The sequence below is a fragment of the Elaeis guineensis genome, chromosome 11, assembly GCF_000442705.2.
Source record: "Elaeis guineensis isolate ETL-2024a chromosome 11, EG11, whole genome shotgun sequence".
NCBI lineage: Eukaryota > Viridiplantae > Streptophyta > Magnoliopsida > Arecales > Arecaceae > Elaeis > Elaeis guineensis.
Window position 1 is genome coordinate 117,555,126 of NC_026003.2, and position 51,958 is coordinate 117,607,083.

General features: G+C 42.1%; 5 protein-coding genes and 1 non-coding gene across 10 annotated transcripts in view; 4 read left to right on the forward strand and 2 right to left on the reverse strand.

The window, feature by feature from the left end:
- Positions 1-433, forward strand: part of LOC105053913 (calcineurin B-like protein 1) — a 21,944-nt gene extending 21,511 nt beyond the window's left edge. Inside the window, 2 exon segments of the mRNA XM_010935254.4 lie at positions 209-239; positions 241-433. Coding sequence (XP_010933556.1) covers positions 209-239; positions 241-273 — 64 coding nt within the window. The 3' untranslated portion in view covers positions 274-433.
- Positions 434-16,652: 16,219 nt separating this feature from the next.
- Positions 16,653-24,415, forward strand: LOC105053912 (uncharacterized). The gene is made up of 3 exons (XM_010935252.4): positions 16,653-17,946; positions 23,407-23,665; positions 23,765-24,415. The coding sequence occupies exons 1-3, from the start codon at positions 16,865-16,867 to the stop codon at positions 23,936-23,938; spliced, it is 1,515 nt and encodes a 504-aa protein (XP_010933554.1). The 5' UTR covers positions 16,653-16,864; the 3' UTR covers positions 23,939-24,415.
- A 1,060-nt stretch (positions 24,416-25,475) lies between these two features.
- Positions 25,476-30,217, reverse strand: LOC105053911 (large ribosomal subunit protein eL43). Its single transcript, XM_010935250.3, has 5 exons — positions 30,097-30,217; positions 26,184-26,223; positions 25,979-26,067; positions 25,814-25,896; positions 25,476-25,722 (listed from the first exon to the last, which is right to left on the reverse strand). The coding sequence occupies exons 1-5, from the start codon at positions 30,097-30,099 to the stop codon at positions 25,659-25,661; spliced, it is 279 nt and encodes a 92-aa protein (XP_010933552.1). The 5' UTR covers positions 30,100-30,217; the 3' UTR covers positions 25,476-25,658.
- A 4,863-nt stretch (positions 30,218-35,080) lies between these two features.
- LOC105053910 (metacaspase-1) lies at positions 35,081-41,270 on the forward strand. 3 transcript variants are annotated; one of them, XM_010935248.4, is made up of 5 exons: positions 35,081-35,565; positions 35,885-36,215; positions 38,675-38,795; positions 39,972-40,175; positions 40,597-41,270. In XM_010935248.4, the coding sequence occupies exons 1-5, from the start codon at positions 35,196-35,198 to the stop codon at positions 40,654-40,656; spliced, it is 1,086 nt and encodes a 361-aa protein (XP_010933550.1). In that variant the 5' UTR covers positions 35,081-35,195; the 3' UTR covers positions 40,657-41,270. The 3 variants fall into 3 exon arrangements, with proteins under 3 accessions (XP_010933550.1, XP_010933551.1, XP_029123124.1); XM_010935249.4 differs by having other exon boundaries at positions 40,664-41,270; XM_029267291.2 differs by having other exon boundaries at positions 40,387-40,662.
- A 2,405-nt stretch (positions 41,271-43,675) lies between these two features.
- On the reverse strand, positions 43,676-47,973 carry LOC105054324 (uncharacterized). 3 transcript variants are annotated; one of them, XR_012135422.1, is made up of 3 exons: positions 44,540-47,973; positions 44,020-44,094; positions 43,676-43,919 (listed from the first exon to the last, which is right to left on the reverse strand). XR_012135422.1 is itself a non-coding variant. In XM_010935820.4 (1 exon), exon 1 carries the CDS (start codon positions 47,796-47,798, stop codon positions 45,099-45,101), a length of 2,700 nt encoding a protein of 899 aa, XP_010934122.1. In that variant the 5' UTR covers positions 47,799-47,973; the 3' UTR covers positions 44,302-45,098. The 3 variants fall into 3 exon arrangements, 1 of the variants encoding a protein (XP_010934122.1); XR_012135421.1 differs by having other exon boundaries at positions 44,478-47,973; XM_010935820.4 differs by lacking the exons at positions 43,676-43,919; positions 44,020-44,094 and having other exon boundaries at positions 44,302-47,973.
- Positions 47,974-49,204: 1,231 nt separating this feature from the next.
- LOC114914663 (U6 spliceosomal RNA) lies at positions 49,205-49,307 on the forward strand. The gene has a single exon (XR_003802202.1). It is a non-coding gene; the product is annotated as a U6 spliceosomal RNA (small nuclear RNA).
- The last annotated feature ends 2,651 nt before the right edge of the window (positions 49,308-51,958 follow it).

Genomic DNA, 51,958 nt, shown 5'->3' on the forward strand with positions numbered 1-51,958 from the left:
TACTAGGAGAATCTGCCATCATTTTTTATATTTCAGAGAAATAATTCTGTCTCGGGCTGACACAGTTAGCAATAATGACCAAGTCCTTGGGCGTGTTAGGGGATCTGGTTCTAGGGACTTGACCAAACACAGATTTCTAGGCCTGCATCAAAGCCTTACTTTTGTTTTAGTAGCATCTCTGACTTGACTGTTCTTATCAAACATTGCAGGACATAACAACAACATTTCCAAGTTTTGTTTTTTAATTCTGAGGTCGATGACATTGCCACATGACATTCTGCGGATATAACAAAGCAGCTGTCTACCATCAATACATCTATACATGGCCAAGGAGAAATTATATCCTACACCATATGCACCATATGGCGGTGCATCACGCCAATCATCTCGTCTCTTCTCTTGTAAGCGATAAGAAGTCCAAGCCACATAATGAATAGAGCCCATAGGAATGAAATGAGGTGATTGGCATGGGCCATCGCCATGTGGTGCATGCGGTGTAGGTATAAAATTTCTCTAGAGAAAATGTATGCCGTCCATATTTGTATGAATCATCAGAGTAGGATATTTGTGGATTGCCTTCTCATTGGCATACCATGGTGGTTTTTGGTCCCCTGTATATGCACCATATTGTGATGTTCTCAGTTTTCCATGTAAGTTTTATTTTTTGGTAAGATCCATGCAAGTTTTATTGAGGTCCCAATTGTTATACAAATCCAGGTTGATACCTCATATGAGATGCTAAAATATTTTATTTTCCTTGTATTTTCCTGATCAGTTTACTAGATTTTGTCTTATATAAATCGTAGAAAAGAAAAGGTTCTCTTCAAAGATACATGATGCCAACGATTGATAGACTGGTGATTGATGCACTTAAATCCATGATACCTCTGTTGTCTACGGAAAAGAACAGAAGGCTTCTAACTCAGGTTATTAGAATTATACCCTCATCATATCACAGGTTTCCTTTTTCTCTTTTTCCAGAAGTTCGTCGACTCTTATTGCTATTATTTACCTTTGCAAAAGCACCATTATTTTTTCCATGAGATTCCCTGCAACAAAAAATCCATGAGCAATCAAACAACCCTCGAGCCGTAGGCATGGTGAAACTAATTAACACTACATCATGCAATGTCTGCTGGTGAGCAAGGGGAACAAAGTGCTGTTTGAACTGGATCAAAGAATTTAGAGAAGCTTCCACCACCATGTTACCCTATTGTCAAGTAGGGAAATTCTGTGGCGCTGGATGAAGAACCAGTCAATTCCGTGTGGATTTTGATGACACTCAGTTTTCTTTCTTTCCCTTTCTCCCCTTTTCTTCTTCTTCTTCTTCTTTCTTTTCTTATTTTTGGAGACACCGTGTGTTGGTGTTCATTAACTCATAAGCAATGCCTGCCACTCTGTTTCTTTTTCCCCATTTTTCCTTCTACATAAGCAATGGAGGGTGGGATGTATGTGTGGCACGTAGCACTCAAAATTGCAATCTTTGCGGACTAACTGCACCCCTTTGAATGAATTTTCATGCCTCTAATAGATGTAGGGATTTGGATTTTACCAAAAATAATTGATAACCTTAACCAACCAAATATTTCTGATGACTGGATGAATTGATTCGGCTTGGATGAAGTCATGAAACCCCTTACGATGAACAATCCAAAAATAATTTACCATATGTATGTGGACTTTGTGCTTACCTAAATGTGATGATCCATATCCCACTATGTGCAATTCATATTTTCTTTCACAAAACAAACTATTAAAATATTATCTTTGGGTTCCAGCCTTAGTGATCAGCTTAAAGATGATTAAAATCTATAATTTGTTTAGGAGGCCATGGTTGGTCCTACTAAGTGAAGCCACTAAGTTTCAGAATAAAATGAAATAATATTTCAAATATGAAATCGAATAAATAGATTTTTTTTTTCAACATACTTTAGGCCCTCAAGAAAATACTGTAGAAAAATATCCATATAAATTTATTATATAATTATCAAGAGATGGACCATAACACTCTCAGGTATCTGCTCAATTCCAAAATTAAACAATGGGAAATCAATGATCCTATTATTGAACATGAACATACCATGAAAAACTACCTAGGAACCAAAAATTACATATTTAATGGTCTCCAACATATACATCATCTACATACAAAAATGGACGGTTTCATACCAAAAATTATATGTTTTTGGATCCATTTAATGCACAGATTAACATGATTTTTTTTTATTTTTAGACATTCTTAGTGATGTAGATCATAATCAATAGTATGGATCCTCAATCTGAATATTTCATTATTGATTTTGGAATTGAAAGAAGCTCGTTTGAGATAAGCATAATCATCTCAAAATATTGCAAGGGTGGATCCCAAACAACAAGAAAAGTTTCAAATCCAATTGCAATCCAGTCATTTTATTGAGTTTGAATCGGGATTTTGCCTCTATCCAACTGTTGCGGCCAATCCCCTCGTCGCCTGGTCGTCGGGAATGAGCGCCTGCAAAAGAAAGCCGCACTGATCGGAGGCGCTCCGGCGGGGACCCTCCGACGGTCAAGTCAGAGAGGAGACTAGACAACAGTGAAAAGAAAACAAGGAGCTCAACGAGAGAGGGAAGAGAAAGAGGGGCAAGCCCAAGAGTTTCGAAGGGACCTCTAGCACTGTTGCCTTCCCGATAATATAGCGGAGCGTGGTATGGCGCCGTCATTAATGGCGCGGACAATTGAAGAATTGTCAATTCACTGCAGACTGTCAGAGTCACCGTGAAAGTTCACATCGCCGTGGGGCTGTCAAATCGCTAGGGTTGACCCCACGCCTTAGGTGGGATAATGCCTCTAGGCGGCAGTGCCGCATGCTGTTGTCAGGACTGACAGTCTCTGGCAGTAGTACGGTGATTGGAGGAGTCACCGACCTTAGGTCGGTGGCCAGCTGAGGGCGTCGGTGGAGATTCGGACCCCTCCGTCGGTCAGTCGGGCACGTCGCGGGAGTCGGCATCGGACCCCCTGGTGCGTCGGTCGGAGGGCAGAAAAGATCTGCTCGACCGACATATCCTCGGTTGGTAGAGAGCCGTCGATCGGTCGGTAATGGCATCTGACGAATCGGTCGGTCAGTCGGTCGGGTATGCCCGATTATAAGTCGGCATGAGCGGGCGGTCGGTATTCCCCAACAGTTGCCCCCTTCCACTCCTGAGTCGGACGGTGCGCTGGCCGATGTCTTCGTTTGACAGTAACGCCGGGCGAAAAGGAGTGGATCCACCGTGTGCCGAGTTCCGACCGTACCGCGGGTTGATATGATGTCAGGCGTCTCATGAATGCCGAGCGATTTGCTGGCGTCAGATATCCAGTCAGGATGTCCCGTCCCGTCAGGCGTCAGACGTCCTGCGTAGGGTCATGGTGTCAGACGTTCTCGCCCCGTCGGCGTCGAGTCCTGTCCCGGGTGTCAGACATCTCGTCCCATCGGGAAGGGAAACCGTCGTTCCCGCCGCCCCCTTCGGGGATACGAAACGTCGCGGGCTTTGCACCACGTGGCGTGCGGTCATTGGGGACAGGTTCGTTGGAGCGATGGAGGTGACGTGGCTCGATCTGAAGACAGGTGCGTCGAACCGTCGGGCCGACGGACGGCCCGAATGAGCCACGTGGCAAGATCTGGGACCCTCGTTGGTCGTGCCTTCATCTCGACCGTCGGGGTACTATATATACAGAGTCGCCCTATTCAGTTTTTACCCCCCTCATTTCGCTGTCGAGACTCTGCCCGTGTAATCCCTCATTCCAGGTACTCTTCTCCGCTTCCCTTCTTCCTAGGAGTTTCGTTTTCTTCCTCTATAGGTCATCATCACCTTCACATCTCCTCCTCCTTCATTTCCTGCCATTTTTCTCAGTCCATGGCCAGAACGTCTCCACGAGGTGGTCGGTCGGGAGAGCCGACTGACGACACTCAGTCGACCCCGGAGGTGGAGGTCTCTTCACTTTTCAGGGCCGAACGTCGATCGGCTCTGGGAGCAATACCGCATCCCGGGGCAGTTTCGGCTGTTCGCCCCTGGTGCCGACAGTCGGGTTAACAGCCCGCCTGAGGGCCAGGTGGCCTTCTACGTGGAGGACTTCCGGGCCGGCCTTCGTTTTCCGGTCCCGGAGTTTGTCCGAAATATTCTCGACTATTACGGGCTGTGCCCGGCACAACTCGCGCCGAACTCAGTTCGGCTAATAGTCAGCTTTGCGCTTCTGTGTCGGCTTTTGCCGACTGACCCTCGGATCTCCCTCTTCCGAGCCTTCTTCGTCCTCCGACCCCACCCTAAAGTCCGAGGGTGGTGGTACTTCAATCCTCGGAAGGGGCTTTCCTTCATCACTGGTCTTCCGTCGTCCATTCACGGATGGAAGAACCAGTTCTTCTTTGCGTCGTCTTCCACTCCTTGGGGGTTCCCTGTCTGTTGGGAGAATCTCTGAACCGAACCGAATGAGAACAGTCGGGTGGAAGCTAAAGATCGGGAAGACTTCCACCGGCTAAAAGATATCTCGGTGTCGAAGCAGAGGGAGCTCGTCACCGAGCAGGCCCTGTACGACGCCGGCCTCAGCCCGGTCCCTCGCTTAGGTCGGTTTTTCATTTTTCTTCCCCTTTTTCTTCTTTTTGTTTTTTCTTTACGGTACTGACCGTCTGTCGTTGTTTGCAGATATGCCGTCGAGATCATGACTGACGGCAGCCGACATACGTCAGTACGCCGTCCGAAAGAGGCCGGCGCAAGGGGCCGGACCGTCGCGGCCTCCCAAGAGGCCCCACGTAGCTCCGTCGAGCGAACCGACTGGGTCGGGGGTGGAGCCCATCATCGCACTGTCGTGCCGACAGTGCTTGTCGAAGTCCTGTCCGAGGGACCGTCGGGCGAGGGTGCTGCTTCGCCGAAAGAAGGGCGGCTGAGTCGGTAGATGGCGCGCCGGCCGCCCAGCCGGCAGAGGAGGATCGGGAGGAGGCTCACGAACCCGAGCGACCAGCGCCCGCTGCTGCCGCACCGTCGGTCGAGACTCGGTCGGGCTCAAGCCTACCGTCCATCTCCGACGTCAGGGCCTGGGCGTCCGGCCGAGGGAAGGCCCCCATGGCGTCGGACGACGAAGGACGATCGGCCGGTGGAGGATCGACCGACTTTCCACTCTCCGAAGGTGCGTCGGGCCTGGCCAACCATGACTTGGCCAGGAGACTGTGCCAGGCGCTCCTTCTTCCTGCCGACATCGAGGCGATGAAGAACCAGCGTGTGTCCGACATGCTGTCTTCATTCTATCCGATGATGATCCGGGTGAGTTTCTCTTTTCTTTGCCTTCAACGTAGTTCCCGTAAGCTCGGTCTCCTGACGGTCGGTTTCATTTTGTGCAGCTGGTCTTCAACATATCCGAACTAGAGGCCGGATACTGGAAGTTCGGCGACATGCGCGCGGCTTGGAGAGACAAGGTCGCCGCCGTTGAAGCCGACAAGGTCATCCTGGTCGCCTAGCTACAACAGTCGGTCGAACGGGAGGGCCGACTTAAGGGGGAGGTCTCCCGACTTACGGAGGAGGTCTCCCGACTCAAGGGAGCCTTGGCGACGTCGGAGTCGGAGCTGCAGTCGGCCCGGGACGATGCGAAGAAGAAGTCCCGGACCGTCCGTCGGCTTCGGTACGAGCGAGACAGCTTCGCCAAGGAGCTGGAGGCCGACCGCGAGCAGCTCCGAGTAAGCCTCGGAAATCTTGCCAAGGCCGAAGAAGGTTTGTCCATCGCCCAGGCCGACGCAGACATCGCGAAGGCCGAAGCAGAGTCGGCGAAGGAGGCCATGGGTCGGGCCGTCGAAGACTTCCGTGACTCGAAAGAGTACCGAGAAGAGCTTCTGGAGAGCGGCTTCCTTTCGTATCGGGTTGGGTACGAGGATGCTCGGAAAGCCGTTCGAAGCCTGTACCCGGAGCTTGATCTTAGCAGCATAGTTCTGCCAGAGTCGGAGGCCTCAGCTGCGGAGGAGACGGCCGAACCAGTATCGGAAGGCCTTTCCACCAGGGCGAAAGCCGAAGAAGACGCAGAGCGAGCTACCGAAGATCAGGCGGCCCCAACTGTTGAAGCCAGAGCAAGTTTGCCGACCGTCCCCCGTCGTTATCCAGTGGAGGAGGCCGACTCCGAGGATTAGTCGGTTTTCTATTTTTGTCTTTCCTTTTGCTCCGGCTTGTACTCGGGTTTTGGCCCAACTTTGTAAGCTTATTTTGATCTTCAATGAAATCAAAGTCAAAATTTTTTGGACTTGAACTTTTTCCTTCTGTATGTCTTTTTTTTTTCCATGTGTTGTGGAATGCATTTGAACACGTAAGTCGCTAACCCATATAGATCAGTTAGGACGTTCGGCAATCGTGCCGCCACAAAGGTAGAACAAGTCCCGACTTTGGATCGATCTTTTGATGATCGAGGGCCTAAGTCGGGCGTCCTTCGCCCGACTGTGAGTCGGGCATGCTCGTAGAGTCGAAAGCCGACCGACCGTCGGATGAGACTTGGCAGTCGGGTCTCTTCCGACGCGTTCAGTCGGACGTCGTCCGGCGCATTCAGTCGGGGGAGCGATGATAAGTCGAATCCCGATACCCTTGTGTCGGGTATTTACACTGCGCCACATGATATACGGTGGTAGGCCGAATATCTTCCGACCGACCGTAGCTCGGTCGGTTAGTTATGAATGCGACAGCGGTCGCTTCGTGTGATAGACGGTGGTAAGCCGAATATCCTTCGATCGGCCGTAGCTCGGTCGGTGAATCACGACGGCAATCGCACAGGCGTTAAGCCTTTCTTTGGTTGGGGCTCAGTCGGCAAGTCAGCCGATCGTTTGGTCCGAAACTCTAATCGTAGAAGGAGTGTCAACTCCCGTTGTTGTGGACGGTTCGGCCCTTGTGAGTGTCCGATGCATCGTCGGCGATCGGGCCGTCGGTTCCATGTGGTCATTAAGTCCGAGTCGGGACGTCGGGACTCGGCCTTCCTGGCGAGCGTCGATCGTCAGTCGAAGAGTGAAAACTCCGAAACTTGAAACTGGATTTGCATTCCAAATGAACAGGTACAAAGTTCATTGGTGATACAACTTCAGGTTGTCAGCGTTCCAGGTCCGGGGGATCGGTTTCCCTTCCAGAGTTTTCAGTCGGTAAGCCCTTGGCCCATAGGTATCCGCCACCGTATAGGGCTCTTCCCAATTCGGAGCCAGCTTCCCTTGGTTCAGGGGCTTCGAGACTTCTGCCTTTCTCAGGACTAAGTCCTCAGGCTTGAAAAGCTTTGGCTTGACCTTGGCGTTGTAATACCGGGCTACTCTCTGTCGGTATGAAGCCATGCGAAGTTGAGCCTCGTTCCGTAGTTCGGGGAGGAGGTCTAGGTCGGCTCTCCGACAATCAGAGTTGTTCGGCTCCTGATACTGCTCGACCCTAGTTGATGGCAGCCCGATCTCGAGCGGTATCATTGCCTCTTCCCATAGGCCAAGCTGAAAGGCGACTCCCCGGTCGGGACACGGGGGGTCGTTCGGTAAGCCCATAGGACGGAGTTCAATTCGTCGACCCAGAGGCCTTTGGCTTCATTTAGTCGGGTTTTGAGCCCGTGTAGTATGGTCCGGTTGGTCACCTCGACTTCGCCATTGGACTGTGGGTGCCCGACTGAAGTCAGTCGGTGCGTGATGTGAAATCTCGCGCAGAAGTCTCTGAAGTCTTGGTTATCGAATTGTCGCCCATTGTCGGTGATAATGGTATGCGGTAGTCCGAACCTGAAGATGATGAACTTTTGAACGAAGTCCTCCATCTTGCGCTCGGTAATCTGCGCCAGGGGCTCGGCTTCCACCCATTTGGTGAAGTAGTCGATAGCTACGATTATGAACTTCCTTTGGCCCGATGCCGGAGGAAAGGGACCAAGAATGTCGATTCCCCACAGAGCGAAGGGCCATGGGGCGACGATAGGGGTGATTTGGCCGGCTGGTCGGTGTTGTACGTTGGCATACTTCTGGCATGGTTCGCACTTTCGGACCAACTCAGCCGCATCCTTCCTCATGGTGGGCCAATAGTAACCCTGTCGCAGGATCTTGTAGGCTAAGGATTTGCCCCCCAAGTGACTCCCGCAGATTCCTTCGTGCACCTCTCTGAGTGCGTAATCTGCATCGGTCGGTTCCAAACACCTGAGCAAGAGAAGGGAGAACGACCTTTTGTAGAGTCGGTCGTCCATGATCACATATTGGGAGGCCGACCATCGGAGCCGCCTGGCCTCCGTGGGATCTTCAGGGCTGATCCCGTCGGTCAGGAACCGAACAATCGGATCCATCCAGCTTGGTTCGGCCGTCAGTTGTAGCACATCTTCGACCTTGTCGATGCTCGGCTGCTCGAGATTCTCCACGAACGTCCGGCCCAAGGAGTCGAAAGCCGAGGTTGCCAGCCTGGAGAGTGCGTCGGCCCGGGCGTTCTCCGACCTAGGGATGTGGAAAATCTCAAAATATCCAAGGCGCGTTACGAGATCCTTCACTTTCTGGAGATATTTTGCCATGGCTGGATCTTGCGCCTTGAATTTGCCTTTGACCTGCCCCATGATCAGCTGAGAGTCGGAGAATGCTTGGAGGCTGTCGATCCCAAGTTCCCTTGCCATCCTCAAGCCAGCGAGGAGCGCTTCATACTCGGCTTGGTTATTGGAGGCTTTGAAGTTGAATCGAAGGGCGTACTCGGTGACTACCCCATCCGAGTTGGTGAGCAGGAATCCAGCCCCACTCCCTTGGGCGTTTGAAGCTCCGTCGATGTGCAGTACCCAGGCGGAGACCGGGTCAGGCTTGGAGACCGCGTCTCGTCCGGGGTCCACGTCTTCCAACCCTTGGTCAGTCATCGGGCATTCTGCGATGAAGTCGGCCAGGACCTGGGCCTTTAAGGCAGGTCGCGGTCGGTACTGTATGTCGAACTCGCTGAGCTTCATCGCCCACTTTGCCAGTCATCCCGACGTATCAGGTCGGCACAGTATTGCCCTCAGGGGCTGATTGGTGAGAACTACAATGGCATGCACCTGGAAGTATGGACGGAGTCGCTGTGCGGAGACGATCAGGACGAAAATCATCTTTTTCATCTCCGAATATCGAGCTTCAGCGCCGCAGAGCACTTTGCTGGTATAGTAGATAGGCTAATGGGTTCGGCTCTCGTTTTCTCTGACGAAGACCGAACTGACCGCCTCAGGGGAGGTGGCCAAATAGAGATACAATGCCTCCCCGACCTCCGACTTCACAAGCAACGACGGGGAACCCAAGTACCTCTTCAGATCCTCGAAGGCCCGTTGGCACTCATCCGACCAAGAGAAGCCCTTCGCCTACCTCAGAGTTTTGAAGAACAGGAGGCACCTTTCAGCCGATCGAGAGATGAACCGGCTGAGAGCGACGATTTTTCTGTTCAGCTGCTGGACCTCCTTCTTGGTGTTCGGATGGCGCATGTCGATGATTGCCTTTATTTTCTCAGGGTTAGCCTCGATTCCTCGCTGAGAAACGAGGAACCCGAGAAACTTCCCCGAGGTCACTCCAAAAGCGCACTTAGTCGGATTCAGCTTCATTCGATGTTGTCGTAGAGTGCGAAAAGCCTCTTCGAGGTCTCGAACATGGTCTGCAGTCTGCGCACTTTTTACCAGCATGTCGTCCACGTATACTTTCATATTGTGCCCGATCTGATCTTTGAAGACCTTATTGACAAGTCGTTGGTAGGTGGCGCCGGCATTCTTCAGCCCGAAGGGCATTACTCGGTAGCAGTAGAGGCTCTTGGGGGTCACGAAGGCAGTGTGCTCCTCGTCTTCGGGCGCCAGTCGGATCTGGTTGTACCCGACGAAGGCGTCCATGAAGCTGAGCAGTCGAAATCCGGACGTCGCGTTCATCAGCTGGTCGATCTTTGGAAGTGGAAAGCTGTCTTTTGGATAGGCCCGATTCAAGTCGGTGTAGTCAATACAAATCCTCCACTTTCCGTTGGCTTTCTTGACCATGACAACATTGGCGAGCCAATCGGGATATGTGGCTTCTCTGATGAAGCCCGCCTCGAGCAGCTTGTCCACTTCTTTGTCGATGGCCTTCTGTCTTTCGGGAGCAAAAGACCTTTTCTTCTGCCTCACCGGCCTCATCGTTGGGTCGATGTTGAGTCGGTGCGTTATTGTCTCCGGGGGGATGCCCAACATATCTGCTGCCGACCAAGCAAATATGTCGGCGTTGGCCTTCAGCAGCTTCGTCAACCGTTGTCGTTCTGGGTCGGGTAGTTGAGACCCGACCCATACCTTTCGGTCGGGATTTTCCGCTATCGGGATCGACACGAGCTATTCGGCCGGCGAGCCCCGTTCTTCCTCCTCCCGTTGGTCTAGTTTGTCGATCGTCAGGGAGCCCCTCAACTCGTCGCTTTGAGCGGAGATCTGGAAGCATCGGCGAGCGAGCTGTTGGTCTCCGCGCATCTCTCCGACTCCATTTTTGGTCGGAAACCGAACCAAGAGATGGTACGTCGAGACAATCGCCTTGAGGGCGTTTAGTCCGGATCTTCCAAGTATGGCGTTATAGGCCGAGGACACTTGGACAACCGCAAAAGTCAAATGAATCGTGCTTTGTCGTGGTTCAGTGCCGACTGTCATGGGCAGGGTAATTTCACCTTCCGTCGCGATGGCGTCCCCGGCGAAGCCTATCAAGGGCGTAGGGACCCTCTTAAGTCGGTCGGTTGATAGTCGCATCCGGGAGAAGGTCAAATAAAACAAAACGTTCGTTGAACTTCCATTATCTACAAAAATTCTTTTTACATCGTAGTTCGCTATCGTTGTCGAGACAACAACAGCATCATCGTGGAGAGTTTGGATGCCCCGAACGTCTTCTTCCGTAAAAGTAATCACGTCGTCCGGGCGCAGCCTCTTCGTGGGCTCCCCTCCAGCAGACGTCCCCGGGCCAAGTCGTTTGGAAATCATATTGATGACCCTGGTCGTTGGCCGATTAGTCGTCGCTTCTTCAGTCGGTTGGGGTCGTCGATCGACGACTGGTTGAGTCGGCGGGTTCCTCCGAAATTTATCGAGATATCCTCGGCGGATGAGAGCTTCGATCTCATCCTTAAGCTGGATGCATTGCTCGGTATTGTGGCCGTGGCCCCGGTGGAATCGGCAGTACTTTCGTCGGTCGAGGCCTTTTGCCTTCAAAGGCGGAGGCCATCGCAGGTATTCTTCCCCCTCGATCTCCATCAAAATCTGCACATGGGGAGCAGAGAGAGGAGTGTAGGAGTCATACCTGGGGCGTGTCGGCCTTGGAGTCTGCCGTCAGGGCGACTTCTGATTTCGTCACGAAGGTGAGACCCGACCGTCGGTCGGGGGCCTGCTAGGTTCGGTGGGGTCCCGATCCTTCCTTCGCTTTTTCTTCGGACCTTTAAACTTGATCGAGCGCTGGTCGGAGGCTCCTTTGTCCGCGCGCATGTACTTGTACGCACACTCCAATAATTCGGCATACGTCCGGGGGAGCATTTTGTCCAGGGAGTAAGTGAACCGGGACGCCCTCAGCCCCCGTTTCGTGGCCGAGATAGCCATGCCTTCGTTGAAGTCCCGGACCTCAAGCGTGGCCGTGTTGAATCGCGCCACGAAGTGTCGGAGCGTCTCATTTTCTCTCTATTTGAGGGAGAAAAGGCTGTCCGACGTTCGCGACGGCTTCCGGCTGGTGCTGAAGTGAGCCACGAAAGAGTGCTCGAGCTGTCCGAAGGAGTGGATACTTTCCGATCGAAGATCGGAGTACCAGGCCCTGGCAGCTTTGCGGAGCGTGGCGGGGAAGCCGATGCAAAAGAGAGCGTCGGTTGCCCCCTGAATCGTCATGAGAGCTTTGTAGCTCTCCAGGTGGTCGATTGGGTCGGTGGAGCCGTCGTAGAGCTCCACGTGCGGCATCTTGAACCGACTGGGGATCGGCTCGTCGAGAATGAGTCGGGAGAGAGGTTGGGCGGTCTGGAAGTCGACATCGTTTGAAGACTTCTGCCCGTCCACCTGCAACTGTGCAAGTCGACGGTCGATTTCCTCGAACCTGCGTTCGTAGTCATCCGTCGGTGCTGGGAGACCCCAGGAGTGGAGTCTCCGGAAGATTCCGAGAGGGAGGTGGACGGCGTTCGCGGTCGCTTCTCCTTCCTCGCTCGTTCCAGCTGGGAGGGAGAAAGCTGTTGGGACCGATGGGCATCGCGCCGCGGCCGCCCCTCCTCCTCTCTGTGGGAGCGCTGTGGCAGGCGCTCCCGCGGAGGCGACGGAGATCGACACGGGCATCGGCGGCTGCTCCTGGAGGGCATCGGACGTGCTGCCGGTTGCCCGACCGGTGATGGCGGCAGCCGTACCGGCTGTTGCTGGAGGCTTTTGACCGCGTCCGTCAGCATGGTCATCTGCCGTACGATCGCCGCGATCTGCGCCTCCGTGGTCACCGCGGGATGCGGAGAGCTGGGTTCCGCCGTGGAGGGTGGAGGAGAGGCCTCTTCCCGACGGGAAGAGTGCCTCGCCGACCCGGTGACCCTCGATCGCTGAGCTCTTATTTTTGTCATCTCGAATCTCGTGGGGACAAAGTACCGTTACGCTGCCCCCCGCCTCCCCTTCCTGGCGTGCCAATCTGTTGCGGCCAATCTCCTCGTCGCCTGGTCGTCGGGAACGAGCGCCTGCAAAAGAAAGTCCGCACTGACCGGAGGCGGCTCCGGCGGGGACCCTCCGGCGGTCAAGTCAGAGAGGAGACTAGGCAACAGTGAAAAGAAAACAAGGAGCTCAACGAGAGAGGGAAAGAGAGAGAGGGGGCAAGCCCAAGAGTTTCGAAGGGACCTCTAGCACTGTTGCCTTCCCCGATATATATAGTGGAGCGTGGTATGGCGTCGTCATTAATGGCGCGGACAATTGAAGAATTATCAATTCACTGCAGACTGTTAGAGTCACCGTAAAGGTGTCACATCGCCGTGGGGCTGTCAAATCGCTAGGGTTGACCCACGCCTTAGGTGGGATAATGTCTCTAGGTGGCAGTGTCGCATGCTGTTATCAGGACTGACAGTCTTTGGCAGTAGTACGGTGATTGGAGGAGTCGACCGACCTTAGGACGGTGGCCAGCTGAGGGGCGTCGGGTGGAGATTTGGACCCCTTCGCCGGTCAGTCGGGCACGTCGCGGGAGTCGGGCATCGGACTTCCTGGTGCGGTTGGTCGGGAGGGCGGAAAAGGTCTGCCCGACCGACATATCTTCAGTCGGTAGAGAGCCGTCGATCGATCGGTAATGGCATCCGGCGATCGGTCGGTCGGTCGGTCGGATATGTCCGATTATAAGTCGGCATGAGCGGGATCGGTCGGTATTCTCCAACACCAACAAAAATCCAACTCATTCATTCACACCCCAGATATGCCAGAACTTGTCGCCTCACCAGTCCACAGACACATCTTTTTCTGGTGAAATCCAAGAACATTTTGAATAACGATTCGCTGAGACTGCCTCATGGAATCCCACATTAAGCTGTTTCATAGTTTGCACTTCTTACCACCATGTCCATACTGATACTGTTCACATAGTTTGCATCTCCAAATTCACCTCTCCAATTTAATGTTCACATAGTTATGAACATTAAATTGATCAAGTTGTCATACTTGGAGACTGGGTGGAGAAGGACGACATCATTTGGAAATCCATATGGGGACAAAAACACCATAACATCTTCTAAAGGTAAGGTCGAAACAAGGAATTGCAGGTTCGGTGAACCCAGCAATCATGTGAGGTTTGGCAGAATATAGGAAATAAAAAGACAAACATATTTCACAAAAACTAATGATTTTTATTTTACTAATATTCCAACAGAGATCAAACATTAACAGTACTAACACTAACTTTTCACAAATAAAGATGGAATTAAAGACAAACATTTTCACTATCTTGCTTGAGGATACGTGGCAAAAATTTTTCAAAACCACATCTACTATGACCAAAACGTTCACCAGAATATCAGAACACCAACTTACCTTAAAATGGGAAATTACAGACTTCTAAATTTATGTCGAAGTTATGCAGAAGATCATTTCTAGAACTACCTAACTGGCGAGCCTTTTACTAGTTGTTGTTCTGAGAATTCTTCGCCAATATCTATCTGTACTTGAAAGCAAGATCGAGTTGAGTCTTCCCCTGCCAATTTGATCTTAATTACTAAAAAAAATATTAGTTTTCTTTCATATTCTGAATTAAGGCTAACTTTTTCAGAGAGAAATAAAACCACTCCAAAGATTATTCAAACCTCCACTTGCTGAATGGTTTCATTTGGTTTGAAGGCTTGAAGTGATTACGCACTCATTGACCAATAAATCTAAGCAGGCTAAATTAAAATAAATCCCTAATCCCGGCACTTATTTAGGTTCATCACAAACCAAGAACCTAAAATACAATATATGAATAATACCTGCATATATAAGCAACTTCATAATATCAAGCTTGATTCATTTGGTTGGAATATGCCAGGTTATGAGATAATTTAATAATTTTTAAAAATTATTTATCAAAAAAAATTATGAAGAAAAATAATTTTTATTATGTTTAGTTAGTGAAAAAATTATTTTAAAAAATGATACTAAAAAAGATTAATAGGTTTGGTCAGAGACAATTCTATATAGAAATATGTCCAAATTTATAAATTATTTATCAATAAAAAATAATTTTAAATATCAGAATAGTATTATCATCTCCAATCAATTTTTATATAATGATTATAATCATATATCTCTTTGTACATTATCACATGTATTTTATTTTTTTTTATAAAATTTTTTTATTATATAAATTTGAAAAAATATAAAAATAAATTTTATGATTTTATATATATTTTATTGAGATATTTTTATCAAATATGAATTATCATCATTCAAAAATTTATAAAATATTTTTATTTTTTTAAAAATAAACATAAGAGCCGTCAAATTTTTTTACTATCTTTCTCTTTTTATTTTTTGATGATTTAATATAAAATTTATTTTTTCGTATCAGATTCATCCTACCAAGTGAATCCTTAAAATAAAACATAGAATACACCAAGAAATACAAAAATATAAGCCAAACTGTCTCGATCTAAACCCTAGCTTCGTGATCTGACTAGTGTTCAGATAACAATCATAACATTATCGTCAGCCAAAACTGAATGCTCAAGTATTAGTTATCCAGCCATCTTCGAGCATGTCATGTATCCTTCCAAATAGATAAGAATAAATCAATGTCATATCAGTTGTTGGCCTATCATTGCTCAAAAAACCACGAGCTGCCTTCTAAGCCGGCACATATTTAAAGCTCCCATTTTTTTTTCCCTGATGAATATTTAAAAGTCGTCCTTTTTTTCCCTGATAGGCTAATAAGTTGAACATGGGGCATGCCGACATCTCGGAGTGATGTCATGGTTCCAATGCTTGGACCTCTCTCTCCCCCAGCCCTTTTTTCTTTTTCTTGCCCTCCTTGTGAGTTAAGCTGTTACATCTGAAATAATATTTGACCGGGCTCTCTCTAAACAATTGCTCAATAAAATTGGATCAAGACTAATATAAGACAAAGAAGTTGTTAAATGGTCTTGTAAGCATCGAGTTGATGATCTCTTAGACAAGCACCGGTAATAGGACCTTTCTTTGTCCCCCATTTTATAGTCCATCTCTAATTAAATTTGTGAGTTGGTGCACCTTGAACATCATCGGATCATTATTCCTATCTGAAAATATAATTGATTTTGTAGATTAATGCCAAGATCTTTGATTCAATTTGTCATGTGAATTGACGATCTACCTTGAACATTATTCAAGTAAAATAATATATGAATGTCATTCAAGGAATACAATTTTCATGGTGGAAGATAGTAAATATAAGAGGAATGAAAAATGATATTAGGGAGTTTTAATTGGCCATGAGATCAGAAAATTCTCATATGCAACTACATAATTATCGTGACTCACAAATTCCAAACCATTTCCCTTGTGATAAAGATTTTTATAAAAATAAATGATAGAATTATCATTGGAAATCGCACCCGATGGCATGAATGTTGGATGTAGATTTTAAATTGAAACCATTATCATAATTTTTATGTCAAGTTAATTTCAAGAAATTCCTACCTCCTTGATGCTTTGATCTACATATTAACCAAGTATAAAGTCATCCAAAAGATGTGAGTTGCATCCTAAGACTAAAATAAGATTTTTTTTTTTGATAAATAAATGCAGTACATAACATGCTTCAATTATGTTCCAAAGTGGTACATTAGACTAAAAAATAACACTATAAACCCTTTGTTATTGTGAGGATGCACCGTAGCAAAGTTGGTTAAATATCTTATATTAATGAATGGGTAAGAGCCAATATTCTATGTCACCAGTCATCCCCATGCCGACCTTCCATTTGTCATAAATCTGAAAAAGTCCAAAAGACAAAAAAAAATGTTATCACCCAACAATATAAAAATAGAAAGTATTTTTTACCTTCCATTTTCTCTGGAAAAAAAAAAAAAACTGACCATCTAAGTTTCTCTACTCTTTGACCCTTCAATAAATTTTCTGACAACAAATAAAAAAAAAAAAAAGAAATTTGGAAGGACAGGAGTAGTCACCTTGGAATTATTTACCAAAATCTCCGGGACATTTCTTGCTCCCCAACCTGCCCTTCTCCCACATAAAACCATCAACCTTTTCACCCCACCCCCTTCCCCTCCTCATCAAACAACATAATCCCCAAATCTTAGAGGAATTTATCATTAATACACATACAGAACATCATCAAACACCAACAGGCCTCGAGACAGTGCGAGAAAAGAAAGAAAAGGAGCGGAAAAGAGAAAAAGAAAGGAAAAAGACGGGCTCTGTGATGAATAAGAGGAAGAAGCGGCCGCAGCAGCAGCAGCAGCAGCAGCAGAAGCGACCTTCGCCATCTCCTTAGATGCATCACAAGACATCCGAGGCTCAGATCGGCAAGGAAAGCTTCGGTCTCTCCTCCGATTTCAGCCGCTCCCCCAACCCTCTCCTCCCCCTCTACCACCACCACCACCACCACCACCACCCCCCTCCTTCTTCTTTCCTCCAAATCCACATCCCAAATAATTCCAACCCTAACCCTAACCCTAATTCCGATCCTCACCATGCACCCCACCTCCTCCCCTCCGCCCCCCACAAGCGCCCCGTCATGAACGCCTCCCCCGCCGCCGCCCGCCACCACCGACGACCATCCCCCTCCCCCGCCCCCGTCCGACACCACCACCACCCCCCACGCCTCCTCCCCCACTTCTCCGCCGCCTCCACGCGCTCCGCCCTCCGCCACCTCCTCCGCCGCCTCCACCTCCGCCTCCGCCTTCTCCTCCTCCTCTCCCTCCCCTTCCTCTACCTTCTCCTCTCCCCTTCCTCCTCCGATGCCGCCGCCGGCCGTTCCCTCCTTCTTGACTTCCTCTCCGCCCTTGCCTTCTCCTCCATCCTCCTCCTCATCCTCGCTCTCTCCCTCAATGCCTTCCCTTTCCCCTCCATCCGCCTCCTGCTCTCACGCTCCTCCGCCTTCCTTCTCCCCCGTCACCATCTCCCACGCCGCCAGCCCCCTTCCCCCGTCCTCTGGTCCATTGGCTCCTCCGACGACAAGCCCAAGGCCGACCGCCGCCCGGCCTCGGGCCTTGGGGTTCAGGTCTACAGCAACGGGGACGTCTACGAGGGGGAGTTCCACCAGGGCAAATGCGCGGGAAGCGGGGTCTATTATTACTACATGAGCGGGAGATACGAGGGGGATTGGGTCGACGAGAAATACGATGGGTATGGGGTAGAGACCTGGGCCCGGGGAAGCCGGTACAGGGGCCAGTACCGGCACGGTCTCCGCCATGGGTTCGGGGTGTATCGGTTCTACACGGGGGATGTCTATGCCGGGGAGTGGTCCAACGGGCAGAGCCATGGCTGCGGAGTGCATACATGCGAAGATGGGAGCCGATACGTCGGAGAGTTCAAGTGGGGGGTCAAGCATGGGCTTGGGCACTACCATTTCAGGTAAGAGATTGAACAAGTTACCTTGAATTCTCTATTTCAGATTCTTGGTTGCTTTCTAAAATGTGCGCAATATGTGGATTTTTGGGTCACGGAGATCGGAAAACTTTCCTTTTGGTTACTATTTGTTTTTAAGAAACTACATAATTGTTTTTTTTTTTTTTTTGGGATAAACGGTGTTCTTGATTTCTTATCCATAACCGGCTAACTGCATTAAATGATTCATTTGTTGGGCTTTCCCTTTTCTGCACCGTCTTATTTCTGTTTAAACACTACAGGGTGTCAGTTCTGATTGATTTGCTTTGGCAGTGTACAAAAGAAAAATGGTGACTACTGTTAACAATGCAACCACAAAGACCTTCCTAGATTAATATAAATGGAAACATCTGGTGGAATAGTTATTACTCTCCAATCCACATCTTTGGCATTTTCTGCTTCGCAATTAACATGGAATTCATTGTCCAGCATTTCAAAGAGATTATCACGAAACTTCTCAAACCTCGCTCCCCAAAATCAGTAGAGAGTAAATAGGTTCCATATCACTGCTTGTCTTAATAATATGCTGCTTTTAGATTGTTTAGTATGAAAGAAAGCATGTGTTCCTTTCGCATGATATGTGATAAAAAAAATCTAGGGAATCTCGGAGCGGAAGGGGGAGTGGAAACCTTCTGTGGTTCTTTCATGGAGATTATCTTTATGGGTTGTTGAGTGAACCTGGAAAGAAGATGGTTATGGGATAATGAATGCCCATGCAAAACCCTAGCATGGTTTGTATTGAAGAGGCTAGGTTGGAGAAGATTAGTTGTAGGTCAAGGATTCCCATCCTGGTGCATCCCACCATGTGATGTTGGTACTTCTATTTCATCTTCTTCATATATTACACCCTAATTCTTTCCTAAGAAAAAGAACGTGCAAGACTAAATGACTTCTAGGATGTTTTAACTTTTAAGAATCACTATTGATGTTAGTTCTGTACAATTAATGACAAGATGACCTAAACGGCTGATTTCTTACCTTGGCTATGTGAGGCCTCATATTTACAAAGGGGCTTGATGTATTGGTGTTAGTTTGGCCTACCTTGGCCTATCTATGGTGTTCCTTTGGCATGATAATAGATGAAAATCTACCTTTTCCTGAAAAAGAGGCCAATCATGTTGAAAGCTAGCAAATAGATTCAAAAAGGTGAGAGAATTTAGTTTCTAAAGCTTGGTTGGACAAGGGGGTTCAAGGAATCTTGAAGAGGAATGGGAAAGGAAATTTTTGTGGTTTTTCTATGAAGATTATCTTTTGCAATGTGACTTTCTTGAGTGAGCTTAAAAAAAAAAAGATGGCGGCGGGACATTTATTGCACATGCAAAAACTTGGCATGTTTTGTATTTAAGAGACTAGGTTGGAGAACATTGGTTGTAAGCGAAGTATTCACGTGTCGGTGTGTCCCATGCGTCTTGCCAATATGGCAGTGTACCGACAAGAATATGGTACTTGAGGCACCCCCGGGACACTGATTCACTCATGAACATGGATCTCTTGATTATCCTAGTTGGTACCAGCTAGGATGGTTACGCCTCACACTCGAGATAGCCTGGCACCCTAGAGATAATCTTTTTTTCCCTTTTCATCTTGTTAATCAATGTTTCGGTTCATTGCAGTCCCCCAACTCATCCTAGTATTGTACTGACCTAGGACCAACCAAGACAAATACTCAAGTCAAGACTTTAGTTTTTATTTTGGGCTATAGACCATTGGATGGTTTTGATTAGAAAGTTGGAGCAATTTGAAATGAAGGATCAACTCTAATTTAGAAATTAATGTGTCATAAGAGTTTTAGAAAGAAAAAGGGAAAGGGGTAAATATGCATAAAGTGTTGAATGCATAATTATAAAGTGAATACCCGAACAATTTTTGTTGTGGAGGATCACCTGGGAAATAGACGGGCCTAAAGACAAATACATAGTCACTATCTAGACTGTTGTGTATGCACTAACATATATGGAAATACATGATAATATGCATACTTAACATATTTGTACATATATAGTTATCTATTTTACACGGATGCTCATAGGGAAGCGAGATATATCATATTGAATTCCAAAAGAGAGCAAATGGTGCCAAGGAAATAGCTAAAGTGTTAAACTAGTTATGCCTAAAATTCTTTTGTCAACTCTAAACCCGAGCTTTAGCCTTCAATAAGTTGGATGACCAGGCAAGGTCAATAATCTCTACCATTTGAGATAAAGTAACTAATCATATTCAATCAACTCTCACCTTTTTTTTTTGAGTCTATTGCAGATACTAGATATACTAATATATCATAAATGTGCTTTTAAATGTTGACGAGTACTGCAATTTAAGCATTATGCCTTAAGGCATGTCAACTTAGCTTCTTGCAAAATGTAGAAAACCTAGACAAGTGAATAATACTGATGAATTAGGTGAACAAATAATTGGCCAACAATGTGCTCACTTGCATTGGCACCCGCGTGACTACCAGGAATAGGTTTTTTATCGGTTGCCTGGGTGATTTTTCAGCTTTACTTCAAGTCCAAGATTAAACCAGAATTGAATATTTTAGCAGCTTTTCTTATATATGTTAGAAGTTGGAAAAATTGACCTTTCTCCTAATATTGTAGGGAAAAATCCTATTTTGCTTGTTTCCTAAAACTGCTAGTATATTTCTTCTTATTGTAGTTACTTCACATAAAAGAAGTTGGATGTTGGCTAACATTTAACATAGATTCCACCCATATTGCAGGTTTTTTGAGAGCTCCTATAAAGTAGCAACATAATGTTCCACTTAACAATGCTTTGTCAGACTCTTTTGCATTCCCACCCTCCACTCCACTTATTTAATACTGCTAGCATTTTTTTCCCCTAATCTAAGTAAGATGGGATCTCACATTATCTTAGAATAATAAAAACAACAATAATACAACACCTTAAATTATGTTAAAAAGTCACAAAGACCTTGTTTGAATAAAATGATAACATTTCAAAGTGTGATGATTTACTTTGATAACGATAGTTTGGTGGTTTTGTAGGTTCAGCAAGGGGTTTATTTCATTCCACTGTGCAGTTGTTATGAATAGCAGATCCATCTTGAGATTCTTCTTTGTTTTTGAGAGTAAATAAGGACATGTGGAATAAACTGAAGGTTTTACTAAGATGGTCAAAAGAGCCTCGATTAGGTAGATAGAACGAATCTTTTATTCAACATTTTTTGTACATCATCCACTTGTTGCAAAGACCATATGGGTAATCTATTATTGTAATAGTCTCTTTAAAACAATTTTAAAAATGATCAAGGTCCAAGATAATAAATGAATGTAAGCTAATTATAACTGTTAAGTTGGTTATCTTTATAGGTGAGATTCTATTTTGCTACATCTTAACCTTTGTATCTTCCAGGTTGGGTTGGGACCTTGAGATGCTTTCAATTTCAACTTCTGCTCTTTCGTAGCTTCCGTTCAATACAGCAACCTCTTGGGCACCAAAATTCGGATTTTTGGCCCTACTTCAGCCGATAAAACCATGCTCCATCTCCAAATTCCATTTTATCATCTTCAAAATGTTCCCATGTGGTTCCCAACTTCTTCAAGAGTATCACCCTTTTCAAGCTTGCATGCACTTCACTCTTTACTCACCTCCTTCCTATTGCTTGCTCTACTGCCATGAAAGTTAGCCACCTACTTCGTTGTGCATACTATTGCCTCCTCTTCTTCCCTCCTTTTACCTCTTCCCGTGCATGGTTGCTGATTTTAGAGCTACAAAGGGTACAGAATTTAAAGAGGGCCATAATTTATAGTTTTTGTAATAATGTTTTGGATTTTCCATGTGCTGTCTAGAACAGGATGTTAAAGCATGTTCCACCTTCTAGGTCTGCTTTGCTCATGTACTTTAAAATTTTGATTGAAATTGACTATGAAAACCAATATCCAAACCAATGGATTGGTTTATGACAAAATTCTTTCAACACTAGACCAACTAAAATGGCTTTATAACTGATATTTAAACTTTGATGTGGGATGAATGAACTCTATGAATCAAGTTGACTTGTGGTTTTAGACTTGGTTTTCATTGTGGTTTTCAGATCATGCTTGATTAATGGATCCAGGAATTTCTTGAGTTGAAGCGTCTGATATAATTGTTAGTTTCCATTTATTTTCTCTTCAGTTGAACCTTTGGAGTTTTGATTTTGATCAAAGCTTAGTTTTTTTTGAGGTAAGAGATGCAGAGATGCAAATTGCACTAATTACATTGAGTTGTCTTTTACTCGGAACATTTGTTCTGCCTTCTACAAGCTACACTCCCCTTTATTCTTGTTCTTATTCAGTTTCCGAATTTTGTTGGAAAACTCTAAATAATTTTGTTCAAATGTTTCAGTTGTTTATAAACACTAGCAGTCACATATAACTCATATGATTTTTAGTTTGTGCAAAACTGTCAAATGAATACTGTCCATACTCCATATTATCTCCGGTCGATATTGCTTTGCAGCAAACCTAAAACATCTCTGCTGTTAACCTAAGTGTTTCATTTAGTTTCAGTCAAATCAACAGTTGGCCACATCTAATGAAATTGGTTGAGACCAGCTGTGATAAAGCGAAATTGAAGTGTGTGCATATTTCTTCAGGTTAATCTCATTATGTTTGATTACTGCTCATACCTCTCGCAAAGAAGTGAATTCATGAAGTTTCATGTCAGTATGTTTTCATTGTTAATTTTCAACTGGTCTCCTTAGTCCAAAACAGGCTGTTTGGCTTAGCAAAAGTATCTCATCTCAACAAATTAATATCTCCCCTCATTTTCCATCCTTTATGGATATATATATGGGCCTATTATCGTTGAATAAGCGGTTGATAAGGAATATTATTTTCTAAAAAGATATTCTTGTCGGTAGTTTAGGTTTTGTAAGACCTTGTAAAATTTGCCAATTGTGAATAATGATGCCTATCTTGTAGATGTGGCTTAAAGTTGGGCTTGATGTTCTGATTGTCAATACATAACTATGATGGATATGCAGTACCAACACTGTAATTGTTTGCATTTTCTATTTATTGGTGAATTATCTTGCTAGCTCTGGTCAATAAATTATTGGTGAATTCTTACTTGGATAAGAATTTGTATGACAAATAGCTGCTATTGGTCAAAATTCTGTTCTGGCTCTGGTCTAGTAGACTTAATATTTAACAGAGGTTGCGTTTGTTTGAACTGCTGACATGAGCAAATCATAAGCTTATATGCTTCCCATAATGGAAGTACAATCAGTAAATTTCTACCCTTACCCTGCATAGCACTAGCTTGATCAGCTAAATACAAAAAATAGAATGTCTTCCCAGTATCTCTTACATTGGGACAATCATAGATAAAATACGTCCCTGTAGTCTCTGGGGTTGCAATCGCATGAGTTAGCTGAACCCAAACATTTTGGCACTAACTCTATATTTGCATTATCATATGAAGGAATGGTGACACCTATGCTGGTGAGTACTTTGCGGACAAGATGCATGGATTTGGTGTTTATTGTTTTGCAAATGGGCATCGATATGAGGGAGCATGGCATGAGGGAAGACGGCAGGGTTTGGGAATGTATACATTCAGAAATGGGGAAACACAGTCAGGTCATTGGCAGAATGGTGTCCTTGATACTTTGAGCACCCAGAACAGTGTTCCTATATCACCAATTGCTGTAAATCATTCCAGAATACTCAATGCGGTTCAGGTAATGGGGTCTGTTCCTTTTATAAAAGAATTGTAAGCAAACACTTTTCACATCGGAAATAATAATAAAAATGATTTATGCTGGTCATTTCTATTTCAGGAAGCACGAAGAGCAGCCGAGAAAGCTTATGATGTGCCAAGGGTTGATGATAGGGTGAACAAGGCTGTTGCAGCAGCCAACAAAGCAGCCAATGCAGCTAGAGTTGCAGCGGTGAAAGCTGTTCAAAAGCGAATCCCTAATAATGGTGATGACATACCAATCCCAATTGTGTGAGACATTTGCTTTCTTGATATCAGGTTGGTTTTGCTTTGGCTCAAGGGCAGCATTGAAGCGTTCGCGTAGAGCAACTTAGGGGACCATACAGGCGAGCATCAAAAGAAATTTACCAGCATCCCTGCAACCTGTTCTCTTTAGCTTTATAGTCGTTTTTAATCTTTTTTTTCCGAGAGTTTGCTTAACTCAATTCCTGCTTTGAGCTACTTTCAGTTGTCGAAGATGACTGATTGAGAGGGGGCAGGTTTCTTTCTCCTTTATCGTCTTTTTTTGGGCGTTATGTAATATCTGAATATGATGAGTGCAGCCCCATTAGTGCGGACGGTGCCACCTGTGTGAAACTAGTTGTCTCTTTATCTTTGTACATGGCTGTTATGAGTACCCGTTTCCAGGTTAAACCCCATGCCAGAAAATCGTCGTGGTCATTGTGATAAAATGTCCTGATAAATGAATAAGAGCATTTTGCTTGCGGGTGAATGGTATCTTCGTTTATTTCTTTATCATGTGTATCTTCTGCGCGGATCTGGTCGAGTGCATCTCTCGTTAACCATGGTTTCCCACCAGCGGTGATTCAAGGTTCTTCCCCATCTTCATTTTTGGTGCACCCAGAATAAATTTTTAAATCTTATGTTCGGGCGCATGTTGATTACAGACGAGCACTCATAGTCCAAACAAGACAATCCATCGAACAGTGTACTTTGAGATTGCTTTTCTTCCCCTGCTTTTGGAGCGTGGATTTGAACCCACAACGTAGGTACAATCGGCCGCACACCAGAATAGACTGCACTGCTGTGCTGGGGCAAGACACCCCACCTGCAGTGCATTAAGAAGAGCAGAATCATGGTGCTGACGGGGGTGCACAGAAATTATTAGGTGGATTTAAGGTCCAAGTTAGACCTAGGATAACTTCATCCTAAATCCACGGTGGACCGGATCCATCCAAATTTCTTAAGGCACATGGCCAACAGCATTGCATGATTCCAAGCATCATTGGCGTAGATGGGGGGCGGGGGCACCCGGCCACAGAAACTGCTCTTATTTTGGCAGGCACCATTTTCAAGCATCTGTATTTCACGTACGCCGCACCATACCAACACAATAAAATCACCAATAAATTTCCTAAACAAGCCATCAGTTATATCAGCAATACATCGCACACAGCAAACACACGAACATCTTATTAGAGCATTGGGTGCGTTGCCTGCCCCATATTTGTGCAGACAACACAACCCACGGCCACCAGCAGGGTAGCTGTTACTAAAGCGTTCCATGTACAACAAACTGTAGTTGCACGGGACAACAATATGGAACCGATCAACATACAGCCCACTACAATTATACTAACAACAGTAGAAAACAAATGAATTTGAGGTATAATGTTAGGCAACTTAAAAATCTTTTCTTAATCTAGCTGGAACTTTAAACGTTATTGACCTAAGCCAACCCAGATGGGCTCCTCGGGAATCAAGAACATATTATTATGAAACATAGTAACCTGGAGCTATCAGCTATTTCTACATCAGGCCAACACAGAAAATTAGGCATTCCAACAGCTAAATTAATAAATTGAGCTTTAAAGCAAGGAATTTATCTCTTTCAAAAAATTAAGCTTCAGAACAACCACACAAAAGCAGCAAACTAAAATCAGTCTCTGGTTCGAATGTTCATCTTGAACTGAAATTACTGAATAATATTCCTGAATAATAGCTGTATGGGCTTTTCAACTCTCTGTCTGCTCCCGCAGCCTCCTGATTGTGCTCCGAACAGTTACGGCACTAGCAGTGCTGAAAAGCAGTAACAGTTGATTTCTCAGCAACATAAAATATATTTATATAGTAAAATGTACATGGACTGGTGAAAAGAACACGATCTTACTTCAGTGTATAGGCACCACCAGCTTTCACTTTGCCACAATCCTTGCATCCCCAAATCCCAACAGCTTTCCTTTTAACAGCATACTGTATGGTAATACCCAAACATACTCAGTATCATTGCTGGCAAATAATGTGACTCAAAGCTGCACTCTGAAAATTACAATACCTTGCCACAAAACTCGCAGAAGTACTTCGCATGCTGGCTGACCTCCATTTTCTTGATCTGCTTCCTCAGACTTGCACCATATCGGGTGCCTGAAACATTGACAGTATCAGCACTTACAACCTTCAAACAATAATGAAAAATGAAAAAACAGAATCTTTTCACCCTTTCTTGCACATAAGGATTCTATGAATGGAGGCCTACTCACCGTATTTCCCGACAATTCCTGCCTTCTTCGTACGCTTCGTCTGAACCCACAATAAACATGTAATAGATTAGGTGATCAAACATGGTTTATTAAATCCTTGTTTACTTAAAAATGAGCAACTTTAGAATATCAACCGAAATGTAGTTGAACTAGACAAGAAAATCATAAAATAACATTAAAAGGGGAAAGGGAGAAAAATGCTCCTCTCCAATGCAAGCTTGCCAAGATAAACTTTTCCAGAACAAGAACCTTGATGGCCAAGCATAATTACCCAATGATTCATGACACTAGTGGCACGCCATTTGAATACTATCTTAAACATTGGAAAGATGATAAAAGGACATCAATAATGATACAAACATTTGTTGTATAATATAATCAATTCTTATAGATGAAGTATTAGGTTTTAGATTCTCTTTAGTTAGACTTCTCTTCTTTGGAAAGGGTTGTCTCATCCACTATTAAAAAAAAATAATTTTAGGGTGTTAGCTATTCAGTAATTTCAAGCAAATCAGGTGTCTTTTCTTAAGGCAGACAGCTGTCTGTACATCCATTTAGGTATGCAAGTACTTGTTTTTGAGCTAATTTTTAGGAATCACTTGTTTTCCTATAGCTTTGGCTCAATTTGTTGTTTTTCCCATGTTTCCCTAAGCAGCTCAAGCTGCATCAATGTCTTGGACTTGAGTCATGCTGCAAAAAGTTGTTCTTTTCATCATCTGTCCGCATCACTCAGAAAGTTGTAATTAGGAACAGATAGAGAACAATTCCTAAGAAGGAAAGAATAATGTCTTGTCCAAATAGAAGTTGGAAATATGTTGTTTTTGACATAATTCAGTACATGAAGAGGAAAGACATTTGCTGTATTTAGAAATGTGGACGAAATTTCATAGAAAAATGTTTTTTCAGAACTTATTCGATTGATCCGTTCCATGTGGATTCACTTCAGGTCCAAGTTTAAGAACAACAATTCAACTTACAGTCATGAATTTGACCCACTTCCATTCTCTCTTTCCGATTAGAAATTCATTCAGATGTTAAAATCATAACGTGGCTAGCATCTAATCACAGAATTTAAAAAAAAAAAAAAAAATTGCACATCACAACACCAAGATCAAAATTTTATCAATTACATGCTCGGCTATGATAAAGTGAGATTTGGTACACAACCTTTTCTCATCATTTCAATCATGCTTTAAAGTGCCAGCCAGCACATACCATCCCAGGTGAGTATTGACACCCGACACAAGTTCCATGCATCTTTTAAATGTATTTTCTATAATTTTTTTACTGAAAACGATTTTTAAAAGTAATTTTTTTCCCCTTCTGCAGAGCAGAAGAGCATGGTACATGCCATGCCAGCAATTGACCTACACAGCTACCAACACCAATACCAAAATCCATGATTTGTATCCAACACATAACTGACCATTGAATCTCGGATTGGTTTCCCCTAGTGTTGTTAAAGGTGGCCACCTAGGTGCCTATGCACTTTATTTGACCAGGCTGCCTAGGCTAAACCCATTTAAATGCTACTCTAAGGGTTTCTTTTCACAATTTTCTTTCCCTATGGAAGCCTATGTGGGACATGTACAAGGGCAGCAAAGGCCGCTACCAACCTAGTCATAGCTACTAAGCTAATCAATGGCTACTAGCAGGTCAATCAACAGCTACATGTGGTGCCAGCCATAGAGTGGCCGCTAGTGCCAAAAAAGTTCAAGTTTTCCTTTTTTTCATCTTCTTCAGACCAGTCTCATCTTCTCTATTCTCTTATTTTTCTTCCACTTTCTCTTCAGCTCCTACCCTCTTCTTGATCTATCCATTCTTCAACCCCTTTTTTATTTTTTTCCTACTTTTGTTCTGCTTTGCCTTTTCTTCCTCCTTGATAGTTGGTTGTTGGCTATGGCCCTGCATCCTGTTGGCTGCTGCATTCTTTCCTTCCTCCTCTTCCTTCTGCCTTTTTGCCAGGTTTTAGACTACTCGTTATGTTGTACAGGTATTGACTGCTGGTTGTGTTGTACAGCCTGCTGGCTGCCGCAGTGGCAGCAATGCTATTGCTCTCTCCTTCTTCTAGTGGATTTAAAACTTTTTAACTTTTGTAAGTGTGAAAACCAGGTTTCATAATTCTATATTCAGTGAAAAAAAGTGTGAACATATGATATATTTGTTTGCTTATGCATATGTTTAAAGGTAAAAACTTGGAGGGCTTTCATCTATAGGCAGCAACCTAAGCACCTATGCTACTTGGCCTCACCTAGGCAGTTTGACAACCTTGGTTTCTCCTTACACGTGTTAAACGTACCACAATATAGCTAACTCGTATAACTCTTTGATGGGCCAAATAAATTGATTCCAATAACAAAACAACTGAACTTAGTGATGTAATGAAATGATCAAGTAGGGATTCTCTCATTTTATTTAACCTAAAGAACTAGGAAAATACTAGTTTACATGAATTTTCCTCCATGATAAGACTCTTTCATATCCTCTTGCTTATGTGCACGTTCAAGTGTGTACATTTTCTATTCGACCAAAAACCTACCTTCAAGGAACTAAGTATTAGAAGTGTAAGGCATTTAATAACCAAATTAAAAACCTAAAGAAGCCAAAAGCCAAAAGTTCTCTATGAGCTAGATGTGGTTGATGGAGTACTCAACTGGTTGACCTATTAAAGTCGAAATATTCCACATTAGCATCACATCCATATGTTTACATCGTCCACCTAAGCAGCAGAAATTAGACTAGTGATGTCGAATTTACATAATAACCATCTCTCCTTGGAAACCTTACAGTTGCCTTTGGTAAATAGATAGCTAACCAAGGGGTCGATAACATCAACCATCACCATCTACAACTTAACCAGTTAACCATGAAGCAGAAAAATTGTTGTTTGGTTGTTGTTCACCTAATCAGCCATTTTTGCTAATGTGGGAAAAATGTTGTTTGGTTGAAAAAGGCATGGATTAGCTGGATAGGTGCCCCCTTTTCTGTTATTTGGACAAAAGAAGGCAGCATTAAAGAAGGTTGCAAGGTAATAGAAGGGTAAATTGAGGAGGGGAAAAAAAATGAAGGGAAGGGGCTTAACCAGGTGGTTAAAGTTATACCCCGCTCCAAAATATCTTTAACCGGGTTAAGTGGGTGTTGACTAACTTTAACCATCCATAAAGTGGCGATTTTTGGCAGATTAACAAACCAACCAGCACTTACCCAGGTATCTAGGAAACCAAACAGGGCATAAAATGTCTATATTGGCATATGAAAACCCAAAGATGGTGCTTGAAAGATCAGTCTTCATGTACGCTAGCACCTGGATCTTCATGTTAGGAATGTTCGCACCAAGACACCAGCCATAAATAAAATATGATCACTACACACTTCGAAAGACTGCTTCGACAAAGATTTCTTGATGGACATCCAATAGGTCCTTTTGTGTCTTCTTTAAATCTAATTTACTCTCCGTGATGTACTCTAAGGTAAACCCTCCACTGCATCATATCTTGTACCAAAAATTGAAGATCACCATGTAATGGTTTGTAAAAGTATCTACAGGCACCACACCAACCGCTAATAGATTCTTTAAGCTAACCACAAGAGTTCAAAACATTAGAGTTTTATATCTCTTTTCACTAATCAAATATGGCCACGGGATCTCTAAGCTAAGTACTGGTTTCATCACTAATTTTTTTTATCTCACTCCGCATCTCAGTGTTGCATATATAGAGTATGGGATTAACGTTCAAACCCTATCCCTTCGGAATCATCCGACAAACCTAGAAAACAGTACACCGAATCGGTAAAAAATGAGAACAAAAGTTCATCATAATGGGTCGGACGATGAATTCCATCGATTAATCAATAGGGGAAACAACAATCAAACTTAAAAAAAGAAAAAGAGTTGGGGTCATGGAAGGCGTACCATCTTCCCGCGAGCCGGAAGGAGATCCTGAAACCCTAGACGCAATCGAAGCGCTCGCACTCTCCCTCAAACCCTAGTTTCCCAATTTATTGGATCAGGAGATGGACTTTGGGCCACGTTGTCAGTCCACTTGATCGCTGGTATCCATGGGCTGGCTCAACCAGACCTTCAATTTCTCTGGGCCAAAACCACTGGATCTCATTTCTCTCCCAAATTGGAGCAGTGGGAACTCTCTTCAGCTCCAATTCGGGCCAAGCCAACATTTGAAATGGTTTTTTTTTTTTTTTAGGGGTACAAAGGGGTGATCACATAACTCTATGAATATAATCCATAAAATCAAAAAGCAAAAGATCCTATCGTGGGTATGTCTCACCTTGTTGCCAGATCCAGTTTCCGATGTGCTCAGTAACATAAGAAGCGATCCAGTCTGCTGCTCTGTTCGTCGCCTGAAAGATATGTGGAACATGAAGGAACGTTCAGATGTCATGGAGAAGCAGATGGACCTCCAGCTGCTCGTGTTATCTCGGATCCAGTCGATAACAATCGCTGAATCGCCCTCTATGCAAATCCTTTTGAGGAATTGAGTTACAGTAACCAAACAAACATTTCGAAAGTTCAATTGTGGCTCAGCGTATATCTTCTATAAATTTTCTAAAAGCAAAAGTTATTCTCTTATGTTCATTTAATAATGTTATTGGAATCAACACACACTCAAATCATCCAAAACAATCAGCTTCTCTGATGTAGAAGAAATTTTCAATCCAGTGTCTCCCTCTAATCCTAATAGGGCTAGCTTTAATGGCTGATCTGCCTTCGACAAATCATAGCCTTGTTATTAGATAAAGGTTGTAGATATTAATTGTTCTTCTATGTACATTTGCAAAATTATTAGGATAGATCTACAATTATTTGTGATCTTCTCAACTACTGTAATTTCTGTAGTTGGTTTAAGATAATAGTTATCTTAGTTGTTATGCAACCATATGGTTCTGAAATTGTTAAAAAATATTGCAAAAGAAGTGAGATAGGATGAAGAATTTTGTATATTGAATTAGTAATAGATCTCAACTTTACAGTATTTTAATATAATTATGTTATTGAAAAAATGATGAACTTCATTCATTGTTTGTTCATGTGTCTTGTTGCTGAACAAAACCATGCTTATCATATGGCAAAAGCCATTAAGTATTTATGTAGTCGTGGCATGGAAACATAGAAATTGGGTTTTAATATAACAAACAAACTACAATGGGACCTAGTATTAAGTTTTATTTCCTATATAATATGGTGACCCTAGAATGAGTTGGCCACTATTATATGAAAATATGAAAAATCAATCTTGATATAATTGATAAAATAGAAAGGAGTCTCTTATTAACTTTTAGTTTTCTTGTTTCATATATTGACCATAAAATTGTTCCATGATCAATATATGAAAACATAAAATTTGAGTCTTTGTATAACCAATAAATGATAGAGCAATCTAACATTGAATTACATTTCTCATCTCGTCATTCTTACGTATAAATACAGAATTACCATTTTACTATAATAAATAGAATATGGATAGATCTATGATTTAGTCTCAATCCCTATATTTCATACAATGATCACAAAACACTATACAAAAATGCAAGATTTGAACTTATTTTATTCATTTTTATAAATAATGATTGAATAATTTTGTGATTGCTATGTTTATGTCCCTATATTGGAACATAAAATTTAGGTTATGGCATCAAGAATGAATTAAAATCTATTACGACATTTTATTTCTCATTTGATATATTTTTTAAGAATAATTGTATAGGCTGTTGCACTAGAAACATAAAATTTAGTCATTATTATAGAACTAAAACAAGTTTGTGAGCAAATTTCATTTCCATATTTCATATAGTGATTGATTAATTGTCGTATGTTCACCATAGAAAATATTCAATTATAATCAAGAAACTAATAAGGAATATACATTAAATTCAATTTTTATGTTTCGGATATTGACCACAAAAAGGCTTTAGTGTCAATATATAGAAACATGGAATTTGGGTCTTAATATAAACAATTAACTATAGAGGAATTTTTCCTTAAATCTGATTTCCTATATTTCATATAGCCACTATGGAATTATTCTTTGATCACTATATGGAATCATCAAATTTGAACATTGTTATAATTATTCTTTGATCAAATGTTACTTCCCATTTATGATATAATGACCATGGAATGGTTTTGCCATCACTATGTGGAGAAACAAAATTTAAATCTTAATATAATTGCTAATTTACAGTGAGACTTATTATTAAGTTTTATTTATCATATTTTATATAGTGACCATAAAGCCATTCTATGGTCACTATATGGAAGAACTTTAAACAATTACTAATATAAGATTGTAAAATTTTTATAATTAGATTGCGACCCGTTATAGCTTTTGATTACATTCTTCCGTTTACATGTACATTTGGATATACATTTTTACTGGTTCACTCAACTATCTATAGTAGTTAAAGTACAAAAATGGCCTTGATATCTATATCCTGATAATTGTCATATTTCATTCATCATAAAACTCATTACTTTTGGTAGGCCAGTTTTGATTGTGTCCACACACTCTCTAATTACAGTAGTAGCTGAATCTATTTATTTCTTGGCTATTTGAAAAGGGTGGTCATTGATTTTACTTGGAATCATTAGATAACAATAGTTATATATGAAGGAGAAACTATATTTTCTTTTCGTCAGTGGATTATATGTATGGTGTCAATAAGTTGGGTTTGAGTTAAGTTGGCCATATCCAAATTAATCTTAACCCAAGATATATTTGCTAGATTGCAAACTGAAAACTAAATCCAAATAAAACTCTCAATTCATATTCAATACGGAACATGAAAGATATTGGGTTATATAAGTTATATTTTACCCTACTTTTGAACTATTTCTTTAATATATTTAATGCATTTAAAATGCAACATCATGAATTATAAAACATAAAAAAAAAACATCAGAAATATAAAAACATGTATGTAAAATAGGGAAACTATTCAAATATTATTTTTGTTACATACGTATCAATATAATAAAAAAAATATAAAGAATATAGGGAATGAAAAAGATCTTACGGTAATCAAGCTTAATATAAATCTTAAACCATGATAAATATATTGCATAAAAACTATCACAAACAACGTAGATAGGAATGCGGTAGAATGAAAAAGATTATGATTTTACCTTTCTAGTTATTTTTTTTCTTTTATGATTAAAATAAAAAATTGATAAATACATGCATTATATTTATTATATAAATATATGTGAAATGTAGTCTCATATGTGCACATGCACGTACACTTAGATATACGTACATACAACATAGTTGGTTTTTTGATTTTTGTGTATGAATTTTTCTAAACTTAATAAGACTTTGAGTTTAATGTCGAAATTCAATCTAATTAGGGCTGAAATCGGTTTGGATATGGATTGGATACCAACGTATCTATATCCATATTTATTTTATCTGACGAATATAAATATGGATACAGATATTATTTGAATACAAAAATTTATATTCATATTTATTTTAAATGGATACAGATACAATTTGGATGTTGGAAGTATGAATATTGTTGCAGTATAGAGAGGATTTTTTTAGTCCTATATCAGTTATAAGTCAAGAGAGAATATGACTTATATGGATTGAAATCTTCTCTTCCAACATGAGACACTTTTAAAAGATAAAACTGTGAGGCTCTAAATGATTATTGGCATATCAGAACTACTTACCGATGGTCGTTCGGACCTTCTATCGATATATCGGTATTACCGATATATAGTTGGTCTATCTGCTCAACATATTCTAACCATTATAAATCGATGGTCGTTCGAACCTTCTACGACATATCGGTATTACCGACATATTGTCGGACTATCTGCTTAATATACCCTAACCGTTATGAACGGTTGTCGACTATGTATCATGGTACTTAGTGAAAATAAACGACCCATTAACTTCACAATTATGGGTCGATAATTTAGCACCATAAAAAATGGGATCACGTGCTTGACGGTTACATCAAAATCATTTATAAAATGGAGGGTAAGTGAGCAGCACCGATAAAATAATTCTGGGCCAAAGCTCTGCTATTCGAAACATTCAAATCTACTGTTCACCAATTCTCTCTCTGACTTAGGCATCGGAAGATCTCCATCGAATGTTTGACGGTAACAAATATAATGATGGATATAGTTTAGACAGATTAAATTTTATGGCTACAAAGTTAAAGTTATTATTAAATAGATGATAAATTAAGTTAATAATATATTTATATTGTTATATATTTTTTTAAAAAAATAATAAATATTATATAAAATTATATAACGTTATATGTAGGTTCGGATATTTGGATATGAACCGGATAGTTATCTATTACATATCTATTTTTTTTATAGATATTGATATGGATATAAATATTAATTGAATTTTTAATTTTTTATTCATATCTGAATTGATTAGAATAATTCTGGATGTATCATATCCATATTTCTTTCCTCTCTAAATTTAATAGGATATCTTATTGTATTTATTTTTTCGTACTCATAGTTAGCGCGTTATTGGCCTTCACTGAAACCCTTATTCTTCTTCCTCCAGCCAGCTCTAACCATAACATGAATATTTGGGGTAGTGTGAATATCGTTAGCGTAACGACAATAACAAGGGGAAAGCCAACCATTGGCATGTTGCAGGCCAAAGCGCACGTCGGCGTTTCAATGGATTCTTGGTTGCTTCTTTTCCGCGTCCCACTTCGATATCTCTCGGGACTGGAAACCAAGATGGCCACCATGATCAGGTCCGTCCATCAGCAAAAACCCTACAAAGAAAAAGCCGATAAATCAATCTCCTAAGTTTCCGTAAAAACATCTCCTTCGATGAGATCCTCCTCAGGACCACCAGAACACCATACCGTAGATCAAATGGCAAACCTACGTGTCAAAAGCCCTCCTCTGTTGTCGAAAAAACCCTCCTCCTCCTCCCCTCCGCGAGATCAGCTTTAACTAGGCTCCACGGGCGCGTTCTCCCACGCTCGATCCCAGCCGTCGGTTCCGCCATGATGATGCTGGTGGACTGCTCCGGTTGCCGGACGCCGCTTCAGCTGCCGCCGGGGGCCACGTCCATCCGCTGCGCCATCTGCCAGGCCGTTACCCACATCGCCGACCCCCGCGAGATCCCACCTCCGGCCGGCTCCTCCGCTTCCTCCCACGGCGGCAGCTACGGCCCTCCGGCGCCGCCGTCGCCGCACGGGGCTCCGTGGGGCCCGCCGCCGTCGCCGCACGGGCGGAAGAAGGCGGTGATCGTCGGGATCTCGTACCGCTACTCGCGGCACGAGCTCAAGGGCTGCATCAACGACGCCAAGTGCATGCGCTACCTACTTGTCAACCGCTTCCACTTCCCTGAGGCTTCCATCATCATGCTCACCGGTAATTTCCTCTCTCCTTCGTCAAATCTTGTGCCGGCTTGTGTCGAATTCTGTCGGATTTTGATCGAATTAACGATTGGCTCGACCATGTATCGATTGCCGGTGGAGCAGCATTGTCAAAATTGGATCTTTAACTTGTTTGCATGATTCATCTTTCAAATTCAAACTGCAAACTTTTCTAAACCCTGTCGTTCATGCATGCGTGCTTTTCTTGTGTTCTTCCCAAAAACTTTTGACCACTTGGATAATATATGATTTGTGGCATCATTCGTTTCTCCCTTCCCAAAGTCCTAAGAAGTCTGTCCCTTGTTGGATTTCAGAAGAAGAAACCGATCCATACAGAATTCCGACGAAACAAAACATTAGGATGGCTATGTATTGGCTTGTGCAAGGTTGTCAGCCAGGAGACTCGTTGGTGTTCCACTATTCCGGCCATGGTTCACAACAGAGGAGCTATCATGCTGACGAGGTTGATGGATATGATGAGACCCTATGCCCGCTGGATTTTGAAACGCAAGGAATGATTGTAGATGATGAAATCAATACTTCCATTGTCCGACCACTTCCTCCTGGGGTTAGGCTTCATGCTATAATAGATGCTTGCCACAGTGGTACTGTTCTTGATCTGCCATTCCTATGCAGAATGAACAGGTAAATAATCTCTTACAATTGCTTCATGATTATGGATTGCAAAAAGTTTTTTATTAATGACGGGTTATAGCACACATAACAAAGTCTAGCATGCCTCCTTGACGAAAAGGAATACAATTTTTTGAGAAAAATTTCAAAGAAAGGTTTATTGATTGATTTATAATCGAGTACAATGAGAAGGGTATTTATAGGAGAGATTCCCTAATATTGATAGGATTTTCCTAATTTTGTAGATATTGTTTATATAAAGAAAATAAAAATAAAAATATCAAATAAATAGCAATTTGGACTTCTATCTCATCTAACATGAGTTTCTTGGAGAAAAAACATGAAAGTTTAACTAAAAATAAAGCAAAGTCATCCTTAAATCAATGGACTGTGGGAGATGGCATTTTTATTGTCATCTGAGACTTTGTCAGCATTGATACATCTTTGATAAGTCACTCGAATATCTTTCATCTGACCGGACTTGGATCATTCAAGATGCTTGGGAAAGCTTACTTGATACTAGATGTACCACGACTGGTTCATCCAAAAGTTCTAATAATGCTGATGCTAAAGAATCTTCCTTTTGGACTCATGTACATTAATCTCCTTTTTTTAAAAAAACTTACTTTGTTTAATCTTCAAAACTTAGCTCTTTTGGTGAAGCTTCCCTTTGGACCGATATCCACAAAGCTCCTTTTTTCACGGCAGCTTGACTTAAGCTTCAAAAATTAGCTCCATTGGACACCTCCAAGTCAAGTATAATTTTATATCCTTTAGTAGAGTTCATAATAGAGATCTGGTGGCTGACCAGAGTGTGTTCCATCCCACCTTTAGATCTTAGTATGAATCTCAAGGAACTAGCCTTCAAGTTTGTTTAAACACAGATTTCAGTGTAGCCATGCTAACCTCTTGAGTTTCAGCAGCCTTCCATCACACAGAGCACCCTTAAGAGACCTACTTCTGGATGCTTGGGTTCCTGGTTTAGACATGTGCCTGGTGTGTGGTCCTGTGACTGCACCGTCTTTTGTGTTCGCCACCAAGAAATCCAGTTGGAAATCCAATTGCAGATCTACTCATATTGCTTTCAGGAAAACCTATTATATCAAGTTCTATATTGACTATGGACCCAATTTTCCTGCTAGTGACCCAACTCTTCAGAGCTCCTTTGCCACATATTTTTTGATGTTTTCCTGTTCAATTAAGAATCAAATCTGATCTGATTTCCTGCAGTTAAACCTGTTAAAACCTTGGTTTTCACTTAATCCCATTGACCAAATATAGAAGCCACCTAGCGGCTAAAACCATATTACACTATTGCCACTTTCAGAAATCTCGGCCAAGTCTATTGAAACTGAGCTTTTTTTTTTTAAGCAAACACTTATGATATATTTCTAATATCCCTTGTGTTAATCTTGTGATAATAGTAGGTGGATCCTTCCAAAGTGAGCCATGATATAGTGAGTCCAAGCTAATAGATTTTGTTATGCAGATAAGTTTGAAATATGAAGCTCAAGCCTTTAGTAATGGATGCAATGACGGTCATTCTACTTTTAGAAGGTAAATTGATAAGGGGCGAGGTGCGTTCAACTAGATGACAATGATGATGTACACCAGTTTAAGTATCTAAGCACCCATCGGAGCTTCAGTAGTACTATTTTTTTCTTTTTTTCGTTTACTCTGATGGCCCCATATCACCACAAGAACCCGATTAAGTATTTTCCTCTTTGCCTTGGTTGCCAAGGGGGTATAGTTTTGTCAAGCCATAACGTTTCAGAAAGTACCAATTGGTTGTAATTTTCCAGTTTTCTACAAGTTATTTAGCATTCCTTTATATGTTCTTCCCTTTCCTATTTCTTTTAATGCAAGGCTAATTCCCTGCCTTATTAACTACTTTTCAATATTCAATGATTTACCTGTTTCTAATCATGGATTCTATCAATTTATCTTCTTGGAGATTCAATAACAAAGCTAGATTCCTCAAGTTTTTTGGTCGTGCTGTTAAATATAGGAAGTTAGATTTTCCCATCATACCCAATTTGCATATCCATTTTTGTAGGTGCAGCTGAATTAAATTCAGTCATCACATGAGACATATTTCATCTAGTCATCTTGCAGGGAAAATTCATGACACCATAAAGGTAAAGCTGTTTAAGAGTAACATGAAAATGAAGGGTGAGAAGCTTGTACTGGAAAGTTGAAGGTCAATAAATGTGTATTATTGGTCAACACCATGCCTATTGATATCTTGCTGCTGGTACAATATTGGCAGTTTGTGTATACAAGCTGCCAAGATTGTACTATCTTGGCTTGTTGTCGACCAATAATATTGCATCAACACCATATCGTATCAAATTGATGATACCTTTATTTCTTCCTGGTGGTCATTAATTTCATTTGTATCCTTCAAGTTGTTTAGTTTTGCAGTTGGAAATGCAATGATTTAGCTAATAGATATTTTATTATCGATACAGGAGTGGTCAATATGTATGGGAAGACCATCGCCCAAGATCTGGTGTTTGGAAAGGGACAAGCGGTGGGGAAGCCATTTCTTTTAGTGGTTGTGATGATGATCAAACCTCTGCTGATACTTCGGTAACCTCTTGTTACTTTCTCCTGTAATAGACACTGACTGAGGTGTATCAAGTCTAAACGATGTGTTACTCAGTTTGAAAATCTCGGTTTTAGTGGAGTCCTAGCAAGACAAAGTACCACATTTGCCGACAACAACAAGCATGACCTCTTTCTCTTGAAACAATGCACTTTTGTATAATCATCATCCATATCAAGAATTTGGGCAAGGAGATGGGGTAGTGTAAACAATCGGAGGCCATGGACTCAGCAGTCTATCTCATGTCCAACTGCTATGTTGAAATGGACAACTGCATGGTGATATTTCCCAAGCAGAAGTTTGGATACCATTTTAATATCACCAAGATCAATTTTGAATTTACAGTTTTGGCCAATGTTGAAACCAGGGAAGTCCATTGGAATGCTTTAGCAACCCTTTAAGTTCCAAGCTACTATTTTAACACACGCACGCACGCACGCACACACACACAGATACATATATATCAGAACCGAGCCATTTGGGATGCAATGGTTAAGATTTTATCTGAATGTCATCGGTTCAGAATGTGGATATTATTCAGAAGTGAAGCAGTCCTATTTATTCAGGCATAAGCATCAGGCTCTTGTAACCCTTAGTTTATGAGCCCTGGTCCACGTATGTATGTATGTGTGTATGCATGCATGCATGCATGTATGTCTAGAACTGAGCCATTTGGGATGCAATGGTTCAGATTTTATCTGAATATCATCGGTTCAGTATGTGGATATTATTTATAACTGAAGCAGTCCTATTTATTCAGGCATAAGCATCAGTCTCTTGCAACCCTTAGTTTACGAATCCTGATCCAGTTTTATCACAAAAATAGAGAAAGAGACAAAAGCTGCAGTAGTGATACTTTTTGCTCAGATCTAAGCATCATGTTCTTTGCAATGTTTCATTTGTTCTCTTATCTCAGTTTTGTATTTATAAAAAAAAAAAAAAGGAAAGGAACAAAAGATTATTACCAGCTCTGAAGCAGAAGAAACTTTTCACTTAATTGCTTTCACCAACTTCCACATTTTTTAATTGGGTTTATTTTCTCATCACATGCAGTCAATTTTTGTTTCTGCAGTTGATTGTTTTTTTTTTTTTCCCCAAATTAAGAAATTTCTTTAATCAACACCACAAAGTGGTGAGGCTTCTAATGATTCAATGAGCAGGCTCTTTCGAAGATCACCTCAACAGGTGCGATGACATTCTGCTTTATCCAAGCCATTGAACGTGGTCATGGAGCAACATATGGAAGTATGCTGAATTCCATGCGATCAACCATCCGAAGCACTGATGCAATGGGTGGAGGTCCTGTTACATCACTCATCACCATGCTGTTAACGGGGGGCAGTTTAAGTGGTGGTTTGAGACAGGTAACAAAATCTTCTTTCATCTGCCCCATTGCAGGCCTAAAAATCTGCCGATTTTAGCATGGCCAGTATGAGCTCATTTATTTTGCTAGAATCACTTCCAGGCTGGCATTAAATCTATTATATTTTTTTTAACTCATAAAAGGTTTGTTAAAATACAAGAGGTTTAATCATGTGCACATGGATGGATCTATCTCGACTGACTTTGTGATAGGAATATGCCATTTCTCCTATCAAGAATACGTAACAAGGTGGTTGAATCTCACCAGCAAGGCATTGGAATAAATAATTTTGCGGACTGCTTTACCATCTTGATCACCTCTGATAAATCGACCATTTGGGTCTGAGCTTATTATTCTTGTTTGTTTTTATTGGTCAACCATTTCTAGTATTTTTTTCTTTTTTAATGTATTTTTCCTTGCAGGAGCCACAGTTGACTGCTTGTGAAACATTTGATGTTTACATGAAGCCATTCTCTCTTTGATCTGCAGTTTCTTCCTCTTCTGGTGATTGTGTACAGCTAGTTGCAGTGAGGGGTTTACCATCATGGAGGGAAGCCCAATCTTTCGTACATTTTCTAGTAGCAATGAAGGATTTGGTTTCTGAAATTCTTAAAATTGTTGACTTCTATACCTTATTTGTAGATATGCGATCTTATGTTTAAGCGGGGTGTAATTACACTAGTGTGATTTAGCTGTTATTGAAACAACCTTTTCCAAAAGGGATTTGAGAAGCCTTCATAATTGAGAAGAACCTCTACCTTTCCTCCATCATGCAACAGAGATCATCCGAAAGGGCTGCTGGAAAACAAAAGAAACGATGACATATAGATTCGGCATCATATTTTCGTAAATTATGTGTCTTTTTATCCTGAAATGAACTCTGCTATTGGAAGCTTCTGGCTGCGGGTCTCGGTATTGTTGTGATCAAATTTGGTCCCTTCGACCTGTCTGAGAAGACCTCTTTCTTTACAAAACCGGAGGTATATTTTGGTGGCCCCTACTAATTAATCATGTTTTAAATCAGTAAGCTTTCATGTACCAAAAATTTCATCTCATTTACTTCTAGATCTATAGAGAAAAAGACATCTGATTGATATGATCCCTCGTGCTTGCATAGCCTTGCTCTTGAAGAAGTCAACTCTGTGAGATATCTTTGTGGTTTTGGTCTCGAATAATTATTGGTTAAAATCGTTCTATCATGCGAACTTTGGATTATCTAATGAAACATTATTGTATCACATGGTGATTCAAAATTTCAAAATTTTTTGCTTGGTTGAAAATTGAAAATATAAATAAAACACAAAGTTAACCATGGTTAGTTATTTACAATTCAATTTTTGCTAATTTTTTTTCTAATTTTGTGGAATGATGTGGTGGTATTTTATCGATGGACCAAAATTTATGTGGTAGGATAATTCTAATCAATAATTTTTCAATCCACCAAGTGCAGGAGTTCCAACTGATATTTTTTCTTTGAGCCCTGCGCATTTTGTGCTTTGAGCCCTTTTTTCTAAGTTCACCTGGTGAAGCTCGATCGATCGAACTACGTTGACCGAACGAGCAACTTTGGTGACCTTGGGGATCCCACGGCCATATTATCTCATGCTACGTGCTATGCGATTTTCCGACACCATTTAAGGCCCGAACGCTTTGACTAAATGGCAAGTCGCTGACTGGTTCTGGCTCCATTATTCAACTCCTATCTCGATACAGAAAGGTCCCAAGTTGGCCCGTGGTTGGCCTCGCCAAAAATTCGAATAACTGTCGAGATTCAAGTCAGAATTGAAGTGCCTTGATCAAATTTGATTCACTTTATTTGCTTTCGCCTTATTTCAGACACCACCGAGGAACCACGCCCTTATTTTCATGGATGAAGAAGACTTAGCTCTCAACCTCCATTTAAATCTATACTTCAAATATCCACCAGCAACTACAACTCAAATATGTTCCCTTCCAGAGCCTGATGGAAGGCTTAACACTCTCAAATATGTTACCTCTTTTGGTCTCTCTCTAGTTTAGTTTCTAAACTTTGCCTGCTTTCAATCTGTATACAGGTCTCTGGACTTCTTGAACTCTCAAAAAATTAAAATTTTTTTTTTCTCAAGTTTCCATCTGGGTTTCCTTCTATTCCATCTTTTTCCTCCTTGCGTCTCTGTTTTCCAGTTTTTTTTCTCATAAAGTTCCCATTTTTTCATTCTCATTTTTAATCTATCCTCGTCAATTCTCTATTCTTTTCCTATTCTTTGCACCAGACTCTGGTCTCCTCTTCTTCCTCCATGTAAGCTGCAGTCATAACAGTGGAGTTAAGATTGCCATGAACTCTTGGGCAGTGAAGCTCACCTCCGCCATTGAAGAATGAGGTGTTTCTTCTACTTCAAGGAGAAATACAAAGGCTGGAAGCAGCCAAAATCCACCCCCACCACACGTTCAGTGCTTGTCTCGTCGCCGACCTCGAGCAACAGAGTGAGCAGGTTGGAGGATTTGAGTGCTGTGAAGCAGACAAGCAAATCCTCCGGCTTGGTCTCCCCGCCGTGCAGCATCCTGGAGTTCTCTCCAAGCATGCCAGAGAACGTCCAAAGATGGCCGATGTGGTAGAAAGACTTGAACAAGCAATGCAATATGAGGAATTGGATGGGCAGGTGGAGCCAGTGGAGGAGAATTCTCCAACCCATTCGGACAATGAGAAGAAAGCTCAGCAGGAAGCTGGTTTGGAATCCTCAAGAAGGCAAATGTAATCATGCTTCTTTCTAGACATTACTCATCAATATATATGGTAGGAACAGGATCATTTTTGTCATTCTCTGTTGCAGTTCATGACCTTGTTAAGAGTACCACTTCTTGTTTCCATGAGCATTATTGCTTGCTTATGCATATCGACTTATCTAGTAGTATAAATCAGGTGCTAAATAGTTATGCATTTTGAAGGGGGTCATTTCTAAGTACAGGTTATATTTACAGTGTTTGCTGTTCCTACTATATATCTCGTTTTAAGTTTGCACAGGTGCATGACTACTTGTGACTCTAACCATCTTTTGTTAGGTGTAATTACTACTAGCTACATGTACCATTGTGCCACTAGATATGATTCATGGATCAGTAAATGCTCTGATGAGATGAAGAATTATCAAGGTGAATTGACAATGGGTGAAAGAAAAAAAAAAAAAATCTAAGTTTCTACTCGATAGAGTATAGTTTTTCCGGCACCTGTTCAGGAGAAATCACTAATTGCTTGCGATATCTATCTTTCAATTTTCTGACCCACAGATTGCTACTGCTTGAGGAAGTGCATCAATCATACACTGCTTGAGAGCCATAGTACTAATAAACTTTCGATAGAAAAAAGAAGCAGCTAAAGGAAATGTAGTTGCCGTCAATGAATTTGTAGCTCCTTAAGATTAAGTAGGTCACAGCGACAATCTTGTATATCCGGATGGCCCAGCCTTATTTGTTACCTGATAAAAATGGACTCCCAACTATGCCAAATGATTAATATTGTTGATGAAAACTTCCATTGACAGAAGGTAGCTACAGCTGTTGTTTTTGCATGTGCATACACATATACATATATACAAGCATTCATGCACACAAACATACGTACATACATACATATTACATATATGTATACACAAACGCACCAACATACATACATAGATATGCCCTCTAAAAGGTTGAATGCCTTATCTCTGGATCAGACAAGGATGTTCTTCCCAGTCCACAGCAGTATCTCCTAGAGGAACATGGACAACTGCCGATTTCCCCAAGAAAAAAGTAACAAATGTGGAGATGGTTCAATTTTGCTAGATTAGTATCTGAAATAATTACAGAAACAAGATAGTTATTCTTACCTGTGCAGTAAAATGACCTTATCGAATGTCATTAAAATACATGGCTGGCAAAACTGTACGGATTCTGCCAATCACCTGCGAAAAATTATGGCAGAACCCACAGATAAGCAAGAGACTGCACCATTCTTTGTAATAAAGAGAAGCAAAAGCCCACTGAATTTCTGAACAGTTCAGCATGCAACAATCAGTAGAACAACACATTTGGCAACCTTGCAAATGGAAGGCTAAAGCCTTGATGGCTTGACTGCTAAACGAGGGGAGCAACAAAGAGCGACAATAATGAAGGCAAAGAATTTAAATCTCTTGACACTTGCATATTTTTGAAATAATTTGTACAATACCAATGCACATTAAATATTAAAAAAAAAAAAAAAGAAGTGTCCTTAATCCTTATGATCTTGCAATCTACAGCTGACTATTAGTGATAGTGGAAAAACAAGACAGACAACATATCTTACATTGTTTTGCTAACACATAATTAGGTTGCTGCAGCTTTGTGAAATAATGGTATGATAATCACCTGTATCTGGTAGAGTTATTGAAGAATTGCACTGTTATACAGTAAAGGCCTGAATCCAGAATAATGGAATCAACAATTCATCGTAATGTTAACATCCAAAACCTATCAATGAATGTGATCGGTTATGATCTTTTAGACCAACTTCCAGCCTTTGCTTTAACATTGAGCAGCAAGCAGTCCAGCTTCAGTCCAGCAACTTGTTTCCAATAAAAGTAATAACAGTACAGGATCCTTTTCACTTTATGATAATCCTAGGGCATTAATAATCTGACCCTGCACGCCGTTTCATATATCTATTTATCAGAACTGCACTGAGTACCAAAAGCAATGGAATTACTGGGAGTACGCCCAAAGTTAGTTCTCCTCCTACGCTATTTGGAGAATTTCCATACTTCTTTATGAGAGTCAAATCTGATGAGGAGGAGAAAATGGCCTGATGACCTTCTCAAACATAGACAACTTCACATATCATGCATGAAGAAGTCTAGGAAATGGGAATATTGGCATCAAGCACCTCCACCAAGAAAACATCTGCTCATGCCACATAGTTCTCATATCACTATCTCACATCCATCATCTTGGAAGACTTGGTAATTCCATGATCAACAATATCAGTAATTATCAATGGTTTATGTTTTAATGGTTCACTCCTGTGTAAGGATCCATAAGTAATGTGCATCAGAAATTCTAAAAATAAGCTTCTTCTGGACTCTGCCGTCAAATGTTCTGCATCCTCTTGCATGTCACAGTAGGCCCAGTCAAGAATATTCCGCGAGGCATCATCAAAAATGAAGGAGACATGTCTAAGCTTTTCTCCCCAAATCAAGGCCCTCTTTGCCAGCCCTTGCCTGCAGAAATGAGAGAGCAGCAGGTTAACTGTAACAACATTGGGAACAAAGGCCATCTTAAGCAATTTCCCAGTTAGAATCATAGCACGATCAAGTACATCACTGCAGATACTGTTCATCACTGTGTTGTAAGTGACTGTATTAGGAACAAAACCCACTGAAACAAGCTCATCTAGCACCTTGATGGCTTGGTTCATCATATGACGACTGCAGAGACTGTGAATCCATATGTTATATGTGAAGATATCTGGTTCACAACCCTCTAAAGACATATTATTCACAAAGCCCACCGCATTCACCATATCGAAAGCCCTACAGTAAGCACTGATAAAAGTATTGTAAGTTACGACATCTGGAGTTAATCCATTAGTATACATTTCCACGAAAATATTGTTTGCCATCTTCAACCTCCCCTGTCTACAGAACCCATTAATAATTATATTGGTTGTGAATATATCAGGAACAAGGCCATTCTGCCTCATCTCCCTCTCCAATTTCAATGCCTCGGCTACATTACCAGCCCTACAAAATCCTGAAATCAAAGAGTTGTATGTGAAATTGTTGGGAACCAATCCTCTCCTACACATTTCATGGAAAGCTTCATGTGCCTCTTCCATGTAACCAGCTCTGCAGAGGCCATTAATGTAGGCCGAAAAGCCAACGACATCAGGATGGATCCCTTGCTTCTCCATGTCATTCCAGCACCTCAAAGCAGCGGCTGTATTGCCCATCCTGAAACACCCATCTAAATAGATTGTGAAAGCAGATGTACTCACACAATAGCCTTTCTCTACCATCCTATCTAGGAGCACCCTGGCATCATCCAACCTCCCTCTCTTGCACAAGCCCATAAGCAAGGAGCTGCAAGTGGATGGTGAGGGTGCAAGACCAACCTCCACCATAATTTGATATAAATCAAAAGCTTCTTCTTCCAATCCCTCCTTGCTATAACCAGTGATGACTGAGTTAAATCCTGCAACACTCACTGTCACACCCTCCTCAACAGCACGCTGCAGAAGTTCCCGCGCATCATCCAACCGCCCATCCCAACAGAGCCTTGAAACCCACATGTCCAGTATTGGCCCTTCCGGGAGCTCCTCTGGTTTCAAAACACATTCCAAAAAATGCTCATCTTCACTTTCCCGATCCTTGCCGAACTTGCAATGCCCTGCAGCAAGAATGTTGAAGGTGTAGCAATCAGGGGTCAGTCCCTTCTTCCTCATCTCTCTATAGACTGAATTCGCCTTATCCATTTGCCCTGCCTTTACGTACCCATTGACTAGAACATTATACGTAATTGTGTTAGATGCAATGCCCTCTTCTTCCATACCATCAAAAAGCCTTTTTGCTTCCTCCATTCTCCCCTCCTGGCACAAAGCATCAATAAGTATATTGTAAGTAACAACAGTTGGAGAATAACCAGATTCAAGCATTGAATCGAACAACTCAAAGGCATCGGAGGACCGCCCAAACACACAATGTGCATTGATCAAGATATTGTAGCTGCATGCGTCGGGCTCACAATGATATCTTTGCATCACCCGGAGAAGGGCCTTGCCAACAGAGACGGCCCCTTTTCGGCAGGACCAAAGAATCATTGCATTGAATGTACTTGAGGTTGGCCGGGGCCCTTTCCGAATCATATCTTTAAACAATTTCCAGGCACTCTCCGAGTCACCCCTTTTGAAGAGCAGCCTTTGAAGAATAGCCAATGCAGATAGGCTCGGCGTGTTCCCCTGGCCTCTCATTCGGCGCACTACTTCTAAGGCTTCTGGAGCCATTCCAGCATCGAGAAAGGCACGGAGAACCAAATGGAGGACGGCATAGTAGGACCGGAGGCACCGGTGGTGGTCGGTCCAGAGGAGGAGCTCGGCGCCGCGATGGGGACCGATTCGATGGAGGAGGGAGGCGAGGATGTCCTGGGCGAGCAGTTTGAGGGAGGGGTCGGCGGCTAGGAGATGGGCGGCGGCGCAGCAGGATAGGACGGTGGCGGCGGAGAGGTCCGGGACGGAGCGAACGAAGAAGGCGAGGGCGGGGCGGGGGTGTGGGAAGGAACGGAGGACGCCGGCGAGGGGGCCGGCGTGGAAGCCAAAGGCGAGGGCTTCGAGGGCGGGAAAGCATCCGGAGGGGGTCTTGAGGGCGTGGGCGAGGGCGAGGAGGGTCTCGCGGCGGAGGGAGGGGCGGAGGGGCGGTGGAGGGAGGGCTCGGCGGGGTAGGAACTGGTCGATATGGTCGAAGCCTTCGGCTGCGTTGGCGGCGGGGGCGGTGGAGAGTTGCGGCGGAAAGGGAAAGGTAGGATCTTGGCGGGTGGGAGAAGAGACGAAGAGAGGAAGGGACGGCGGCGGAGGAGGAGGATGACAGGGGGTATTAACGGAGCGGTGGTGCACACGGCGGAGCGCGGCGGAGAGCATCAGGTGTGCTGGTCGGCATGTGGGCTTGGTGCTTCTTTGGGACGATACTCCAAGGACTATTTTTGATGTGAATCGAGGCAGCAGGATGCCACCACCTATTTATTTAGGAAGCATGGAGGAATTTATACCATGCTAGTCTGTTTACCTTGGATATAAACCAACCCAAATCTTGACTAAATGTTAAATGGAGAATGGGTTAAAATGTAGACCGAACCCTCCAATAGATCAGTTTGGGTTTAAAGAGGTACCTACAGCTAAAGTCAATCCAGTCCAGTGAAATATATTGGTTTGGTCATGTCTAAGGATAAGCTCCATTTATATGGGTTAAGCTTGGATCTTTCATGTTTGATGCTCTACGGGTCCATGCAACTCCGAAAAAGACTACAGGTTCAACCTAGCCTAGAAATATCTAATATATTTGTGCATACATGTATGCTTTTATAATAGAGGATTATCAATTGATTGGTGATGGGCGGTCTTCAAACCATCTCCAAAAAAACCCTAGATCACCAACCAAAAATGATCTCTTATATGATATTAATGCCAAGAGATCCCAACGATTGATCATGCTTTTTCTTTGAAATATTTTGTTGATCATCTGATTAGATTGGCTGTAAAGGCCGCAACAATTAGCTCAATCACTTTATTATTTTTGCTTTAGCAGACAAGATTTCTAGATAATTTTCAGCTTCACAAGAGATTGGTTGTTGAAAAACTCCAATCCCAAATTAGCGAACATAAACTTAAGCATCAAATCTCCATTGACAATTAATTTTAAAAAGAAACTACAAGAGATTTTGCCCATGGCATTTTCATATATGCAAAATCCAATGATATACAACAATTTCCAACGATATTATGTTACTTGGGTTATGTAAAACTCAATTATATGAAATAATAAAATTTTCAAGCTGCATCAGTGGATTTTTCAATATTTTGAAAACCCTAATATAGGACAAGCCTTGACCCTATAATGATTTTCTTTTTTTTTTTTGGTTTCTTATTCCATCAATACCTAGAATTTTTAAAAAATCCTAATGATTAACCTGCTTTTCCACCTTAGCTCATAATTTGATCTTGAACCAAATTTAACCCTACCTCAAATTCACAGGTGCCTGATGCTGCTGTTTATAACTCCAAGGCTATCAGGCTACATTGCTACAAGAGTATTAATCCGTGCTTCATTGAATAAATGCACTGGGAAAATGTTAAAGTGTTCTAAAATCCGAATCCTTTGATCGGCCCGTACATATGGCAGCTCGCTATCTAACGGTGAAGATTCCGTGTCAGTTATCGTACGGCTGCAAGGAACATCCAGCAAGTCGCCCCAAGAAGAATTTAGTCCCATATCGTTCAAGGGAAATTAAAATACTGCCTTCTTCAAAATAATGGCAAGCCTACTAAATGTCTCTTCGGAGACATCCGATAAAATTGGAACGATACAGAGAAGATTAGCATGGCCCCTGCGCAAGGATGACACGCACAAATCGAGAAATGGTCCAAATTTTTTTTTTATTAACCTCTTTTTTCCTCCTTTCCATCTCTTTTCGAAGACGTCAGGTGATGTTGCAAACCCTAGATCTTGCCTGTCTTCATGCTTTTAATTTTCATTTACCTCTTTTTTCCTCCTTTCCATCTCTTTTCGAAGACGTCAGGTGATGTTGCAAACCCTAGATCTTGCCTGTCTTCATGCTTTTAATTTTCATTTATAATGATGCTGTCAACCCTAGAATTTCATGTGCTTTTGTACTTTTCCCAATATCAACTACAATTTGATTGGAGCCCTAACAATGTTCTAATTCATCTCTGGATATCTAGCTTCTGTTCTTTGAATTTTCATCATCATGGTAATTTGATGTGTTTTTTCCCTGCTCTTTTGATATACCCATGATCACCAATAGAACTTCATTGGAGCGCCGGCAATTTTTTTTTTTTTTTTTAACCATTTCTGAATATCTTGCTTCAGTGTTCCATTCATCCTCTTTGTGCAATGTTTGGTGATAACTCTGGATGCAAAGATTTGTATTTTTAAAGATTTGTCACCTTCTTGGTGGGTTCGATTTTGAAACCTTTCAACAATTTAGAAATCTGCAATCTTATGAGATGGCATTCGCCTCCTCTGCCACTTCAGTCGAGCAGTTGCCCTTTTCTTGTATCCTCTTTGGCATGGAGGGCTAGAACCTAACTGTCATTTCATCTTACTGGATAGATTGTCGGTGTATGTGAACTGATGTGCTTGAATTGAAATTTGACTTAGAATGGAGATTAACTAAACAGCCTTTTACAATGTGGTCACAGCCCACTGCAATATGCTTTAGTTGAAACAGATTAGTTGTTGCTTTGGATATGTGGATTTTTAAAAATGTACAGTGGGTATGACTTGATTGAGAAATGCGAAATGGGGCTTGTGACTCCCATAATGATGCTTGCTCAGAAACATATTACTCGATTTACAGATTCATCTGCATTTTAAAGCAGTAGGTTTAGGAATATGGTCCAAAATTTTATAAGACTTGATTCAAGACCCTCAAGGGTGGAATGATTCAAGAGGATCAGGTGCGATCTATAGATGCTGCTGTGCTAAATTCTCATTGAAGGTCTTCTCTTTGATCCAGACTTTCCTTTAGAACATGACTTCCTATCCCTGGCTCCTTCTCTTCTCTTCTCTGTCTCCATCTCTCTCTGTCATTCTCTCAGGTGGGTCCTTTTACAATAATCCTTGGTACTCAAACTTGGTTCTAGAGGATGTAATTGTAGACTGTTTATTAAAAGATGTCATTTTTCTTGCGATGTCATCAGTAAAGAAGCAATCATTTAGGTGCGCAACTTATTAAAGAAATGTCTTGTGGTTATTCTCAGAAAACAAGAAGGTTATTCCATGTCTGTTTGGTGACATTTCTGTCAGATCTATATATCACTTGGGGCTTGTGCTAATTGTTTACATGATTTTATAGTTCATTCATGCCCTGACATAATTGTGTTCGAGCTATAAGTTAGAGTATACTTGGTCTATTTAATTTGACATATGTGATGAATTGGTGTTCTTTTTTTGCTGACAAATGGTATGTTCATAGGAGCAGAATGTTTAGCCTAGCATGATGTAGAGAGAGAGTTCATGATAGATGGAATCTTTACGAGTAAGAATCTTTGCACTGATCGAATGCATAGAAGACAGTTGCTCTGAATGGATAAACTGAGTTGAAAACATCAGATAGAAAGTCTCTGAATTTAATTTTTCTTTATTATTTTTTCTTTTCTATCATGTACCAAATGAGAATATATCATAATTGATGCAGATGAAGTTGCATGGTTTATATGTGAGGGAGACTGCAGATAGTGCAGCTTACTTGAATAGTTGACAAAAAATTGGAGTTCCGTGACTTTTGTCAAATGACATACGAGGCATTAACAATCAGTCTTCACTTTGAGGATGTTTCGAATGGTTATTTGCAAACTTTTGTATTACTCGATTTAGATTTAGAAAGATGGGAAAACACTGTGGTTGTGTCAACACTAAAACATTTTTAGCTGTAAATCCTGCATCTTGCAGCTTGTTGAGTGAACAAAGAAGAAAATCTTCAGCCATCCATGTCACATAAATGTCTAAAATTAGTGTTTGCCATACCACCCCATACCAGACGGTATGGGGCATTCTATACTGTACCGGTATGCCCAATCACCCCATACCCAATACAACCATACCATGTACTGACACCATAGTGAGATTTCACCGGCACAAGGTCTAGCATCAAGATAGTGAACCTTGTCTAAAATAGTAGAATTTGGTAGTTTTTGAAGCAAAGGGGAGTTCCAGGAAGTCATGGCCAGGTCTAATTTATATTAGTTACGGAAATTCAGGGACACTAAGAGAGCTGACAGTGCAAGTAACTGTATGAAAAAGGCGAAGTGATGAAGGAAGAAAAGCCACCACAATGTGAGATAAGTTCTTTCAGTGACCTACTGTCTGTTTTTTGTTATGCAGTATAGCAATCATTTCGCTTGTTGAATCTTGATTCCCTTACAAGGCTGACCCTGGAAGGGAATGTTCAGATCATGCTGGTTGAAATCATTGGCATGATTCATACAGGCCACATTATCTCATCATGATATTACAGATCCATATATTGGTGCTGTTGACAAAATGAGCAGTGATAACCTTT

Coding starts and splice junctions, on each gene's coding strand:
- LOC105053912 (XM_010935252.4), top strand. CDS start 16,865: ATGCATCACAAGACATCCGAGGCTCAGATCGGCAAGGAAAGCTTCGGT. Junction 17,947..23,406: donor CTTGGGCACTACCATTTCAG/GTAAGAGATTGA, acceptor TATCATATGAAG/GAATGGTGACACCTATGCTG. Junction 23,666..23,764: donor GAATACTCAATGCGGTTCAG/GTAATGGGGTCT, acceptor TTTCTATTTCAG/GAAGCACGAAGAGCAGCCGA.
- LOC105053910 (XM_010935248.4), top strand. CDS start 35,196: ATGATGATGCTGGTGGACTGCTCCGGTTGCCGGACGCCGCTTCAGCTG. Junction 38,796..39,971: donor AAACCTCTGCTGATACTTCG/GTAACCTCTTGT, acceptor TTCAATGAGCAG/GCTCTTTCGAAGATCACCTC. Junction 40,176..40,596: donor TAAGTGGTGGTTTGAGACAG/GTAACAAAATCT, acceptor TTTTCCTTGCAG/GAGCCACAGTTGACTGCTTG.
- LOC105054324 (XM_010935820.4), bottom strand. CDS start 47,798: ATGCTCTCCGCCGCGCTCCGCCGTGTGCACCACCGCTCCGTTAATACC.
- LOC105053911 (XM_010935250.3), bottom strand. Junction 25,897..25,978: donor TCTGCGAGTTTTGTGGCAAG/GTATTGTAATTT, acceptor ATTACCATACAG/TATGCTGTTAAAAGGAAAGC. Junction 25,723..25,813: donor GGTGGTGCCTATACACTGAA/GTAAGATCGTGT, acceptor ACTGCTTTTCAG/CACTGCTAGTGCCGTAACTG.